Source organism: Cyprinodon tularosa, unplaced genomic scaffold (assembly GCF_016077235.1).
Source record: "Cyprinodon tularosa strain WSP-4 unplaced genomic scaffold, ASM1607723v1 ctg992, whole genome shotgun sequence".
Lineage (NCBI taxonomy): Eukaryota > Metazoa > Chordata > Actinopteri > Cyprinodontiformes > Cyprinodontidae > Cyprinodon > Cyprinodon tularosa.
Genome location: NW_024039776.1, coordinates 192,919 through 257,408, shown reverse-complemented (window position 1 = coordinate 257,408; position 64,490 = coordinate 192,919). Strand labels below are relative to the sequence as shown.

General features: G+C 47.7%; 4 protein-coding genes across 5 annotated transcripts in view; all 4 read left to right on the top strand.

Moving 5' to 3' along the window:
* Window positions 1-6,363: 6,363 nt before the first annotated feature.
* Window positions 6,364-34,360, top strand: trappc11 (trafficking protein particle complex 11). Its single transcript, XM_038276064.1, has 30 exons — window positions 6,364-6,651; window positions 8,680-8,905; window positions 11,339-11,508; window positions 14,129-14,199; window positions 14,386-14,500; window positions 14,579-14,678; window positions 15,316-15,389; window positions 17,408-17,504; window positions 17,694-17,827; window positions 18,126-18,267; window positions 18,365-18,458; window positions 19,150-19,229; window positions 27,368-27,446; window positions 27,572-27,626; window positions 27,713-27,858; window positions 27,955-28,016; window positions 28,165-28,297; window positions 28,733-28,863; window positions 29,039-29,164; window positions 29,229-29,422; window positions 29,491-29,639; window positions 29,732-29,853; window positions 29,925-30,044; window positions 30,540-30,605; window positions 30,689-30,845; window positions 30,941-31,052; window positions 31,120-31,211; window positions 31,296-31,429; window positions 33,888-34,055; window positions 34,129-34,360. The coding sequence occupies exons 2-30, from the start codon at window positions 8,699-8,701 to the stop codon at window positions 34,171-34,173; spliced, it is 3,375 nt and encodes a 1,124-aa protein (XP_038131992.1). The 5' UTR covers window positions 6,364-6,651; window positions 8,680-8,698; the 3' UTR covers window positions 34,174-34,360.
* Window positions 34,361-34,907: 547 nt separating this feature from the next.
* Window positions 34,908-45,308, top strand: spdl1 (spindle apparatus coiled-coil protein 1). The gene is made up of 14 exons (XM_038276065.1): window positions 34,908-34,991; window positions 37,844-38,005; window positions 38,100-38,276; window positions 38,351-38,545; window positions 38,614-38,763; window positions 40,441-40,539; window positions 40,615-40,725; window positions 40,795-40,935; window positions 41,046-41,152; window positions 42,849-42,969; window positions 43,064-43,130; window positions 43,202-43,375; window positions 44,790-44,859; window positions 45,081-45,308. The coding sequence occupies exons 2-14, from the start codon at window positions 37,844-37,846 to the stop codon at window positions 45,220-45,222; spliced, it is 1,716 nt and encodes a 571-aa protein (XP_038131993.1). The 5' UTR covers window positions 34,908-34,991; the 3' UTR covers window positions 45,223-45,308.
* A 2,540-nt stretch (window positions 45,309-47,848) lies between these two features.
* Window positions 47,849-58,233, top strand: sil1 (SIL1 nucleotide exchange factor). The gene is made up of 11 exons (XM_038276068.1): window positions 47,849-48,045; window positions 49,461-49,605; window positions 53,820-53,925; window positions 54,000-54,069; window positions 54,149-54,238; window positions 56,786-56,881; window positions 56,957-57,078; window positions 57,153-57,249; window positions 57,318-57,482; window positions 57,559-57,723; window positions 57,815-58,233. Exons 1-11 carry the CDS (start codon window positions 47,935-47,937, stop codon window positions 58,010-58,012), a joined length of 1,365 nt encoding a protein of 454 aa, XP_038131996.1. The 5' UTR covers window positions 47,849-47,934; the 3' UTR covers window positions 58,013-58,233.
* A 1,640-nt stretch (window positions 58,234-59,873) lies between these two features.
* The window catches only part of uvssa (UV-stimulated scaffold protein A), a 31,931-nt gene continuing 27,314 nt past the window's right edge, over window positions 59,874-64,490 (top strand). The window contains exons 1-7 of one of the 2 annotated variants that reach the window (XM_038276067.1): window positions 59,874-60,180; window positions 60,280-60,433; window positions 60,557-60,733; window positions 62,697-62,817; window positions 62,898-63,365; window positions 63,440-63,549; window positions 63,926-64,054. In XM_038276067.1, the coding sequence (XP_038131995.1) occupies window positions 60,071-60,180; window positions 60,280-60,433; window positions 60,557-60,733; window positions 62,697-62,817; window positions 62,898-63,365; window positions 63,440-63,549; window positions 63,926-64,054 (1,269 nt within the window). In that variant the 5' untranslated portion in view covers window positions 59,874-60,070. The remainder of the gene's footprint in view (window positions 60,181-60,279; window positions 60,434-60,556; window positions 60,734-62,696; window positions 62,818-62,897; window positions 63,366-63,439; window positions 63,550-63,925; window positions 64,055-64,490) is intronic. The other variant, XM_038276066.1, reaches the window with a different exon arrangement.

Here is a 64,490-nt window from a genome sequence, read left to right as displayed (position 1 = left end):
GATAACATCTCATTTGCTCTTTATAATCAGAGAATTGTGTTCAGTAAATTAAAATATGAATTTTAATAATAAAAAACACCTTTAAAAATGAAATGTAAAGTAATAGAACCATTGTAAATACATGTCAGCAGAAGATGAACCTGCAGCTGCAGGACTGAACAGCTCCACCTGATGAGGACAGTGACTCCCAGGCGCAAGGTCGCCCTACCTAGTCTTTTGTTTGAGCAAATATATTGTATACATTTGGGGGCGGCTGTTCAAAAGACCCTTAAGTAATTTAAGTTTTGATGTTGGGTACTGCCGTTTCTGCTCAGCATTATTTTGGCCCTTAATTTATGCCGTAATTAGGGCAGCGATGACGTATACAACCACTAGATGGCACCAAGCCATGGTTGTTAGTTAACTTTTGTCGTTTTCTGATTAATAGTATTTTAGAGGTTGAACTGTTTTAGAGTTGAATTGTTTCCTCTTTATCAGTACTCTACTTCCTTCTTCTTTGGTGAAATTTATTGGCGGTTGGCAGACAATTTGAGAGCCCATTACCGCCACCTGCTGGTATGAATAGTGAAAGAAAATGACAGTATACTAACCAATAAATGCATCTACTTTACTTTATATTTATAATAAACGAATATCCTGTATCTTTCTCCAATATAATAACTATTCATTATTAACAATAGCTTAATCTTTTAAATGCATACAAATGCTCCTGTTTTTCTCAGCTAACTTCTCTCAATGTTCCTGATTTCTCTGTCTTCTGCTCGGCTTGGTCTGTGCAGTTAATGACATCGATTACAATTAAAATGAATTTCTCTGCTGTTGGAGTGAAATTATCTTCTCTTTCTTCTTTATTTTGCTTTTGTAACTGATTCTGAACTTGATTCTTACTCTTTCTGCTAGAACTGACTGAGACTCTATCAGCAGTGACCTGCTGCCACCCTTTCCCTTCTAGGTTTTTATTAACTCTCTGGATCTTATTAAACATAACAATAATGTAGTTTTCTAATTGATCTAAATTCTTGTGAATTGATATTCCTGTTATTATTTCTTTCACTGTTTTATTATCCTCAGTGTTCAACATCCAAAGCTTTGATTTATTTGTATCTCATTTTTGCAAATTTTCAGAAAGTTTACAATCTATCAATTCCTTCACTAATTCAACTTTCCCAATTTTCTTAATTATTTCCTGGAAATCAAAATGGGGCTAAAATTACAGTTTATTTCAGCAATGGATCTAAATGTTATTTATATTTATTTTTTTACTTTTCTATTTTCATTGTCAATATGTCTTTTTAAAATCAGTTTAAAAATAAAACAAAAGCTGTGTGGACACAATTTATCAGTTTTATTATTCTGAAAACTAAACGGTATGACAAAGTATTGAAATTTTTAAAACGGTTGGGTAAACATAAAACATCAAACTCAAATAAACATACAAGCACCCGAAAAAAACAGTATGGAAAAGTTTTGAAAAGTCATCACTGAGTTGCCATCATTCTTTAAGTGTTCCTAGTGCACCACGGGTCACCACCTCGTTCTGCCATGGCACAGATCCACACTCTGTCAGGAAGAAAGACATCAGGTCTCTCCTGACTGCCATAGATGCTCTTGTGGCGCGAGCTCTGGACATCGTTGATGGGTCAATGGGCTCCATGTTGGAATCCCCCGTGACTTGGGTTCGCCACTCACCAAGCCGCACTGAACCCGCTCTTTCCAGGTCTGGATAGCCTGGGGGTATGTAGCGTGCCTCAGGGCTTGCCGTCTGGTCTGTGTGGGTGAGGTAGTTGGCAACCATGATGCCAAAGGTGTTTTCAATAACCCGTCTAGATCTGTTTGTCTTTGGGCAGATTAGTTCCTGCATGAGAAGAAACAGGAGGGAGACAATGAAGCACTCGTTATTGTATCACATTTATATTGTAACCATCATGTAGAAGTGCAGTAGAACACACGCTTTGTTTATACAGCATCACAGCTATGCCTAATAAATGTATATATTTATGTATCTATATATGTATGTGTGTGTATACATATATATATATATATATATATATATATATATATATATATATATATATATATATATATATATATGTAAATAAATATATATATATATATATATATATATATATATATATACATATATATATATATATATATATATATATATATATGTATATATATATATATATATATAAAATAGATATCAGTACATGCAGGATATGCTTTTATCTGAAGCAACTACAAGACTGGTAAATCACATACATACTGGTCGCATGAGGTTGCAGTGGAGGGGGAAAGCGGCACTACCAACAACGACATGGGGTGTCTTCACCAAAATCCCGGGAAGGTCAGCTGGTGGGGGCAGGCTTAGCTTGTGGTCGAGGAGCAAGGACCCAAAAATACTCTCCTTGAACATCCCACCTTCGCTCTCATGTCCATAGGCTCCAACATCCACCATTGTGAAGTGATATCTTGCGTCGCACATCGCCAACAACACAATGGAGTGGGCACCCTTGTAGTTGAAGTAGTCGCTCCCTGATCGTGGGGGGGCCTTCATGGTGACGTGTTTTCTATTGATACTTCCAACACAATTTGGGAAGTTCCACATTCTCCAGTAGTCCGCCGCAATGTTTTTCCACATGGCTGGTGTGGGTAATGGCAGAAACTCTGGCTGTAGTGCCGTCCACAGTGCCTGGCACACCTTGGACACTATCCCAGACACCGTGCAGGATGCTAGTTTGTAGCTCTGTGCGACAGTCTGTTGGTTTGCACCCCAAGCTAAAACATGCAGTGCCCTGGCCAGTCTTTCAGGAACACTCACGGGTGAACTGTGTGTCGTTTGGTGGTGGATGAGGGGTTGTAGACGGCGAACAAGCTCGTCAAACTGACACACGGACATCCTGAAGTACTTGAAATATTCCTCGTCGTCTCTCATCGGTAGTCACAAGTGTGGTAAATTCCCCAGTTTCTCTCGGGACATTCAAAAGGTGTACAGTCCATCTTCTGCAACGCTTCTTTCGCCTCTCTGCCTGCGCCAGGGAAAGCTTACATGGAGCGCCATAACCAAGTGGCTGGAATAGTCTACAGGAACTTCTGTGTAGAGTATGGGCTGGAAACCCCAAGCTCAAAGCGGGAAACAACTCCAAAGATGGTAGAGAACGATCAAGCCAAGATCCTGTAGGACTTCCAGATACAGATGGATCGAATGGTAATGGCAAACCAACCACACATTGTGTTGGTGGTTTGAAAAAAACAGAGGAAAGCTGTTGTGGTTGCAATAGCGATACCAAGTGACTGCAGCATCAGGAAAAAGGAACATGAGAAACTAGAGAAATGCCAGGGGCTCAGAGAAGAGCTGGAGAAAACCTGGACGGTCAAGGCATCACTGGTACCCGTAGTCATTGGGCCCTCCAGGCAGTGACCCCCAAACTGGAGAAGTGGTTACAGCATATCCCTGGAAATACATCAGACATCTGGGTCCAGAACAGTGCAGTTCCAGGAATAGCAAAGATACTGGCCATATGGTCGTTTTACCTTTTATTTATTCATCTTTTAGCCAGTTGCTAAGGCAAACTAACTGGTTAACATTTTCTGAACGTAAAGCAGACCGTTTCTTCTGAACAATATGGCCAGCGACTGAAAAGAGTCGTTCACATGGAACCGTGGAGTTGCTAGATATTTGCGGGCAAACAGGGCCAGCTTGTCATGTGCTCCTGAATGAGCAGCCCACCACTGCATAGGGCAGACCTCCATACTTATGCTTGGCTCTGCTCTGTATGTGTGTATGTCTCTGCCAGGTTGCACCTCTTCATCTGACTCTGAATCTGAGCCCATCTATAGAAGGGGAATTTTCTTCCTGGGTGGTCCATCTTGAGAAGTCAGCAAAGACCTTCTGGGTGAATGTTCATGAAGCATGCCTCCAAGTGAGGTCCACACTTCTTCCCTTTCACTCTTGGGCAGACTCTTTAAGTCTTTAAAACGTGGATCCAGAGCGGTTGCAAGCTTGAGTCATGCATTGTCAGTATTTTCTTGGCGGGAGGCAATGTATTCCATGAAGATTGTCTTAAAGCTCGCCACATATGCAGGGTCTGCTTCAGAGACCTTCATCACTGACGCAGGTGGCGGAGGGCAGGCAGTACTACTGAGCAGGAGATAAAGGCCTCTCCACCCAGAATCTCAGTTACATACCTGCAGTAAAATAACATACACAAACACACAAGATATTTGAACATCAGTTGGTATGCTTGTAAATCAGTTATTTTTAATTTGTGCATGATCAATTCAATTTAATTTTCAATTAGCACATTATATGTGCATTCCTTACCTGCACGGCTCTAGAAGCGTGCTCAGTCTCTGCAGTTTGTCCCATTCTGATGCCGCCAGGATAAACAGTTTGTGGCGTTGTTGGTCCAGGGTTGCTTTAATTGCTGCTTTATTGCGGTTCAGGCGCTTGATCATTTCCAGCGTGGAATTCCATAGCGCTGACACATGTTGGATCAGTGGCTCCTGCTGCTGCCCCAAAGCCGCTTAGTGTGTTTTAAGCTCCATGGTGTCTGTGGCGCTGTGTCTGATGAGATCCACAATTTTGCGACACTTGGCCAATACATTCGTAAATCCTCTATTGGAGAGGCTCACGTTGATGCTCCTCTGCAGCATGTGAGCGATGCAGGGCATGTGCTCATATGGCAGCAGTTTAGACGCAGCTGTCATACTGTCCGTCCCTATAGTTATTTTTCATTAAATTTTCCACTTGTGTGCCAGGGTTTGAAACTGTTGAGCACATACCTCTGCGAAGTGACGCTCTTCTGATTTAATTACGGTAAAAGCAAATGGCTTGAGTTCACAGGTTTCAGTGATGTGATGCGCCGTCACACCCAGATAATCATTGTTACCCGCGAAGGTCCAGTGGTCTCCTATCAAAGCAACATATTGAGCTGAAGCCAAATTCTCTTCCTACCTTTCCTTTTTAGCCTCATAAAGTTTGTTGTTTTATTCATCTCTGTGCCTCTTGATGGTGGCTTGTAAAATGCGTCTAAAGTTGCGACTTTCAAAACTTCTGCGACGCCCGTGTCCTCGACAATATTAATCAGTCTACAGTCCTTGGCTATCCATCTGGCAGTTTTGTCTGTCAGATGCCCTGCGCTCTGTGAGGGTGGTCTGACGTATGACAGGTGTAACACCTGAAGTTGAAGCCCCTACAAATGAATGCTTAGTGTGAAGATGGTATTTAAGTGAAACGAAACGTCCTTCTTGCAATGTGAGCAAACCACAAAATGATTGTTTATTGTTCCATCTTTGTTTATATATATATATATATATATATATATATATATATATATATATATATATATATATATATATATATATATATTTATATTTTTTTTTTTTTTTTTTTTTTTTTTTTTTATTTATATATATACACACACACATTAACTGATGAAAGACCATATGCAGCAATAATGATAAAAAATATAGTTTGAAAAAGAGTTTCGGAAGAAGTTTAGACAAACTTGTAAGGACAAAAAGCCTTTAGTTAGACACAAGATAGATTTACAATTCACTATGATTTGACAAAATAGTATTGACAATCACAAATATAAATATATAAATATATTTTACTCTATAGATCCTAATACTCATTATCAAAGACCAATCCTCTAAAATACTAAATAATAATAAAGTTCTGTTTGAATATAACATTAAAATATAATTTTAAATATATTCATATAAAACTTTGTGTTTATCATATTAATATTTATTTGCTAAATAGCCTATATATATAACTATATATTTCCTTATATCTCATCTAGTTTGAGTTCAGTTTAAATAGGTTTTAATCTGAATAATCTGTGTAATCTAACTAAAAAGGGTAATTTTAGAATTAGTTTTGGTCTTTTAAGGGGTTGTGACATGTTATGGTAATATCTCTGACTCGTCTTTAGTGTTATTAAAATGCGATCCAAGGCGCCTCCTGTTCATTCTGACAGCAGCTATCTGAACTGTGGTCTGATCCAAGATGGCCGCCTTCTAGGCACGTCATCCAGCGTCCAATGAGGCGTCTACGTTTATAATGTTTCAGGCTGCTGTCCAGCCTTCCTCATCGTCCTCGTCCTCATCTACCTGACTTGTTTTTCCATCCACCAACCCGTTTTTTATAAACGACTCATCCCCCTCCAGCCATCTGCTGGTTCTAACCCACTTCCGGTCCTTTAAACATTACTGACAGAATTTGGACTTTTTAATACAATAAATTCTTAATTAAGCTATCTATATATGTTTCATTTACTCCTCACTTTGTCTTTTACGTTTATCAAAATTTTCCTTTTCTTGTTACATTTTTCTGAACTTGCTTTTTTTATTTTGAGTTGAACCGGAAGTGAAAGTTTCCCGGAGGTCGCTGACTAGCTGTGGAGTTTGTTGTTGTTTCAGCTGCCTCCGCAGGCTAACTTGGCTGTTATCTTTCTGTGTGGTGGAGGTGAAGGTGGAGGTGATGAGCTTCGTGGTGTTCAGCAGAGCAGGTTTGAAGCCGCAGCAGAGACGGACAGCCTCCGGTTGAAGCTCGGTGCCTCGCCCAGCAGCTCAGCTAGCTTCCCCGCTTCAGTGCATTAAGCTCAGCCTGAACCTGCTGTCACCTAAAGGGATGCCTTTGAGGTATTTGCCCCCCAGAGGACCTTTCTGCTCATTTGTAGAGTATATCTGTGTGTTAATTTATTTTCTTTATTCGGAATGACCGCAGGCTGCAGTGTTAGCCTAGCCTGGTTAGCTTCCTGGTTCCGCTTTCGTATTAAGATTTAAGCTTCTTCCTTTTTTATATGATGTGAAGCTAATGCCACCGGCGTCTCCCAGCGGTTCTGCGATGTTTTATGCGGCTGTCGTTGCCTGTAGAGGCGGTGGTTGCTGTTAGCCGGGCTTGGCTTCAGACCTGTCACTGTTAGCAGCTAGGCTAACCTCCAGGTCTCGTGACCTGGTCTGTTTATGCCAATATTTCCTCTTGAAGTCCTGTATTCCATCAAATTAAGTGTCACATCAAGTGTAGAAATACAGTAGCATTTTTAGCTGCTATTTATTTATTGTAATTTATATTAAGTCCTAGAGATTAAGATTTTAGATTAGATTGTAAATAATTTAAACCTAAAAGACAGGAGTAGCCAGCAGACAGAGATCTGTTTAAATGTTTAAACTTAAAACCATAAAACTGTTGATGGGCTAATAACTTATTTGGAATGATTGGATTTGAAATAATTGGCTTCTCTAAATCCTGCTTAGGTGTGTGTATGAATGGTTGTTTGTCTCTGTGTTGCCCTGCGATGGACTGGAGACCTGTCCAGGGTGGACCCCGCCTCTCTCTGTCCATCCTGCCTCTCTCTGTCTCCCCATCCTCTCTCTGTCTCCCCATCCTCTCTGTCTCCCCCTCCTCTCTCTGTCCATCCTGCCTCTCTGTCCACCCCACCTCTCTGTCCAGGGTGGACCCCACCTCTCTCTGTCCACCCCGCCTCTCTCTGTCCATCCTCCCTCTCTCTGTCTCCCCATCCTCTCTCTGTCTCCCCATGCTCTCTCTGTCTCCTCATCCTCTTTCTGTCTCTCCATCCTCTCTCTGTCTCCCCCTCCTCTCTCTGTCCATCCTGCCTCTCTGTCCACCCCACCTCTCTGTCCAGGGTGGACCCCACCTCTTTCTGTCCATCCCTCTTCTCTCTGTCTCCCCATCCTCTTTCTGTCTCCCCATCCTCTATCTGTCTCCCCCTCCTCTCTCTGTCCATCCTGCCTCTCTGTCCAGGGTGGACCCCGCCTCTCTGTCCATCCTGCCTCTTTGTCCATCCTGCCTCTCTGTCCAGGGTGGACCCCGCTTCTCTGTCCATCCTGCCTCTCTCTGTCCACCCCACCTCTCTGTCCAGGGTGGACCCCACCTCTTTCTGTCCATCCCTGTTCTCTCTGTCTCCCCATCCTCTTTCTGTCTCCCCATCCTCTATCTGTCTCCCCCTCCTCTCTCTGTCCATCCTGCCTCTCTGTCCAGGGTGGACCCCGCCTCTCTGTCCATCCTGCCTCTTTGTCCATCCTGCCTCTCTGTCCAGGGTGGACCCCGCTTCTCTGTCCATCCTGCCTCTCTCTGTCCACCCCACCTCTCTGTCCAGGGTGGACCCCACCTCTCACCCACGGGCAGCTGGAGATAGGCACCAGCACCCCTCACCACCCCAGCAGGGATGAAGCGTGTCAGAAAATGGATGGATGGATTTCAAAAGGATTCTTGTTGACTTTTCCTCATTTTTACTATTGAATGTCAAATAACAAACTGGTAACAGCCCATTAATTAGGTAGTTTTCCTGTTTAAATAACAATTTGGTTTATTCTGCCTGGAAACAAAAGGCAGATAACTTCCTTTTTTTGTCCTCTGAAATGATGATAAGCTCGTTCTACGTATTATTTGCAGGTGAGAGCAGTCCTCCAGGTGCTGGTTGATGTAACAATGGTTTTTTAGGGGAGGGGCTTAGTTTTGATGATCCATCAATGCTGGTCCATGATTTTCTAGCTAAGTTTGTTACTATCTCAGATCCTCTGTGGTGGTAAATAAAGGACTGAGCAGCTGCAGAATGACCTGCTGAAGCTCAGCTATTTACTGCATCCATTGAAGATGGTTCTGTATGAGCAGCTGTTTGCCTGTAATGGTGTGTTGCTCCTCTGTAGGTCTGTCTGTTGAAGCTTCATGATGGCAGGATCTCAGTGGGAACTCCCCCCAGAGCTGTGCTGTCGGCCCATGGCCTTCGTGGCTTTGACCGGACTGGATGTGATCTACAACGCCGTGCATCGGGCCATCTGGGACGCGTTCTGTGCCAATCGCCGCGCGGACAGAGTGCCCATCTCCTTTAAGGTTCTTCCAGGAGACCACGAGTATCCCAAATGTCGCACTAAGGTGAGCAGTGACCTGAGGGAAGCGTTTAGTGGCTAACAGCAGTCTGCATGCTGACTTCTGATCAGAGCTAAAACATGGCGGCCTATAACAGCTCGGATAAATAATGTTGGATTAAAGCGGAACACCTGCTGCCCTGTCAGGGTTTTGTTTATTCCAACAGAACCTCCCACTGTCTGGAACCCAGACTGGTCTGGATCTGACTACCATACTTAACCACAACTATTGACTGTTTTTCAATGAAAGTAATATAATGAAATTTCCCAATTAATCTAAATACCTTTCAACAACCTCTTTAACAATGGAACTCCCAAGACTGGTTCTGAGATTTTAAAGTGAAATAATTTTATTTCCATTAATCTTATGTTGCTCATCATGTTCACTGACATTTCCTGTTTCTATATTTCCTTTTTATTTTTTAATAAAATAAAAACCTAAAAAATAAATATGGTTGATTTTACCTCAATCTCCCACAGCCGTCATTTGACGGGTCTATTAGTTGCCTAGCAACCAACATTCTACCTAGAAAAATCTGAAACTGTTGACTTCTAACAGAGAAACAGGCTTTAGAAATGCTTCAGAATATGGATGATAGTGATTCAGGCTTAGAGGGGAAACTTTTCTTCCAGGTTAGCATAGCGCTGCCCACACCTCAGCCGGTCCACTCAGCGGCCCAAAGCCAAACCAGAGCCCCTGGGCTGCTATGATCACACACAGGTCTGCCTGGATGCGTTAGATCAGATGATTAGAAAGGATTCTGTAAAAGCTTCAACGCTAAGGTGGCCTGTGGCTGGATTTTATGATCGTTCAGGAGCTGTTTGAACGCCACCGTCTCACACACAGATTTTATCCTTGAACTGGTAAAACGTTTGAGTGCCGACCTCATGCTCTCCACAGGTTACCAGCCCCTCCCCCGCAGTAGAACAGCTTTGGCGAGGCAAAGAGAACAGAACCAGGAGCTCCAGCACTCACAAAAAACGCTCGTATGATGTCTGTTATAAATGTGAAAAAGTGGAAATGTTTGCGGGAATCAATCAATTTCTCTAAATAGACTTAGACAGATTTATTTAGTCATTTTGTAAAAGAAATTTCGTTTAGACAATTTAATTTTTAAAGTGCAGCCTTGATAAGGTAAGCAGCATTGATAAAAACACATTGTGATATCAGGTCACTATATCTAGGTATGGAATGCGCATCATTCATGTTTGCTTGGCAGCAGTGATGTCAGACGGATCTGGATATGATCTTAGCATCCAAATGGGATTTTATCCTGGAGGAAGAGGATCTGATGCTGGAGCATTAGGGGCCTGTTTCCTGGGCTTCACCCATCGGTTGTTGTTGAGCTGCTACTACTGCCTCCAGCTCCTGAAGCACTCGCTTCTCCTGGCTCAGGGGAGGAAGAGGACGATGGTGACGATGCTGTGAGGGTGGTAGCCCCTGGGTTAAAGAGGCTGACGTGGTTGAAGCAGCCTTGGTTCCATCGGCAGGTTTAGCAGCAACAGACGATGCTGGAGAAGGTGTGGAAGCCAGAGGGGGATGGGAGGAGCTGGCTGGGGATGTTTCAACATTTGGCAGGGAAGCATCTAGAGTGCGCTTCTCATTTTTACCTGCAGAGGGCAGTGCTTCCCCTCTAGATCCTGAGAGCAGTCTCAGAGGAGCCTCCGGTCACGCAGAGCTCTTTGATTCTATCGATCGGTATAGCGTTAGCACCTCCAGGCTAACAGCCTTGTCAGGTACTGCTGGATGCAGCAAAGACCTCGTCAGAATGATGGCGCAGCAGCTACATATCGAGTCGGAGATCATCCATTTCGTTTTCCAACGAGCGGATGTTGGAGAGCAGGACAGATGGAAGCGGTGGTTGGTCGGGTTTTCTCTTAAGCACCCCGCAGCTTTTTAAACGGTCAAAAAGTATTTAAAACCTTTTGTGATCGTAGCTCCAGCAGGTGTTTGCGATCATAGATGCGGGTTTGATGTCTAGTTTGTATCGTTTTAAGCGGCATAATTGGGAAATTGTCGAGGGGAGCCGTTCTTGGCCGCTACCTTGGTAACCAAATCAAGAATAATAAAAAATGATAAATAGATGAAATTATAATTTAAAACTTTGAACCTGTGTAGTAAAACATTCTTATTTATTTCACTGATTTATTTTAATACAAATTTTAAAAAATATTATTGTATAATGCAGCCTTTAAAATCTATATTAGACCTGTTTTAAAGTTTACACGTGCTAGAACTATTTGATGTCAATGACATCATCACTACTCTTGCATTTCATTGGGTAAGGTGGCAGTGGGAGTTGTAGGATCAGAAGTCTGGGAGTTCTAGTGTTCGACCGAAGAAACCTCTTTAACATCTGCTGATTGAGACACCAACATCTGGAAGAAAAGAAGATGCTAATTTTCTGAGCTACTGTAAATATTTCTCCTCTGTGTTCAGAGAACGTCATACGAGTGGTACATCCCTAAAGGCATCCTGAAGACCGGCTGGATGAATAAACACCTAAACCTGGTCCCGGCTCTGGTGGTTCTGTTCTACGAGCTGGACTGGGACGACCCACAGTGGAAAGAGAAACAGTCAGAATGTGCAACTAGAGTAGAGATCGTCAGGTGAGAACTGTAGTTAGCTCTGCTGTGTTAGCATACAGTAGTTAGCTCTGCTGTGTTAGCATACAGTAGTTAGCTCTGCTGTGTTAGCATACATTAGATGTGCTGTGTTAGCATATAGTTTGCTCTGCTTTGTTAGCAGGCAGTAGTTAGCTCTGCTGTATTACTTTACCATAGTTAGCTCTGCTGTGTTAGCATACAGTAGTTAGCTCTGCTTTGTTAGCAGGCAGTAGTTAGCTCTGCTGTATTACTTTACCATAGTTAGCTCTGCTGTGTTAGCATACAGTAGTTAGCTCTGCTGTGTTAGCATACATTAGATGTGCTGTGTTAGCATATAGTTTGCTCTGCTTTGTTAGCAGGCAGTAGTTAGCTCTGCTGTGTTAGCATACAGCAGTTAGCTCTGCTGTGTTAGCATACAGCAGTTAGCTCTGCTTTGTTATCATACAGTAGTTAGCTCTGCTGTATTACTTTACCATAGTTAGCTCTGCTGTGTTAGCATACAGTAGTTAGCTCTGCTTTGCTTGCATGCAGTAGTTAGCTCTGCTGTGTTAGCATACAGTAGTTAGCTCTGCTTTGCTTGCATGCAGTAGTTAGCTCTGCTGTGTTAGCATACAGTAGTTAGCTCTGCTTTGCTTGCATGCAGTAGTTAGTTCTGCTATGTTAGTTTACCATAGTTAGCTCTCTGTGTTAGCATACAGTAGTTAGCTCTGTTGTGTTAGCATACAATAGCTGTGCTGTGTTAGCATACAGTAGTTAGCTCTGCTTTGCTTGCATGCAGTAGTTAGTTCTGCTATGTTAGTTTACCATAGTTAGCTCTGCTGTGTTAGCATACAGTAGTTAGCTCTGCTTTGCTTGCATGCAGTAGTTAGCTCTGCTTTGTTATCATGCAGTAGTTAGCTCTGCTGTATTACTTTACCATAGTTAGCTCTGCTGTGTTAGCATACAGTAGTTAGCTCTGCTTTGCTTGCATGCAGTAGTTAGCTCTGCTGTGTTAGCATACAGTAGTTAGCTCTGCTTTGCTTGCATGCAGTAGTTAGCTCTGCTGTGTTAGCATACAGTAGTTAGCTCTGCTTTGCTTGCATGCAGTAGTTAGCTCTGCTGTGTTAGCATACAGTAGTTAGCTCTGCTTTGCTTGCATGCAGTAGTTAGCTCTGCTGTGTTAGCATACAGTAGTTAGCTCTGCTTTGCTTGCATGCAGTAGTTAGCTCTGCTGTGTTAGCATACAGTAGTTAGCTCTGCTTTTCTTGCATGCAGTAGTTAGCTCTGCTGTGTTAGCATACAGTAGTTAGCTCTGCTTTGCTTGCATGCAGTAGTTACTTCTGCTATGTTAGTTTACCATAGTTAGCTCTCTGTGTTAGCATACAGTAGTTAGCTCTGTTGTGTTAGCATACAATAGCTGTGCTGTGTTAGCATACAGTAGTTAGCTCTGCTTTGCTTGCATGCAGTAGTTAGTTCTGCTATGTTAGTTTACCATAGTTAGCTCTGCTGTATTAGCATACAGTAGTTAGCTCTGCTTTGCTTGCATGCAGTAGTTAGCTCTGCTTTGTTATCATGCAGTAGTTAGCTCTGCTGTATTACTTTACCATAGTTAGCTCTGCTGTGTTAGCATACAGTAGTTAGCTCTGCTTTGCTTGCATGCAGTAGTTAGCTCTGCTGTGTTAGCATACAGTAGTTAGCTCTGCTTTGCTTGCATGCAGTAGTTAGCTCTGCTGTGTTAGCATACAGTAGTTAGCTCTGCTTTGCTTGCATGCAGTAGTTAGCTCTGCTGTGTTAGCATACAGTAGTTAGCTCTGCTTTGCTTGCATGCAGTAGTTAGTTCTGCTATGTTAGTTTACCATAGTTAGCTCTCTGTGTTAGCATACAGTAGTTAGCTCTGTTGTGTTAGCATACAATAGCTGTGCTGTGTTAGCATACAGTGGTTAGCTCTGCTTTGCTTGCATGCAGTAGTTAGTTCTGCTATGTTAGTTTACCATAGTTAGCTCTGCTGTGTTAGCATACAGTAGTTAGCTCTGCTTTGCTTGCATGCAGTAGTTAGCTCTGCTGTGTTAGCATACAGTAGTTAGCTCTGCTTTTCTTGCATGCAGTAGTTAGCTCGGCTGTGTTAGCATACAGTAGTTAGCTCTGCTTTGCTTGCATGCAGTAGTTAGTTCTGCTATGTTAGTTTACCATAGTTAGCTCTCTGTGTTAGCATACAGTAGTTACCTCTGTTGTGTTAGCATACAATAGCTGTGCTGTGTTAGCATACAGTAGTTAGCTCTGCTGTGTTATCATACAATAGCTGTGCTGTGTTAGCATACAGTAGTTAGCCCTAATGTGTTAGCTTATAGTAGTTAGCCTTGCTATGTTAGCTTACAGTGGTTAGCTTTGCTATGTTAGCTTATAGTAGTTAGCTTTGCTATGTTAGCTTACAGTGGTTAGCTCTGCACTGTTAGCTTACAGTGGTTAGCTCTGCACTGTTAGCTTACAGTGGTTAGCTCTGCTCTGTTAGCTTACAGTGGTTAGCTTTGCTATGTTAGCTTATAGTAGTTAGCTTTGCTATGTTAGCTTACAGTGGTTAGCTCTGCACTGTTAGCTTACAGTGGTTAGCTTTGCTTAGCTTAGTAGTTCTATGCTTTGTCTTTAGGACCAGTCTTCAGGGCAGGAACACCAAAGTGGCGGTGGTTTTAATTCAAAAGAAGACTCCTCTCCCTCCAGGTAATTATTCTCTTCAGTGAAAAACTGAGTAATTTAAATTATTCACACCCCTAGAACTCTTTCTCATTTGGTCCCAGTCCAATTTGAACCTTCAGTGCTTTACTTAGGACCACACCCGTGGAAGGATTTAGAGCTTTGAACTGTTAACTGTGTTCAGTTGTTGATCTTCCCTTCATGTGTCCTCAGGGGAGGATCTGGTGGCATCAGAGCGAGCTTCAGCTCTTTGTAACTCCTGTGATCTGTCCGGCAAGAGCCTGTTTGTTCTGCCTCACACTGACCACCTGGTCGGCTACATCATCAGGTATGCATATTAGAACGCGGAGGGGTCTGTCCAGGGGGAATGCGAGCTATCATGGTGTGTTTCTGATGTCCCTTAAAGGCTGGAGAACGCATTCTATGAACACGCTCAGACGTACTACTACACAGAGATCCGACGGGTCAAATCCCATAAAGAGTTCCTCAACAAGACAACTCACCAGGTAGGAAGGCCCACCCACCATCTTTCTAAAATATTCAACCTCCCTCAGCTTAGCTCCACTCTGTAACGTTTCTAAAACATCACAGCTCCTATGGGATGAACGGGGCCTCAAAGGATTCTGGGAAAATATGGCATTTTATTTCTAATCAGTGTCGATAAGGATGGAGAAAGAAAACAGGCAGGGAAGAAAGTTTGTTTACAAACTTTCTTCCTGTCTTGGTTGCCGGGATGCTTTATCCTTCCTTCCTTCCTTCCTTCCTTCCTTCCTTCCTTCCTTCCTTCCTTCCTTCCTTCCTTCCTTCCTTCCTTCCTTCCTTCCTTCCTTCCTTCCTTCCTTCCTTCCTTCCTTCCTTCCTCCCTCCCTCCCTATAGTGCTCCCTCCCTTCAATCCTTCCTTCCTTCCCTATAGTGCTCCCTCCCTTCAATCCTTCCTTCCTTCCCTATAGTCCTCCCTCCCTGAGAAGGTGATTCCTTCCATGGTCCGGCCGGGGTAAACCGTCCCAGATTTGTTCCTGGTGCCTGAAGTGGTTCTGGGGGTGTCTCAGGCCCCTGGATCTGTAAAGTCTGGCGTGTTTAATGGTTCTCACCCCCAGTATTGTTCTCCTTTCTGTGTTTCCTACTGCTGTTGCTGAGGGCAGCTGCTGTTTGTCCGACACCAGTTTAAAATGGCGTTCCTCAGTGAGCTGAAGCAGGACACCCAGAACGCTCTCAAGTAAGTTTTATTCCTGATGCTGTTAAAAATGCTAAACTTTCTTGCTGTAGGGCTAAACCAAGCCCCGCCCAATTACAGTTGGCCCTGGTTGTGTAGGGCCCTGGCCCAAACCGGCCACTAAACACCAACCCAAGGTCCATGGAGGTTCTGCCACATTAAGGGCCAAACCAGTAGACCCTTCAGCCCTTAAATACTGGCTGTGTCCAAATGTTCGCCCTGATCCCTATATTGGGTCCTATATAGTGGTTATGCCAGTTTAACTGACTGTCCAAACGTCTAGTGGATGAAAAAGTAGCGGTCTCCAAATTTCCCACAATGCACCTTGAAAGATAGTGATCACTGTCACTACCCTATCCGTCCCATCAGCTCATCATCAACCAGAAATCAATCTGGATCACACTTCATTTTATTTTGTAAAAAAGACCTAAATTACTTTTTTCTCCCCTTAATACTAGTGAGCGTACTAAACTATAATGTGTTAAACGTTAATGATGTATTTCCTGAGAAAATAAATACATTAAAATCCTTTCTGTTTTATCCCTCTGTTCCCGATCTGTACGTGAAATAGGATGCTATGCTACTTCCTGGAGCTAACTTTATCAGCTTTGGATCTAAACATTAATCTAGTCTTTGTTTTCCTTTCGTTTTAACATTATGGTATATAGTTTATAGTTTTCATCATATTTAGCAGGAGTTCTGAGCATGTCCCATGATGACGTCAGACAAGCAGTTAAACAGAAAATATAAAAAAACATCAAATTGTCTCATAAAAGTCAGTAAATATTTTTTATGGCTTTGTATTGGCATTCTTTTGTGAGTTAAGGATAAAAATAAGTATTTCTAGTACCATGATTACATGATTTATTAAAACCTGGTTGTATATCTGGTTGAGTTGATGTTATGGATCGTTCTTCCAGGATGGATCAGGTAAAGACAATTATGCTTTGCACGGAGTGCTCTCCTCGCAAAGCATTATTTGCATATGTGCAAGCAGATATCCATCCAGTTCATCATAAATAATGAAATTATTGTACGAAAGTATTAAAATCTGGACTCGGGGTGAACGGGAGCACGCAGAATAAATCTGGATCAACTGGAACAGAAGCGTACTGATGACATAACCATATTCAAAGCTAGTCTGGAGCTGCATTTCACCTGTTATTAATAGTCTCTAGATAATGATAAAGTATGACTTTTTTCATTTAGTGGGGGAATAATAATGAACACAGTCAGATAAACACAAATCAAACGAACATTTTGCCAAATAAAACAATCAAACCTCCATCATAACCAGAGGTCCTTCACACACGGCTATGCAGAGAGAGGACTGCTGCAGAAGGGCTAACGTTAGCCCTGCCTGCAACAGATGGGCTAACATTAGCCCTGCCTGTTGCGGACGGGCTAACGTTAGGGCTGACTGCTGCGGACAGGCTAACATTAGCCCTGCCTTCCACAGATGGGCTAACATTAGCACTGACTGTTGCGGACGGGCTAACGTTAGCCCTGGCTGCTGCAGACGGGTTAAAGGTTAGCCCTGGAAACACTGGCATTTCAATGTTGGTTTGGGAAAAATAAAAAGACGCCATTGATCCCTGAGGGGAAGATGCTCTTTGAAATGTTTGATTTGAATGCAGAAATGTATTTTTAAGAGAAGGGCAAAGCTTTGATTTCATGTCCAGCTGCAACACAGAGCTACAGCCACACACAAAGAGGCTGGTTGCCATACCAACGACTGCTTTTTATTTCCGTAGGAGGGCAGAGGGTGTCCCATTCCAGTTTAGACCCCCACCTTCTATCCAGGTGGCGTCCACACTGAGGGGGGCCTCAGTGGTAGTTAGGGGGTGGTGGACGGGGGATGGAGTGGGTTTGGTTCCATGTGTGATGTGAAATGATCCTTCCTGCTTCCTGTGGGGCTGCTGATCGGATCTGAGCCCCTGATGTTTCCTAGAACAGACCATAAAGTGACGGTTAAGGCTAAGGACTGTAGCTAGCTCTGATCTTCTCCTCTGTGGCTGCAGGTACTACAGAGCTGCGTACAGTCTGGTGCATGAGCTCAGAGCCCATGAGACCAACATGCTGGAGATCAAAACCATGGCAGGATTCATCAACTATAAGGTTAGTCTCTGCTCCTCTGGGTCTTGGGGAGCTGGAAGAGGCTTACTAAACCATTGCTCCCAGGTCACCTGCTCAGAGGTCAGCATGAAGCTGCAGACCTTTACTCCTGCCTGCTCTGACCCAGTGGTCCGCCTCGCGGTCAGCGTCTGCCCAGCCCCTGGTCTCACCTCTCTCTCTGTGTCTCTGCAGATCTGCCGTCTGTGTTTCCAGCACAACACGCCTCTGGACGCTATAGCTCAGTTCAGGAAGCACATCGACCTGTGTAAGAAGAAGATCGGCAGTGCTGAGCTGGCCTTTGAGCACTCGGCGTGGATGTCTAAACAGTGAGAAACACGCTGCACTTGAACACACCATGAGGCCTCAGTAATCTGAATACTTACCTGTTCACCTTTTTAGTATCAGTCCCCTTTGATGAGTAATGACAGAGCAGAGCGTCTGCCTCAGAACATCTGATGCTCTGTTGACCTCCTGTCAGAGCGTGTGACTCTTTGTGATGTCAGTAATGAGGTTAGAAGGCGGTGTGTGAGGGCGAACTGTTATCACAGTCTAAGGTATCATCAGAGCTGGAGGCGAGCGCGGCTGGGTGTCTGGTTCTCAGGTCGGGTTTCTGCTTCCTAACAGGTTCCAGTCTTTCGGCGAGCTGTTCGATGAGGCGATAAAGTTGGGTCTGACCGCCATCCAGACCCAGAACCCAGGTTTCTATTACCAGCAGGCCGCCTGCTACAGCCAGGACCGGAAGCAGATGGCCCAGCAGCTCTGCCAGGTAAGACCCTGTGCGAAAAATCCACTCTGCACGTTATTAATTGCTGTTTGATCGTTCTAAGCTCATCTGAGGAACTGTTTGGATCCTTTGTGTCCAGGCTGGAACCACCTACCCTTCCCCTGACCCTCTGGACACCCAGAGTGGAGGACTGGACTTCTACGGCCAGAGGCCCTGGAGACAAGGACACCAGAGTATGTTCTTCCCCTGAGGAACTGGAGCTGGATCAGCGACAGATTCTGTGATCTTGCCCACCTAGAACTTTCATCCTCTGATCCACTGTGTTCTGGATTGACTTTGACAGCAATGCATGGAATACGTTTAGATTTATCTTTTATTTCTCTGTATCTAGCTTTAAAGTTGTAGAAATTTGAATTGGTTTCTTAATGGAGTTTTAAACTGTTGTTGGTCTAGTCTATCATCTGTCTTCACTAGGGGTGTCCCAATACAACCTTTTCATTTCCGATAACACTACTGCAGCTTTAAGATTTGATCGATAGCAATAGGATATCAGCACAGATCATACATACTTTTCTTACTTATTTTGTACTGTTGAATGTTAGAAAAGCCTTTATCAAGTGATTTTAATAAAAGAGAACAATCGTCAACAACAATTTTTTGGGCTAAAATCAGACCGATATCCAATATTAATATTGGATTGGGACATTCTTGATCTCCAAAAGGCCACAGATAAGATCATTCTCAGTTTCTAAAAGAGTGACAATTTATTAGTCTGCCACAAAGAGCCTATACTACTGTAGAAAGCCAGCGAAGCAACCACCTGTTTGTGGTCCTCACTCGGTAACAGCGGTATTCCAAAGAAGTTATATAACAGACTAAGATGCTAGCAGCGCTCAGATTAAAGATGGTTGTTGTTGTTTACAGGTATTGATCCAACTGATCCAGAGAAGGAGAAGATGGGGATTCTGGCTCTGCAGATTAAAGAGAGAGACGTCCCCCACTCGGTAAGAAAATACCGGCTGAATGTTTTTATTTTCCAGGTGGGTTTAGGAAGTTTCTGCTTTCTTTCCACTGTAGAGGTCACTATCATGGTTAAAGAACTTAACCAAGTCATCATACAGGTGCTGGTCATAAAATTAGAATATCATGAAAAAGTAGATTGATTTCAGTAATTCCATTTAAAAAGTGAAACTTGTATATTATATTCATACATTACATACAAACTCATATATTTCAGATGTTTATTTTGTTTAATTTTGATGATTACAAATGACAACAAATGAAAATCTCAAATTCATCATATCAGAAAATTAGAATATTGTGAAAAGGTTCAAAATTGATGGCCCCTGGTGCCACACTCTAATCAGCTAATTAACTCAAACCACCTGCAAAAGCCTTTAAATGGTCTTTCAGTCTAGTTCTATAGGCTACACAATCATGGGGAAGACTGCTGACTTGACAGTTGTCCAAAAGACGACCATCGACACCTTGCACAAGGAGGGCAAGACACAAAAGGTCATCGCTAAAGAGGCTGGCTGTTCACAGAGCTCAGTGTCCAAGCACATTAATAGAGAGGCGAAGGGAAGGAAAAGATGTGGTCGAAAAAAGTGTACAAGCAAGAGAGATAACCGCACCCTGGAGAGGATTGTGAAACAAAACCCCTTCAAAAATGTGGGGGAGATTCACAAAGAGTGGACTGCAGCTGGAGTGAGTGCTTCAAGAACCACCACACACAGACGTATGAAAGACATGGGTTTCTGCTGTCGCATTCCTTGTGTCAAGCCACTCTTGAACCACAGACAGCGTCAGAAGCGTCTTGCCTGGGCTAAAGAGAAACAGGACTGGACTGCTGGTGAGTGGTCCAAAGTCATGTTCTCTGATGAAAGTAAATTTTGCATTTCCTTTGGAAATCAAGGTCCCAGAGTCTGGAGGAAAAGAAGAGAGGCACTTCATCCACGTTGCTTGAAGTCCAGTGTAAAGTTTCCACAGTCAGTGATGGTTTGGGGTGCCATGTCATCTGCTGGTGTTGGTCCATTGTGTTTTCTGAGGTCCAGGGTCAACGCAGCCACATACCAGGAAGTTTTAGAGCACTTCATGCTTCCTGCAGCTGACCAACTTTTTGGAGATGCAGATTTCATTTTCCAACAGGACTTGGCACCTGCACACAGTGCCAAAGCTACCAGTACCTGGTTGAAGGACCATGGTATCCCTGTTCTTAATTGGCCAGCAAACTCTCCTGACCTTAACCCCATAGAAAATCTATGGGGTATTGTGAAGAAGAAGATGCAATACACCAGACCCAACAATTCAGAAGAGCTAAAAGCCACTATTAGAGCAACCTGGGCTATCATAACACCTGAGCAGTGCCACAGACTGATCGACCCCATGCCACGCCGCATTGCTGCAGTAATACAGGCCAAAGGAGGCCCAACTAAATACTGAGTGCTGTACATGCTCATACTTTTCATGTTCATACTTTTCAGTTGGCCAACATTTCTATAAATCCTTTGTTTTTATTGGTCTTCAGTAATATTCTAATTTTCTGATATGATGAATTTGAGATTTTCATTTGTTGTCATTTGTAATCATCAAAATTAAACAAAATAAACATCTGAAATATATGAGTTTGTATGTAATGTATGAATATAATATACAAGTTTCACTTTTTAAATGGAATTACTGAAATCAATCAACTTTTTCATGATATTCTAATTTTATGACCAGCACCTGTATAAGTTTTTAGGGACACCTACAGTACATTTTAGCTAATAAGTTGTGGGGCAAAAAAACTCCAGAGAGGTTCAACTTTCCCTTAAAGAGTGTGAAACTGCTGCAGTAGCTTCCCTTTGGTAAATAGCGCCACCTAGCTTTGTGACACGTTAAGCTACTTTAGCTCCCGTCTGGTGAATAACGCCACCTAGCCTCTGACTCGTTAAGCTACTTTAGCTCCCGTCTGGTGAATAACGCCACCTAGCCTCTGACTCGTTAGGCTACTTTAGCTCTTGTCTGGTGAATAGCGCCACCTAGCCTCTGACTCGTTAAGCTACTTTAGCTCCTGTCTGGTGAATAACGCCACCTAGCCTCTGACTCATTAGGCTACTTTAGCTCTTGTCTGGTGAATAACGCCACCTAGCCTCTGACTCATTAGGCTACTTTAGCTCCTGTCTGGTGAATAACGCCACCTAGCCTCTGACTCATTAGGCTACTTTAGCTCCTGTCTGGTGAATAGCGCCACCTAGCCTCTGACTCATTAGGCTACTTTAGCTCCTGTCTGGTGAATAGCGCCACCTAGCCTCTGACTCATTAGGCTACTTTAGCTCCTGTCTGGTGAATAGCGCCACCTAGCCTCTGACTCATTAGGCTACTTTAGCTCCCGTCTGGTGAATAACCCCACCTAGCCTCTGACTCGTTAGGCTACTTTAGCTCCTGTCTGGTGAATAACGCCACCTAGCCTCTGACTCATTAGGCTACTTTAGCTCCTGTCTGGTGAATAACGCCACCTAGCCTCTGACTCGTTAGGCTACTTTAGCTCCCGTCTGGTGAGTAACGCCACCTAGCCTCTGACTCATTAGGCTACTTTAGCTCCCGTCTGGTGAATAACGCCACCTAGCCTCTGACTCATTAGGCTACTTTAGCTCCCGTCTGGTGAATAACGCCACCTAGCCTCTGACTCATTAGGCTACTTTAGCTCCTGTCTGGTGAATAACGCCACCTAGCCTCTGACTCATTAGGCTACTTTAGCTCCTGTCTGGTGAATAACGCCACCTAGCCTCTGACTCGTTAGGCTACTTTAGCTCCTGTCTGGTGAATAACGCCACCTAGCCTCTGACTCGTTAGGCTACTTTAGCTCCCGTCTGGTGAATAACGCCACCTAGCCTCTGACTCGTTAGGCTACTTTAGCTCCCGTCTGGTGAATAACGCCACCTAGCCTCTGACTCATTAGGCTACTTTAGCTCCCGTCTGGTGAATAACGCCACCTAGCCTCTGACTCGTTAGGCTACTTTAGCTCCTGTCTGGTGAATAACGCCACCTAGCCTCTGACTCGTTAGGCTACTTTAGCTCCTGTCTGGTGAATAACGCCACCTAGCCTCTGACTCATTAGGCTACTTTAGCTCCTGTCTGGTGAATAACGCCACCTAGCCTCTGACTCGTTAGGCTACTTTAGCTCCCGTCTGGTGAATAACGCCACCTAGCCTCTGACTCATTAGGCTACTTTAGCTCCTGTCTGGTGAATAGCGCCACCTAGCCTCTGACTCATTAGGCTACTTTAGCTCCTGTCTGGTGAATAACGCCACCTAGCCTCTGAATCGTTAGGCTACTTTAGCTCCCGTCTGGTGAATAACGCCACCTAGCCTCTGACTCATTAGGCTACTTTAGCTCCTGTCTGGTGAATAACGCCACCTAGCCTCTGACTCGTTAGGCTACTTTAGCTCCCGTCTGGTGAATAGCGCCACCTAGCCTCTGACTCATTAGGCTACTTTAGCTCCTGTCTGGTGAATAACGCCACCTAGCCTCTGACTCATTAGGCTACTTTAGCTCCTGTCTGGTGAATAGCGCCACCTAGCCTCTGACTCGTTAAGCTACTTTAGCTCCCGTCTGGTGAATAACGCCACCTAGCCTCTGACTCATTAGGCTACTTTAGCTCCCGTCTGGTGAATAACGCCACCTAGCCTCTGACTCGTTAGGCTACTTTAGTTCCTGTCTGGTGAATAGCGCCACCTAGCCTCTGACTCATTAGGCTACTTTAGCTCCTGTCTGGTGAATAGCGCCACCTAGCCTCTGACTCGTTAGGCTACTTTAGCTCCTGTCTGGTGAATAGCGCCACCTAGCCTCTGACTCATTAGGCTACTTTAGCTCCTGTCTGGTGAATAGCGCCACCTAGCCTCTGACTCATTAGGCTACTTTAGCTCCCGTCTGGTGAATAACCCCACCTAGCCTCTGACTCGTTAGGCTACTTTAGCTCCTGTCTGGTGAATAACGCCACCTAGCCTCTGACTCGTTAGGCTACTTTAGCTCCTGTCTGGTGAATAACGCCACCTAGCCTCTGACTCGTTAGGCTACTTTAGCTCCCGTCTGGTGAGTAACGCCACCTAGCCTCTGACTCATTAGGCTACTTTAGCTCCCGTCTGGTGAATAACGCCACCTAGCCTCTGACTCATTAGGCTACTTTAGCTCCCGTCTGGTGAATAACGCCACCTAGCCTCTGACCCATTAGGCTACTTTAGCTCCTGTCTGGTGAATAACGCCACCTAGCCTCTGACTCATTAGGCTACTTTAGCTCCTGTCTGGTGAATAACGCCACCTAGCCTCTGACTCATTAGGCTACTTTAGCTCCTGTCTGGTGAATAACGCCACCTAGCCTCTGACTCGTTAGGCTACTTTAGCTCCCGTCTGGTGAATAACGCCACCTAGCCTCTGACTCGTTAGGCTACTTTAGCTCCCGTCTGGTGAATAACGCCACCTAGCCTCTGACTCATTAGGCTACTTTAGCTCCCGTCTGGTGAATAACGCCACCTAGCCTCTGACTCATTAGGCTACTTTAGCTCCTGTCTGGTGAATAACGCCACCTAGCCTCTGACTCGTTAGGCTACTTTAGCTCCTGTCTGGTGAATAACGCCACCTAGCCTCTGACTCATTAGGCTACTTTAGCTCCTGTCTGGTGAATAACGCCACCTAGCCTCTGACTCGTTAGGCTACTTTAGCTCCCGTCTGGTGAATAACGCCACCTAGCCTCTGACTCATTAGGCTACTTTAGCTCCTGTCTGGTGAATAGCGCCACCTAGCCTCTGACTCGTTAGGCTACTTTAGCTCCCGTCTGGTGAATAACGCCACCTAGCCTCTGACTCATTAGGCTACTTTAGCTCCTGTCTGGTGAATAGCGCCACCTAGCCTCTGACTCATTAGGCTACTTTAGCTCCTGTCTGGTGAATAACGCCACCTAGCCTCTGAATCGTTAGGCTACTTTAGCTCCCGTCTGGTGAATAACGCCACCTAGCCTCTGACTCATTAGGCTACTTTAGCTCCTGTCTGGTGAATAACGCCACCTAGCCTCTGACTCGTTAGGCTACTTTAGCTCCCGTCTGGTGAATAGCGCCACCTAGCCTCTGACTCATTAGGCTACTTTAGCTCCTGTCTGGTGAATAACGCCACCTAGCCTCTGACTCATTAGGCTACTTTAGCTCCTGTCTGGTGAATAGCGCCACCTAGCCTCTGACTCGTTAAGCTACTTTAGCTCCCGTCTGGTGAATAACGCCACCTAGCCTCTGACTCATTAGGCTACTTTAGCTCCCGTCTGGTGAATAACGCCACCTAGCCTCTGACTCGTTAGGCTACTTTAGTTCCTGTCTGGTGAATAGCGCCACCTAGCCTCTGACTCATTAGGCTACTTTAGCTCCTGTCTGGTGAATAGCGCCACCTAGCCTCTGACTCGTTAGGCTACTTTAGCTCCTGTCTGGTGAATAACGCCACCTAGCCTCTGACTCATTAGGCTACTTTAGCTCCTGTCTGGTGAATAGCGCCACCTAGCCTCTGACTCATTAGGCTACTTTAGCTCCCGTCTGGTGAATAACGCCACCTAGCCTCTGACTCGTTAAGCTACTTTAGCTCCCGTCTGGTGAATAACGCCACCTAGCCTCTGACTCGTTAGGCTACTTTAGCTCTTGTCTGGTGAATAGCGCCACCTAGCCTCTGACTCGTTAAGCTACTTTAGCTCCTGTCTGGTGAATAACGCCACCTAGCCTCTGACTCATTAGGCTACTTTAGCTCTTGTCTGGTGAATAACGCCACCTAGCCTCTGACTCATTAGGCTACTTTAGCTCCTGTCTGGTGAATAACGCCACCTAGCCTCTGACTCATTAGGCTACTTTAGCTCCTGTCTGGTGAATAGCGCCACCTAGCCTCTGACTCATTAGGCTACTTTAGCTCCTGTCTGGTGAATAGCGCCACCTAGCCTCTGACTCATTAGGCTACTTTAGCTCCTGTCTGGTGAATAGCGCCACCTAGCCTCTGACTCATTAGGCTACTTTAGCTCCCGTCTGGTGAATAACCCCACCTAGCCTCTGACTCGTTAGGCTACTTTAGCTCCTGTCTGGTGAATAACGCCACCTAGCCTCTGACTCATTAGGCTACTTTAGCTCCTGTCTGGTGAATAACGCCACCTAGCCTCTGACTCGTTAGGCTACTTTAGCTCCCGTCTGGTGAGTAACGCCACCTAGCCTCTGACTCATTAGGCTACTTTAGCTCCCGTCTGGTGAATAACGCCACCTAGCCTCTGACTCATTAGGCTACTTTAGCTCCCGTCTGGTGAATAACGCCACCTAGCCTCTGACTCATTAGGCTACTTTAGCTCCTGTCTGGTGAATAACGCCACCTAGCCTCTGACTCATTAGGCTACTTTAGCTCCTGTCTGGTGAATAACGCCACCTAGCCTCTGACTCATTAGGCTACTTTAGCTCCTGTCTGGTGAATAACGCCACCTAGCCTCTGACTCGTTAGGCTACTTTAGCTCCCGTCTGGTGAATAACGCCACCTAGCCTCTGACTCGTTAGGCTACTTTAGCTCCCGTCTGGTGAATAACGCCACCTAGCCTCTGACTCATTAGGCTACTTTAGCTCCCGTCTGGTGAATAACGCCACCTAGCCTCTGACTCATTAGGCTACTTTAGCTCCTGTCTGGTGAATAACGCCACCTAGCCTGACTCGTTAGGCTACTTTAGCTCCTGTCTGGTGAATAACGCCACCTAGCCTCTGACTCATTAGGCTACTTTAGCTCCTGTCTGGTGAATAACGCCACCTAGCCTCTGACTCGTTAGGCTACTTTAGCTCCCGTCTGGTGAATAACGCCACCTAGCCTCTGACTCATTAGGCTACTTTAGCTCCTGTCTGGTGAATAGCGCCACCTAGCCTCTGACTCGTTAGGCTACTTTAGCTCCCGTCTGGTGAATAACGCCACCTAGCCTCTGACTCATTAGGCTACTTTAGCTCCCGTCTGGTGAATAACGCCACCTAGCCTCTGACTCATTAGGCTACTTTAGCTCCTGTCTGGTGAATAACGCCACCTAGCCTGACTCGTTAGGCTACTTTAGCTCCTGTCTGGTGAATAACGCCACCTAGCCTCTGACTCATTAGGCTACTTTAGCTCCTGTCTGGTGAATAACGCCACCTAGCCTCTGACTCGTTAGGCTACTTTAGCTCCCGTCTGGTGAATAACGCCACCTAGCCTCTGACTCATTAGGCTACTTTAGCTCCTGTCTGGTGAATAGCGCCACCTAGCCTCTGACTCGTTAGGCTACTTTAGCTCCCGTCTGGTGAATAACGCCACCTAGCCTCTGACTCATTAGGCTACTTTAGCTCCTGTCTGGTGAATAGCGCCACCTAGCCTCTGACTCATTAGGCTACTTTAGCTCCTGTCTGGTGAATATCGCCACCTAGCCTCTGACTCGTTAGGCTACTTTAGCTCCCGTCTGGTGAATAACGCCACCTAGCCTCTGACTCATTAGGCCACTTTAGCTCCTGTCTGGTGAATAACGCCACCTAGCCTCTGACTCGTTAGGCTACTTTAGCTCCCGTCTGGTGAATAGCGCCACCTAGCCTCTGACTCATTAGGCTACTTTAGCTCCTGTCTGGTGAATAACGCCACCTAGCCTCTGACTCATTAGGCTACTTTAGCTCCTGTCTGGTGAATAGCGCCACCTAGCCTCTGACTCGTTAAGCTACTTTAGCTCCCGTCTGGTGAATAACGCCACCTAGCCTCTGACTCATTAGGCTACTTTAGCTCCCGTCTGGTGAATAACGCCACCTAGCCTCTGACTCGTTAGGCTACTTTAGTTCCTGTCTGGTGAATAGCGCCACCTAGCCTCTGACTCATTAGGCTACTTTAGCTCCTGTCTGGTGAATAACGCCACCTAGCCTCTGACTCATTAGGCTACTTTAGCTCCCGTCTGGTGAATAACGCCACCTAGCCTCTGACTCGTTAGGCTACTTTAGTTCCTGTCTGGTGAATAGCGCCACCTAGCCTCTGACTCATTAGGCTACTTTAGCTCCCGTCTGGTGAATAACGCCACCTAGCCTCTGACTCGTTAGGCTACTTTAGTTCCTGTCTGGTGAATAGCGCCACCTAGCCATCTCTCTCTTAATCTCCACAGGAGTTGATCATTGCTCTTCTCAGCAATGCTGTTGCCCAGTTTAAGAAGTACAAGTGTCCTCGGATGAAGAGTCACCTGAGTGAGTGCCACTCTCCCTTCAGACCACCTTGTTTCCTTCCTAACAGAAGTCTGTGTGATTTGGCAGCTGATGTAGGATCTTCCTGCTTAGCTCTAAGCCTTTCTTTGCTATGTTGTCCTTTGCAGTGGTGCAGATGGGAGAGGAATACTACCATGCTAAAGACTACACCAAGGCCCTGAAGTAAGCCTCCAGCTTTATTTATTCCTCTGTGTTTGGTTGGTCTGTCTGCAGGAGGTTCTTCATCATCTGTGTTTGGGTCTCCTCAGGTTGCTGGACTATGTGATGTGTGACTATCGCACAGAGCGATGGTGGCCTCTGCTGACGGCCATACTGACCACGGCGCTGCGCTGTGCTTATCTGATGGCCAGTGTGAAGGACTACATCATCTACTGTATGGAGCTGCTGGGCAGAGGTACCAGAGGCAGATTGCTGTTAGGACTGACACTGGACAGCCTGATCAAAAACCATCAGTGGACCTAAGTTTGCCTGCTTACGTTTTGTCCTTCAGCTTCTACCCTGAAGGAGGAGCAGAAGTCAAGGATAGAGAAGAACCTTTTTAAGGTGCTAATGGTAAGTAGCAGGAGTGTTTAACCCCAAACTTAGCCGTACATTTAACCCCACTGTGTTGTCTTAGTTGTTGCCCTTGCTGCCCTGGCAGCAGTCTGAAGCCATGGGGCTCTAACCAAACATGTCCAACCACATCTCCTCCTGTTTTCAGAACAAGGTTCCAGAGGCTGAGGCAGAGTGTGATCCGTCTTCTGTCAGCACCGCCAGGTCGCTTTGGAGCGACCGCATGGCTTTGTCAGGATCCAATGAACTGACCGTGGAAATGCAGGACTACATCCCATTCAGTGAGTGAACACTCCTGGATTAGTTCGAGCCACTGCTGGACTGCAGCCGTCTGCAGAAGGCAGAGATTCAGAGGCAGCTTTAAATTTCCTCACTTGATGACAGTAGCAATGGTGGCCCTCTGTCCGGCTGCCCTTCCTCTCATCCTTCCTGCCTTACTCTCTACATACACCACTCTCTACATTTAAAGCCAGACCACAGCCGATTGATCTCACCTCAGTTCCTCAGAAACTAGTATTTATCATTCTAAAAGCTTCACTAAAGGTAAAACAGCCCAAATATATCAGCCGGTCGGTTATTCTTCATATTCAGGAGCCAGAGTGTTTCAGTGTTTATCTGATGTTTCCAGAGGTTTGATGAAGGATTTCAGGTTTACCAAAGATGTCGGGGCTCCTTGATCAGAGTTTCCTGTTTAAATGTTTCTTCTGTGTCTGTAGTTCAGTGCAAAGCGCGGTTCCAGTCTCCTAGCTTCCACGTGGACCAGCCCATCCAGCTGCAGGTGTTCCTCAGGGCTGACTGTCCGCACCCTGTGTCCTTCACTAAGCTCAGCGTCAGCCTCAGCAACCAGGTACCAGGACCGCTGCTGCTTGTGGGTGGTGGGGGTTTAGAAGCGCCTTCGTCCCTCTGACGGGGGGGTCATGCTAGCAGTGTCCTTCAGGCTGGCAGTCAGACCGGTGTGGTGGGGGTTCTTCCTGGTCCTGGACCAGCTTCTGACTGGGGGCCACCTGTGGGTCTCTCTTCAGGAATACAACCAGTGGTGTGTGGTGGAACCATCGGGTCCAGAGACCAGGACGCTGTCACCATGGAAACCTGAAGGCTACAGCTTCAGCTTTGTGGCCAGAACTGAAGACGTGGGGCGGAAGGTGGAGGTAAGAGGAGGGGGGGTCACTGCGTCAGATGGGGGGGTCTGTCACTGAGCCTGTCTCTGTGCAGATTACCGGTGTGGAGGTGATGCTGGGCAGTGACGGCGGCCGCTGCGTGTTCCTGAGCTGGAGAGGTGCTGGTGGAGATGCCGCCTCCACTCAGGAAGCCCTGCAGGCCAGCAGGTCGTCACGGCGATGGGGGCGGGGCGCCGAGACCCGTCAGGAGCCGGACTGGGACAGCGTGACGCTGCAGCACAGCACCATGTAAGGCCGCCCCTCCCCAGTGGTCTCCAGCCCGCGGGCCGACTGCAGTAACCCTTGTTGTTCCTCAGGATCATCTCCAGGGTCCCGAAGATCAGCGTCCAGCTGAGCCACCAGCCTCCTGCTCTGTCCAACGAGATGTACCGCATCGGCCTGACCGTCCAATCACAGGAGGACGCTGTAGCCAGGGATGTTAGGCTCACCGCCGGTCTGAAGCCAGGTATGCCATGAACCACCAGGTGGTTGCGAACAGAACCAGACCTGCTGGTTCTCTGGTTCTCCACGTATGAACATCTCTGCATGTGTTTCCAGGTCAGGAGGCCGGTCTGGGTCAGAACACCCATGTGACGCTGGACGGGTCGGCCGTGTGTGACGACAGCGCCCCGGCTCTGCTCACCGAGGTTCCTCTGGGCGATCTGAAACCAGGAGAACAGGTACGCTCCGCCTGCTTCTGCAGCCCCTCCCCCGAGGAGTTCTGGTGACGCTGAGTTCTGTTGGGTTCCAGCTGCAGACGTGCGTGTTTGTGAGGTGCGTGTCGACCGGGCCGCGGGTCTTCCTGTTCCACGTGGCCTACAGCATCGACACGGCTGTGGAAGGACGGCGCATCGTGTGCAGATGTCACAAGGTAGGGAGCTCTCTGGGTTCATCTCTAGAGCTCAGAACCAGGAAGTTTGGGTCGATCACTCTGTGAGGCTGTTAGGGGTAACGGCTCTGCTGCATTTCCTCTGTTAGTAGTCTGCAGATTCTTTATGGTGTTCTGGTCTGATCCGTTTCATTGGACCAGCTTCAGTGCGGGCTGTTACCAAGTCCTGCTGCTGGACAATCTTCTGTTTTCTGCCTCACTTTTTCCTTCTATCCAACTTTCCCTTAATGTGGCTCTGCCTCACGTAGGACCACCCCTCCTGGTGGACGGTGTCAGTCACTGCCACCTTACAATCCTACAGTTGGACATGCATCTGGGTTTGGACCAGAACCTGGACAGGACCAAACATTTCTTGTTTTTTATGTGGGGCTTTCACATCTGCGAGCCTGAATCATCCTAGACGGCTTCATTTGTCCTCACTGAGACCTATGTGAGTAGATCTGCTGTCACCATCCTAGCTCTCCCTGTCCTCCCCAGGATGAGACAGTTGCTGTAGAGACCGTGGTCCCGTTTGACGTCTCAGTGAAGTTCGTTTCCACCAAGGTGATCCGCAGTTCCTGCATCATGTTATAGCTAGGCGGCAGCAACTGCAGACGGAGCGTTTCTCATGGTCTGTGTGTCCCCAGTTCGAACTGCTGGAGCAGGTGGCGGTGGATGTCCCCTTCCTGCTGATGACCGACGTCCTCTCGTCTTCTCCATGGCCTCTGCTGCTAGGCTCCTCCCAGCTGCAGCTGCTGACGGTGACCAGCAACACTCCTCAGCTGCAGTCGCAGCTTCAGCAAGGTAGCAGAGCGCTCCTCTGGCTGAGCCCAATTGGACCGGTGCCAGATTTAATCATATGTCTCCCTGTCCATCTGTCTGTCTCTCCTTCTCTTCAGTGGTTCTGCAGACGGGTGAAGGAGCCAGTGAGTGTTTCTGTCTCCGAGTTCCACCGGGCGCCAGCAGCAACAGCACCATGGCAACAGGACAGTACATCCTCTCATGGAGGAGGTAGGTGAACAGCAGCAGACACACCCCTAAGTCTGAGCAGTCTGACCAGTAGAACTGTGTCAAACAGGAAGTGTTGTGGTTCCGACGGCCCCCTGATCCAGACCACCGTCCCTCTGCCTCATGTCGTCCTGGAGTCTGTCCCGCTCTACATCTACGCCGGTCAGTAGGTGTTGAGATCTTCTGTTTTCCTCCTCACTGAGGGCTCTAGCTCTGATCCGATGTGTTTGTGTGACCCGTGTGCAGATCTTCCTTCCTTTGGACGGGTCAGAGAGTCTCTTCCGGTCTGGTACCACATAGAGAACAGGACGGCCCAGCTGCAGGAGGTGGAGATCGCTGTGGATCCATCAGACGCATTCATGTTCTCTGGACTCAAACAGGTGATCAGAGGAAACAACTGAATGGACCAGAACCAGACCAGGACACCTGCAGACTGACTGGGGACTAGAAGTAGTATCATGACTGTCTTGCTGTGACCCAACCGTGTCTCTGTAGAACCGTCTAAGCGGGTCTTTGTAGAACCTTCTAACTCGGACTCTGTAAAATTTTCAAACAAGGTCTCTGTAGAACCTTCATCCGGTTCTCTTTGGAACCTTCTAACCAGGTTTCCTTAGAACCTGCTAACCAGGTCTCTGTATAACCTTCTAACCAGGTTTCCTTAGAACCAGTTAACTGGATCTCTGTTGAATCTTCTAACCGAGTCTCTGTTGAACCGTCTAACCCGGGACTCTGTTGAACCCTCTAACCCGGGACTCTGTTGAACCCTCTAACCCGGGACTCTGTTGAACCCTCTAACCCGGGACTCTGTTGAACCGTCTAACCGGGTCTCTGCTGAACCGTCTAACCGGGTCTCTGTTGAACCGTCTAACCGGGTCTCTGTTGAACCGTCTAACCGGGTCTCTGTTGAACCGTCTAACCGGGTCTCTGTTGAACCGTCTAACCGGGTCTCTGTTGAACCCTCTAACCCGAGACTCTGTTGAACCCTCTAACCCGGGACTCTGTTGAACCCTCTAACCCGGGACTCTGTTGAACCCTCTAACCCGGGACTCTGTTGAACCCTCTAACCCGGGACTCTGTTGAACCGTCTAACCGGGTCTCTGTTGAACCGTCTAACCGGGTCTCTGTTGAACCGTCTAACCCGGGTCTCTGCTGAACCGTCTAACCCGGGTCTCTGCTGAGCCGTCTAACCCGGGTCTCTGCTGAGCCGTCTAACCCGGGTCTCTGCTTAGCCGTCTAACCCGGGTCTCTGCTGAACCGTCTAACCCGGGTCTCTGCTGAACCGTCTAACCCGGGTCTCTGCTGAGCCGTCTAACCCGGGTCTCTGCTGAACCGTCTAACCCGGGTCTCTGCTGAGCCGTCTAACCCGGGTCTCTGCTGAACCGTCTAACCCGGGTCTCTGCTTAGCCGTCTAACCCGAGTCTCTGCTGAACCGTCTAACCCGGGTCTCTGCTGAACCGTCTAACCCGGGTCTCTGCTGAACCGTCTAACCCGGGTCTCTGCTGAGCCGTCTAACCCGAGTCTCTGCTGAACCGTCTAACCCGGGTCTCTGCTGCACCGTCTAACCCGGGTCTCTGCTGAACCGTCTAACCCGGGTCTCTGCTGCACCATCTAACCCGGGTCTCTGCTGAACCGTCTAACCCGGGTCTCTGCTGAACCGTCTAACCCGGGTCTCTGCTGAACCGTCTAACCCGGGTCTCTGTTGAACCGTCTAACCCGGGTCTCTGCTGAACCGTCTAACCCGGGTCTCTGCTAACCGGGTCTCTGCTGAACCGTCTAACCCGGGTCTCTGCTGAGCCGTCTAACCCGAGTCTCTGCTGAACCGTCTAACCCGGGTCTCTGCTGCACCGTCTAACCCGGGTCTCTGCTGAACCGTCTAACCCGGGTCTCTGCTGAACCCTCTAACCCGGGACTCTGTTGAACCCTCTAACCCGGGACTCTGTTGAACCCTCTAACCCGGGACTCTGTTGAACCCTCTAACCCGGGACTCTGTTGAACCGTCTAACCGGGTCTCTGCTGAACCGTCTAACCGGGTCTCTGTTGAACCGTCTAACCGGGTCTCTGTTGAACCGTCTAACCGGGTCTCTGTTGAACCCTCTAACCCGAGACTCTGTTGAACCCTCTAACCCGGGACTCTGTTGAACCCTCTAACCCGGGACTCTGTTGAACCCTCTAACCCGGGACTCTGTTGAACCCTCTAACCCGGGACTCTGTTGAACCGTCTAACCGGGTCTCTGCTGAACCGTCTAACCGGGTCTCTGTTGAACCGTCTAACCGGGTCTCTGCTGAACCGTCTAACCGGGTCTCTGTTGAACCGTCTAACCGGGTCTCTGTTGAACCCTCTAACCCGAGACTCTGTTGAACCCTCTAACCCGGGACTCTGTTGAACCCTCTAACCCGGGACTCTGTTGAACCCTCTAACCCGGGACTCTGTTGAACCGTCTAACCGGGTCTCTGTTGAACCGTCTAACCGGGTCTCTGTTGAACCGTCTAACCGGGTCTCTGTTGAACCGTCTAACCGGGACTCTGTTGAACCCTCTAACCCGGGACTCTGTTGAACCGTCTAACCGGGTCTCTGTTGAACCGTCTAACCTGGGTGCTGACCCTGAACCGCGGCGCTGACAGGACCGCTGAACTGACCCTAAACCACTGGGCTCAGTTGAACCCGAGTGTTTGAGGAAAAGGCCGGTGCTCCTACTCCCAGTTGTCTGGACCCCATTATAGTTTAGGGTGTGAATACTTTTCCCATTTAGGGAAGGGGGCCATCTAATGGAGTCTCACCCAGCAGTGCTGATAGAACTGGTTCTCCTCTGACCCGGCATGTGGTTCTGTGTCCTGTAGGTGCGGCTCCGTGTGCTGCCCGGTACCGAGCAGACCCTACTGTATAACTTCTACCCGCTGATGGCGGGCTACCAGACGCTGCCACAGCTCAGCCTCAGCCTGCCGCACTGCCCCACCGCCAGCGGCACCGCGCTCAGACGCTTCCTGCCACAGCGCATCTTCGTTAAGGTGAGTCTGGGTGCTGCCGGTTCTAACCACAGAGCGCCGCCTCTCTGACCAGAACCTTCCACTTTGTGTTCAGCCTCAGGGTCGGCAGGCGGACGACGCCTCCATCGCTGCAGCCTGAGGAACATCCCCGACACGGAGGACTCGGTCAGTAACACTATCCATCACCATGTTGGACCCAGCAGCAGCGCCGTGGTTCTGGAAGGACCGGAACCGGATGAGGGATGCCGGTCCTGAAGTCAGCTGCCTGTTTGATGTTTGCATGTCAGCTGTGAACATGTCATGGAGGAGAGAATAAATATTTAACAACTAACAACCATGTTTGATAAGCACGTCTGTTTCTGATTGGCTCCTCTGGTTCTGCTCAGCTTCTGCTCAAGCTGCTGAATCCTCTTTGGACCTGAGCTCTGATGTTCTGCCCTGGATGTCCTGATCAGATGTCCTGCTCCCGATGTTCTGATCTGATTGTTCTGATCCGATGTTCTGATGCGGATGTTCTGATCTGATTGTTCTGGTCCAATGTTCCGCTCCAGGGTTTGATCCATGCAAAGATCTTCTGCTTTGAACGTTTAGAGATTCCAGGGTTCTGTGGTTTGACACTGAGTCGCCTTTGGATTCAGTGGTTATTTGAATAAATGAACACTTATGCAGTGTTTATTTTTGGTTTTTATTTTTATAAAGCACTTGGTATGCTATAAATGTTAAAACAATGAGAATGCAGTGTAGTATAGTATAAACATAAATAAAGAAAAATATAAACTTATAAAGAAACCCTCCATCAGAGCTCTTGGTGGAAGTAGTAAAAATGAAGCGTTTGATCCTCTTGGCCGCTAGAGGTCGCTCTTACTGTACAGTTCTCCTGATTCAAACTATCGCGATACATCACGGGAACAGGATTCAAACCAGGGCGGGTTAACGGAGGACAGCTTCCTCAGAAAGGTGGAGTATTGTTGGAATTATTTTATTCATATAAGTAATATGTTATCATAAATGTTTAGTAGACTTCGATGCGGAAGTGAAATATTAGAGCCACTTTCTGTCAAACAAAAGGAAGTTTAGCGAATATCAACGTAAACGGGTTCGGTGTTTGACGTTGATCGGTTGGTTTGTCCGCCATGGCGCAGCCTCTGCCGCCGCAGCGGCTCCCCAGCCATCCGTTTCCACAGCTCTGCTCACAGGGACACCGACTGTGCTGCTCCCGGTGTCAGAGACTAACTGGTGGCCAGTTTAACTGGTTAGAATCTATCCGGACTGCAGATGATCCTGAAGCTTAGGTGGCTGTGGCGATGCCTGATGAAAACAATATTCCTAACGTAACAAACTGTTGGCAAATAACCAACCAGACATTTCTAACGGATGAATGTGGATGTTTTTGTTTTTAGAAAGATACAGTAATTAACTTGTATCAACAGAAAAGCAGTTGCAAATTAGTGCAAATAATCCCACACAATGAACAGAGTCTTTCACAAGTGCAGAAATAAAAACAGTCTGTGTGACATGGAGGGTCATTCCTATCGCTATAAATCAAACCTGCAGACCTCCTGCTGCATAAATCCCTGAATGTAAATATAAATCCATTAAAGAGGCTCATCATTCAGAAGATCTGGCTCCAAAGAAGAACATTAAAAACAAACTTTTTCAATTCAAAATTCCAACTATTCCCACCTTTATTTTTCAAATGGTGACAGAAAGTTATTTTCTTGTTTTTAAATTCCAGGATCTCACTTTTCCTTCACGTTCCTGTTTGGACACGGATCCCAGTCTCTAGGAAGGTGTTGGTTTCAGGGGTCTGTCCTGTATGATGAGCTGCTTCAGGTCTCAATAACGTGTTCAGTCTGGATGTTATTTCCAGGTCTGAGGCCATAACAGGCTGCTGCTGAACTGCGTTTACTGCCCTCTATGCACTAATGGGTAACATGTAGTTTTTCAACTGCCTGCTTATAAGGAAAGGTTATTTCACTGTAGAATTTAAATCCTAGAGTTTAGCAGCCATGGTGTGTTTATCATACAACATGGCTGCTTGATATTTATCATGTAGAAAAAGGCAGATAAGAAATCAATCAACTAGATTAATTAGTGAGAAACAGCGTCATCAGCACAGCTGTTTTTGGGGATTAGGTGGCTGGGTGGTTGCCTGATCAAAATGCTGCAAAAGTAAAGGAAGTGGTCAGGATAAATGTTAAAAGTTATCCTGGTCTAAGGTCTATCAACCTGCGTCTGTCTGTGGAAAGTGTTTAATATTAGGAGAAAGTGAAGTTTGGGGATGAAATAAAGGCGTCAGCAGCATCTGAAGGCCTCCCAGTCTGCAGAGGGACTGGAAAACCCTCCATCACCTGGGATGCTGCCATGATGTTGATCATTAAATTAGGGTTGTAGTTCTTTAAATGTGGAATTATTATTGTTGATGTTTTCTCCATGTGGCAGTTATGACCCTGCCATGATGTGTAGCCATGTTTTATTACGTCAGCTGTCATTTCTTAGTCCCTTCTGTTTGTCGTTTTATTGTTTGCATGCAGAACAACTTTAAGTCATTCACATTTTTAAAGTCACTGGTAACTGAGAATTATTTGATTTACTTTTTACTGAGTCTTTACTGTTTGTTTTACTGGCACAATTAGAGAGACCAATTAGAAACTCATCACAAAACACTAATGGTGAAGAAATGTTTGCCTTTTCAGACTCAGGAGATAACATTATCTCACCGACTCTGAAAAATCTGATTGAGCTGCTGATTCAAACCTCAGTCATTGTATGATTTCACCTGTGAACTGTTTCTGTTACCTGGATCAACTGCTGGCAGTTAATGTTTCAGGATCCGCTGATCGTTTAAATCATCTTTTACGCTTCACAATATTAGACATTATTACAAATTTTTTCCTTATTTACCCTTCCAACTTAGCTTTCCTCTGCGTGATAGTAAAACAACTTTAATGCGATCATCGAGTGCAAATTTTCAAGGCAGGATTTAAGGTGTTTTATTTAATTTATTGAGAGTTTAGTTTCTCCCACGTGCTTTGAATGCATCAGTCACTCTTCCTCCAGAAAGCGTTCTGGCACACACAACAATGAGTATGTGTGTTTACTTACAGCGTAACTATGGCGACAGCTGAAAAGCCAAATAAGTCTAAGGTGGAGCCAGAAAAGCTGCTTCCCACCTGAAAACAATATGGCGGCGATCTGGATTTGACAAAAATGATGTCCAACGAAATGCGGCCATTTGCAAAACATGCAGGCAAACCAGACGTTAGCAATAATCCCAGATTCCTCCACCTAAAGAAGTCATCGGCTGCAAAATGAAGACTTGTTAAAGATTCTTTTTGTTTCAGAGCTTTTCTTTTGGCCGCTGGGATGTGCTGTTTTTAATAACCACCAAACTGCTCTCATGTTGCAACATTCTCACTCCTGAATAACCTCCATGTGCAGCTGATGGTTAAAAATCAAATCAGAGATTTTAAATTCATTGTATTTAATGACATTAATTTAACATAAAGCTGAGCGACTGAGAGATAAAGGAAAGTTGAAATAAAAAAGGGAGGGATGGATGCGTCTGAGCAGGCAGTAGAAGATGGATCTCCTCCTCTTTCTCCCATCATGGCGTCCAGTCCTCGCCGCTGCGGTGGCCCTGATGCAGCCAATCAGCAAGCAGAGCTTCGGTCCTCTGTTTGACCATTCACTGATGGTTTATGAATGGGGCGGAGCTAAACTGGAAGGTTTTAAACTAAAGCATCAGAAATGACAGGAGAGAGAGGAGGTGATGATCTGTCTGTGGCATCACTTCCTGTTCCTGTCAGATGGCAGCGGAGGACGAGCTGCAGCTGCTGAGGAGCCAGCTGAAGAAGAGCGAGGAGCAGGCCCGGCAGGCCGCTCAGGCCGGCCTGGACCTCCTCAGGCAGGTGGACGAGCTGCAGGAGCGCCTGGACGAGCAGAGGGTGGAGATGACCAACGCCCTGGAGGTGAGCAGCCCACAGACGCCTCCTGCAGGTTCTGCTCCACGCCTGAACCAACGTAGACCTGCAGCTAGTAGATCTGAGTCTCTGTGTGCCGTAGGCTCTGGAGCAGGACAAGTACTCCCTTCAGAAGGAGGTGGAGCTCAAGAACCGGATGCTGGAGTCTCTGCAGTCAGAGTATGAGAGCGTGAAGAAGCAGCAGAAGCAGCAGCTTGAAGAACATCAGGAACATCTGGAGAGGAGCCACAGCGTGGCCCTCAGTGAGCTCCAGAACAAGGTAGGACATCAGAGGCCCGGCGCTCAGCGGCTGGCGCTCAGGTCCAAACACGGTTCTGTTCTCCTGCGGTTCAGGTTCTGAGGCTGCAGTCCTCCCTGGAGGAGTTCCAGCTGAACGAGAAGCAGCTGACGCACAAGCTGGAGCTGCAGGCGGAGGCGCTGAGCAACAAGATGGAGGAGCTGAGAGCCCTGGAACAAAACACCCAGAGCTCCATGACCTCAGAGATGATGGAGGTCCAGCTGAAGGCCACGGAGCTGGAGAACGCCAAGGTGAGGCCCGGTGGGCAGAGCCTCCCGCCGGGAGCAGCAGTGGCCTGATGTGTGCTCCTCTGGTCCAGGTGGAGATGGAGCAACTTCTGCAGGAGAGCCTCTACAGGGAGCAGCAGCTGGAGCTGAGCAGGAGCAGCCTGCTGAGACAGCTGGAGAGGAGCAGGGAGGAGAAGGAGGAGCGGGAGAGGGAGGCTGTGAGCTGGTTCAACGCTTTGGAGGTGAGGAGGAGAGGGTGGGAGGGAGGAGGAGGAGCGGGAGGGAGGGAGGAGAAGAGGGAGGGAGGGAGGAGAAGAGGGAGGGAGGGAGGGGGAGGAGAGGAAGGGAGGCTGTGAGCTGGTTCAACGCTTTGGAGGTAGGGGTGTAAATCACATCCATCATGGCGATTCGATTCAGTATCGATTTCCTGATCCAACGATTCGATTATTTTCGATACTTAAGAATACACCACGATTCGAATCGATTAATCGGTTAATTTTTTTTTTTATTATTATTTATTTTTATTTTTTTTTACACCTTACAGGCTAAACAAAGTTTCAAGTTTGAAATAAATCAATGAAAGCTGTAATATCATTATGCATTTTCTTTAGAAACAACAGCAAATAACAGAAGTAGAAAAGTTGCATCAAAAAATACTGCAAAAATACTGCACAATATCAGTGTAATGAGTTCAATGCAATACCTCGGCTCCAGAGAAACTGTCCAACATATTTTTTTTAGAATGTAATAAATATATTCAGGAAAGAGAGATGTTGTGTAGAGAGTTAGACAGGAATAAAAATAAACTACATATAAGGGAATTGTTTCAAAGGTCATCTGGGGATGTAGTTTTTGAGGGTATTTTTAATTTTCTAAGAAGAACGGGTATTTTAGGGAGAATATAATAGTTTGTCTGGTCCATACTCCATTCTGGAAGGTGGCGGTAATGCACCTATAAGTTGTTTGCCAACCGCCATTAAAAAAAAGAAGAAGAAGAAGGCTCCAGAGTGTTGACGTCACCGCCCCTTGAGAGACGCTCCGCTGCACCTCTCCCAGATTGTAGCTGACCGCAAACAGTGCACCAGACAGGAGGCCGGCTTGTTTTGTTTTTATGACCGAAATTGCGGAAAACAACTCGTGAAGTTTGACCCGCTAGAAGAGCGAGGTGCGCGAGAACGCTGGGACCCTTTTTCCAGCTGAATCTCTGCTCTCTTTGCCCCATTGTCCCTCCGTCGTCGGACTAAACTCGTCCCCACTTCCTCATCGCCTCGGCCGTATCTAGACCCACAGCGTGTAGCCCAGACCACGCTTCAATACTGAGCATAATTTAAAAATGTCTGTGTGAAGCTTGCTGCAACAAACTGCTGTAAGAGTATAACCAGGAAGCGCGGTAGGAGGGGAAAATAGGTTTAGCGCCACCGCAGCACGGGAGGAAGAATTACGCCCAGGAGCAAATGGATAAAAATAGACCGGAGGAAAAAAAAAAACATGAATCGATTATCTTGCGGACGTGTCGATGCATCGGATCGTCGGCTTTTGGATCGATGCATCGATACAAAACGATTATTATTTACACCCCTATTTGGAGGTGAGGAGGAGAAGGAGGTAGTGATTGGTTCCAGAATAGATCTTCTTGATTTCAGCATCTTTCTCACCAAGATCTACGTCATAGAGGAGCTTCTTTTAACAAGATTGTAGAACCAGCCTGGAAGCAGAACCAGCCTAGAACCAGAACTAGCTTTGCACCAGAACCAGCCTAGAACCAGAACCAGCTTAGAACCAAAACCAGTTTAGAACTTGAACCAGAACCAGCCTAGAACCAGTATCAGCCTAGAACTTGAACCAGAACCAGCCTGGTACGATCAGAACCAGAACATAGTGGACCTCTATCTGCTCATGAGTGTTTTGTATAAATCCAGAAATCTCGAGAGCAGAACCGGGACCTGCAGACCCAGTTGGATCAGGTTCTTCAGCAGGCCCAGGATCCAAGCAGCAAAGGGAACTCCCTGTTTGCCGAGGTAAGGAGACGGACCGTCTGAAGCCTTGTTTCAGAACCGAGCCTCCTCAGTAGAACCGGTTCTGGTGTTTTCCAGCTGGAGGATAAGAGGGCAGCGATGGAGCGGCAGCTCATCAGCATGAAGGTCCAGTACCAGTCCCTGCAGAAGATGCACGCCTTCAGCAAGCAGCAGATGCAGCGCCTGAAGGTAGCGTGGACACCCTGCTGTGGATCTGCTCCCTGTGGGGCGCTGGGATAAACCTCTTCTTCTCTGCAGGCCCAGATCGCCACTCTGATGCAGCTGCAGGGTTCTAGAGCCGACCCGGCTCAGCTGGAGAGGCTGATGTCCATGCTGGCTGAGAAGAACGCAGAGATCCAGAGCCTGGAGACCAAACTCCAGAGGCTGGAGAAGATGGAGGTGGGCACGCTCCTCCTGAGGAGTTCTGCTCCTCTGGTCCTGGTATGGTCCTGTGGTTGGATTCTGGTCATTCTGGATCTATGTGCTGAATATAGATGTGGTGTTTTTAGAGTCTGCTGAAGGCTGAGCCGGCCGATCCGGTCCAAGCAGAGGGAGGCGCCGGCCAGGATGAGACGTTCTACACAGACCTTCTCCGACTGAAGCTCAGCAACTCTGTGTGAGTTCATCCGCTCATCATGTTCGTCATCTTCAGCCTGGAAAGGTTTGATTTTTGGATTGAAGGATTTTCCAGGTCAGTAAAGGAGGGAAGAGAAAGACGAGCACAGAGAGAGTCGGTCCTTTCCCATCGCTGGTTGTTCTGAGGACGGATCTGATCCATCCAAGGACAAAAACAGGACATTCATGGAAATACAGCATTCATCCATTCATCATCCACCCACTATTCATCATCCATTCATCCATCATTTATCCATCCATCATTCATCCAGCCATCATTCATCCATCCATTCATCATTCATCCATCATTCATCCAGCCATCATTCATCCATCCATTCATCATTCATCCATCATTCATCCAGCCATCATTCATCCATCCATTCATCATTCATCCATCATTCATCCAGCCATCATTCATCCATCCATTCATCATTCATCCATCATTCATCCAGCCATCATTCATCCATCCATTCATCATTCATCCATCATTCATTCATCCATCATTCATTCATCCATTCATCATCCACCCACTATTCATCATCCATTCATCCATCATTTATCCATCCACTATTCATCGATTAATCATCCATCCACTATTCATCATCCTTCCATCATTCATCCAGCCATCATTCATTCATTCATCCATCATTCATTCATCCATTCATCATCCATCCACTATTCATCATTCATCTAGTTATTCATTCATCATTCGTCCATCCATAATTCATTCATCATTTATCCATCCACTATTCATCGATTAATCATCCATCCACTATTCATCATCCTTCCATCATTCATCCAGCCATCATTCATTCATTCATCCATCATTCATTCATCCATTCATCATCCATCCACTATTCATCATTCATCTAGTTATTCATTCATCATTCATCCATCCATCATTCATCCAGCCATCATTCATCCATTCATCATTCATCCAGCCATCATTCATCCATTCATCATCCATCCACTATTCATCATTCATTCATCCACTATTCATCATTCATCCATCATCCATCCATCCATTATTCATCCATTCATCATCCATCAATCATTCATTCATCCATTCATCATCCACCCACTATTCATCATTCATCTAGTTATTCATCCATCATTCATTCATTCATCCATCCATCATTCATCCATCCATCATTCATCCACCCATCATTCATCCATTCATCATTCATCCATCCATCATTCATCCACCCATCATTCATCCATTCATCATTCATCCAGCCATCATTCATCCATTCATCATTCATCCAGCCATCATTCATCCATTCATCATCCACCCACTATTCATCATTCATCTAGTTATTCATCCATCATTCATTCATCCATCCATCATTCATCCATCCATCATTCATCCATCCATCATTCATCCACCCATCATTCATCCATTCATCATTCATCCAGCCATCATTCATCCATTCATCATTCATCCAGCCATCATTCATCCATTCATCATCCACCCACTATTCATCATTCATCTAGTTATTCATCCATCATTCATTCATTCATCCATCCGTCATTCATCCATCCATCCGTCATTCATCTACCATTCATTCGTTCATCAGACATTAAACTGGTTCTGGGCTGGCATTATCTGCCATCCATCCATCTTGACCTCTAATGATCTGAGTGTAGTAAAGGCCATAGATCTGTGTGAACCAGAGTGACCTTCTCTGTGTTCTCAGGAAGGACGCTGAGCGTCTAGGGAAGGAGCTGTCCCTCCAGAGGAGGAAGTCTCTGTCAGAGAGCCAGAGAGCTCTGGAGCTGGAGAGGAAGCTCTACACATCAGAGCGCCTCCTCAAACTGGTACTGTGATCAAACCACAGCAGCTGCTGGAACCTGTTCTGATCCGTTTTTCTGCAGCTGGAACCGGTTCTGATCCAGTTTTGTGTTTCTAAAGGCCCAAAGTGAGAAGATCAAGCTGCAGCTGCGTGTAGAGGAGCTCCAACAGAAATATGAACCCAGAGGTAAGAAAGAACCCGTTCAACATCTGCTGGAATGTCCTCTGCTCTGAACCGCAGCTCCTCTGGGTCTGCAGAGGTGAAGAAGAACCTTACCCGCACCAGGAGGAAGGAGAAGCTTCCTGTTGATGTGAAGCCAGAGCCAGACAGAACTGACCAGGAGGGGCAGGCGGTTACCATGGTGACGGAGGACACTGACAGGAAGACAGAGGAAGAACAGGTCGCTACAGACGCAGCCAGCACTGCAGCAGGTAGGTGGAGAACCGACCAAGAGGAGCAGTCCGCCTCCTCCACAGCCAGAGAGGAAGATCTGACCTGTTCCCTCATGGTTCCCTGATGGTTCCCCAGTGGTTCCATGGGTGGTTCCCTGATGGTTCCCCCGGTGGTTCCATGGGGGTTCCCCAATTATTCTATGGGGGTTTCTCAGTGGTTCCCTGATGATTCCATGGGGGGGTAGCCTGATGATTCCATGGGGGGGTTTCCCGATCATCCTTTGGCGGTTCCACAGTGGTTCCATGGGTGGTTCCCTGATGGTTCCCCCGGTGGTTCCATGGGGGTTCCCCAATTATTCTATGGGGGTTTCTCAGTGGTTCCCTGATGATTCCATGGGGGGGTACCCTGATGATTCCATGGGGGGGGTTCCCGATCATCCTTTGGCGGTTCCACAGTGGTTCCATGGGTGGTTCCCTGATGGTTCCCCAGTGGTTCCATGGGTCGTTCCCCGGTGGTTCCATGGGGGTTCCCCAATTATTCCATGGGGGTTTCTCAGTGGTTCCCTGGTGGTTCCCTCATGATTCCATGGGGGGTTCCCTGATGATTCCATGGGGGGGTTTCCCGATCATCCTTTGGTGGTTCCACAGTGGTTCCATGGGTTGTTCCCCGGTGGTTCCATGGGTGGTTCCCCAATGATTCCATGGGTGGTTCCCTGATGGTTCCCCAGTGGTTCCATGGGTCGTTCCCCGGTGGTTCCATGGGTGGTTCCCCAATGATTCCATGGGTGGTTCCCTGATGGTTCCCCAGTGGTTCCATGGGTCGTTCCCCGGTGGTTCCATGGGTGGTTCCCCAATGATTCCATGGGTGGTTCCCTGATGGTTCCCCAGTGGTTCCATGGGTCGTTCCCCGGTGGTCCATGGGTGGTTCCCCAATGATTCCATGGGTGGTTCCCTGATGGTTCCCCAGTGGTTCCATGGGTCGTTCCCCGGTGGTCCATGGGTGGTTCCCCAATGATTCCATGGGTGGTTCCGTGATGGTTCCCCAGTGGTTCCATGGGTCGTTCCCCGGTGGTTCCATGGGTGGTTCCCCAATGATTCCATGGGTGGTTCCCTGATGGTTCCCCAGTGGTTCCATGGGTCGTTCCCCGGTGGTTCCATGGGTGGTTCCCCAATGATTCCATGGGTGGTTCCCTGATGGTTCCCCAGTGGTTCCATGGGTCGTTCCCCGGTGGTTCCATGGGTGGTTCCCCAATGATTCCATGGGTGGTTCCCTGATGGTTCCCCAGTGGTTGCATGGGTCGTTCCCCGGTGGTTCCATGGGAGTTTCCCAGTGGTTCCCCGATGGTTCTTCGATGAATCCATGGGGGGGTCCCCAGTGGTTCCATGGGTTCCAGTGGTTTCACGATGGTTCCCTGCAGTGGACGATCTGCTCATCATTTCTTATCTCTTCCAGAACCAGAGGTCCAACCTGCCAAGTGTGTGAAGATCAGCTCTGATGACCCAGAAGTGATCTTCAACTCCAGGTGGGTTCTGCTGCTGGTCCTGGTCTAGTTAGGACCAGCAGCCGGTCTCTGATTGGATCCTAAGTACCAGGGTCATGTCAACGAGGCACATTGGTCAGGATCAGTCAGAATGTTCTCTATAGAACCAGCTTGGTTCAGTTTGTCTTCATTCTCTCAGAAGCCCACCCCGTCCCCCAGACTGAAGCCTAATGATGACCTCTGTTCTTTTGCTTGTTCCTCAGTTGGACCGGTACCAAGGAGAAAGACGAGCTTGAGGAGAACCGCCAGCAGAACCTCCAAGAAGGGAGGAGAAGGAAACCAAAGGTTGAGGTGATCTACGTGAGGTCTGATACAACCCAGGAGAACCAGTGTTCCCAGCAGTAGAGTCTTCATGGATCGTTTCAAGCTAGAACTCTGTTGTTGTTTATTTAAGGAACTTTGTTTTTATCATTAAAGAACTTTGACCAGAACCAGCGTCTTCTCTGGGTCCATCAAAGAACCCATCCTGGGTCAGAACATCCAGGTCCCTACCTGGCCGTTAATGTTAGCTAACCATGGGGCTGGCAGCAGAACCGGTGGAACCTAGGACCATGCTGCATGCCGTTCTTTCATGGCGTTCAAGGTTCAGGGGAACCTGGGGCCACCATCAGGTCCACCTAACCCAGGGGCCACCATCAGGTCCACCTAACCCAGGGGCCACCATCAGGTCCACCTAACCTAAGGGCCACCTTTAGGTTCTTCTAACCCAGGGGCCACCTTCAGGTCCATCTAAGTCAGGGGCCAACCTCCAGGGACCTCGGTCCATCCATCAGAGCAGGAATGTTTCCTTACAGTTTCCAACATGTTGCTTAAACTTCTGATGAGATTCGATTTAAATTCAAAGTCGTTTTTGACGCTGGTATAAGTTTTAATCATGTGATCCAGAAAAAAACGTCTTGATCTCACCTCCCTGGTTCTGTTAGGTTCTGTCATGCTAGTTGTCCAAAGCTGCTGTCCTGCAGGTTCTAGAGGTGTTTAGCTCAAATAATGACCTTATATAATGACCTGGGTCAGATGAGGTCATTATGTTATTATTATATGTCATTAAATGTTAATCCCTTCATTGATCACAGTGGAGAAATTCCCTCTGTATTTAACCCCTCCCCTTGGGGAGCAGTGGGCTGCCATTGTGCGATGCATGTGGAGCAGTGTGGGGTTAAGGGTCCTACTCAGGGACCCTGAGTGCAGTCTGTGGCAAGATCAAACCGGGTACTAGGAACCTTCTCAGAGCAGCAGAGCACTGCTCTAACCACTAGGCCATCCCTCTGCAAGAGAGAAGAAATGAGGTTTCAGGGTTAGATGGAGACCTGGTCCTCACTACGTTAGCAAAACCACAATAAGCCAGTTTGGCTTTGAAGTGTTTAGAAGGAGAAACATTTACTGAGTACCAATCCAGCTGCTGAGTCCTCCGAAGGCCTGATTCATAGACCAATTACGTCATAGCGCGACGCCGAGGTCTGTCCTCGTTGCTGTCCTCTGAAGTGAGTAGTACACACCGTTGTAGGAAATCTTTAATTTCTTAGCAGTTTCTCGCATGGACTAGCCTTCATTTCTAAGAGCAAGAATATACTGTGGAGTTTCAGATGAAAGTTCTCTTTTTCTTGTCATTTTGAGCATTTAATTGACCCCACAAATGTGATGCTCCAGAAACTCAATCTGCTCAAAGGAAGCTCAGTTTTGTAGCTTCTGTAACGAGCTAAACTGTTTTCAGATGTGTGAACATGATTGCACAAGGGTTTTCTAATCATCAATTGGCCTTCTGAGCCAATGAGCAAACACATTGTACCATTAGAACACTGGAGTGATAGTTGCTGGAAATGGGCCTCTATACACCTATGTAGATATTGCACCAAAAACCAGACATTTGCAGCTAGAATAGTCATTTACCACATTAGCAATGTATAGAGTGTATTTCTTTAAAGTTAAGACTAGTTTACAGTTATCTTCATTGAAAAGTACAGTGCTGTTCCTTCAAAAATAAGGACATTTCAATGTGACCCCAAACTTTTGAACGGTAGTGTATATTGTTTAGATATACTATTATCTTGCTACCACTTTATATCATATTTGCTTTTATCTGTTCATGTTCCCGGTGGTTGGCACCTTTATTCCACTCTGGATTCTCATGAGTGAAGCCTTTGTTCACTTTACAATAAAAAAAAAAAAGACAAAAATTAAAAAGAAACGCTTTGGTCAATTATGTCCCAGTCTTGGTTCTGTTCTGTTTTCTTTTGAGTATTCAGTTTAACTTTGCTCCATGTTTTCTAGTTTTATTGGTTTAATTGTTATTTTGTTGTGTTTTCTGGTTATATTTCAGTTCTCAGGTTTTTATCTGTTGCCCTCTGCTGCCCTCTTGTGTTGGTCTCATTTTTCCCTAGCTCCTTAGACTGCTCTGTTCACACCTGCTCCCAATCTGCTTGTTAGTCGTCTTTTTGTTCAGTTAGCCATCAATGCTCTCCTTGTGCAGATCCTCAGTGCTGGTTCTTCGTCTAACTTCCTCCAACTCCGTCTCGCTGAGTCTTCTTCGTCGTGATAGTTTTCTCCCTGAAGTCTCTATGGTTTCTGGTTTGTTTTCCTTTATTCATTTTTTTGGATTGCTGCCTCAGTTGCCTGTTGATCTTTCATTAAATCTACAAGAAAACAATGATGACCTCTACAAAATTTTCTTCATATCTTAAAATGATAGCGGCACAAACGAACATTTTTGCTGCACAAAGGTTTGAGACAAATTTCGTCTGATTTGAAAAAGGTGGGGGGGGGGGGCAGACTTCTCTCTGGTAGACGGCCTTCATCAGAGGATTGTCTTCATCAGAGGATGGTCTTCATCAGAGGAAAGTCTTGATCATCATTTGTTAATCTTCATCTGGGGGGAAATGTTTCTTCCTCCGCTGTAGTTTCGCCTCCTGCCAGCAGATGGCGCCATGAAGGGCTCACTATCTACGTGGACCAATGAGAGGAGAGCTGATGATGACGTGGATCAGCTGGAGGAAGCTGCTCCGCTCCCTGTGGGTTCAGGTCCACTCGTGTTCGAGGCAGTGAGTTCTGTGATCCATCCAGATGTTCCAGATGTGGTGCTGCAGCCGCCATGGAGCGGCTGTTCTGCCGGGTTGGAGGAGCTGCTGCCTCCTGCTGCTGGTTCTGCTGCGATGCTGGGCTCTGGACCACAGGGTGAGCAGAACCGGACCTGATCAGAACCCCAGCAGCGCCACTGGATCAAAGAGCTATTGATATAGATAGGTTCGCTCGCTGCTTTAGACAATCTCTCATTGTACCAGTTCTATTCCATGTTTATCTATTTAGCTAGTATCTAGCTTATATAATGGTTTTGCAATTGTTTTATCTCAGATGCCTTCTTGTCACTATGTCACTGTTCAATATGAATTCCTCATAAAAAGTATTACATCGGTTTTTATTGCAGGCTTACAACCCAGAGAAAGGTTTCAGAAAACACAGACCTGGTTTTAGTTTAGTAGTTTAGAATAATCTAGTCCAGGTTTGATGTATCTAGATGTTCTAGTTTTTTAATTAATGTAGATTAAAGATGCTGAAGGCAGGGAAAAGGGAAGTGGTATCACCCTTTATTCATAACTAGTGTTGCGCCGATGCCATTTTTTGGCCCCCGATACCGATACCTGGCTGTGCAGTATCGGCAGATACCGATACCATAATAATGTAAAATAATTGCCATCATGGCTTTGTCAAGCTGCTGCCTACCTTTGTGAAGCAGGAAAAAATCTAATACGAAGTGAATCCAGTAGAACTTTTTATTGCCTACCAGGAGTGGGTGACAATAGTTGAATAAACTTATGGCTCTCAAAATGGTATCGGCGCCCTATTTGTTGGTACTCACCGATACCGATACCACCATTTTAGGGCAGTATCGGTGCAACACTATTCATAACCAAATCGCAAACCAACTTCAGCTTTGCAAACTTAAGCTTTAGTGTTTATTTTAGTTCTTCTGTCAGTCAGGAGCAAACTGACCGACATGAAAGAGGCGTTGGACCAATGGGAAGGAAAGAGATGCTGTTACCATGGAAACATGACAGGATCAGATTCTGGTAGAACAATGAAAATAAAACCAAACTTTTGGAGGCGACAAAGAAAGTCAACAGTCTTTAAACTGTTAAATCAAAACAGGGAACTTTAATATTGTGGCATTTTAATAAAAACTAGGATATCAACCTGTAAACAGCCGTGGGGATTTTTCCTCCCTCCTCCTCCATCTTCAGAGTCAGCTGACCAATAGAAAGGTCTGAACTTTAGGCAAAATGGGCTAGGTTCTGCCGGACCGACGTTTCTGATGGACCGACGGTTCTGTTGGACCGACGGTTCTGCCGGACCCATGTTTCAGTGATGCAGCAGACAGAAACCCAGAAATTCTAAGATTTTTTATGTTAGTTGATCTAAACAGCTGAACCCAGATCTGCTCTGAGCGCTGATGGAGTCTCTCCTCCACCATCAGAGAGGAGCTCAGATCAGACTTCCTGTTTTAGGTTACCAGGGCAACTACAGTCAAAGATTGCATGATGATAGTTGATTCAGAAATTTTGGCCAATTATATTTGTTTTCTGAATCTACAGCCTGGAGGAGCCCTAACTGTGGTGGAGAGCACCATGGGGGGAGGAGGAGGGACTGGTGATGAAGACCCGGAGGGCACAGTGGATGATGAAGATGATAATCTGGAGGTGCTCCAGCCTAACGAACACTGGCAAACACTCAAACCAGGTAAACGAACCAGATTCCTACAGCTGTTGGGTGAGGATGATGACTTGGAGGGTGATAAAGCAGAGGGTGAGGATGATGAAGCATAGGATGATGAAGCAGAGGGTGAGGATTATGAAGCAGAGGGTGAGGATGATGATGAAGATGATGAAACAGAGGGTGAGGATGATGAAGCAGAGGGTAAGGAAGCGGAGGGTGAGGATGATGAAGCAGAGGGTGAGGAAGATTAAGATGATGAAGCAGAGGGTGAGGATGATGAAGCAGAGGGTGAGGAAGATGGAGCATAGGATGATTAAGCAGAGGGTGAGGATGATGAAGCTGAGGATGATGAAGAAGAGGGTGAGGATGATGAAGCAGAGGATGATGAAGCAGAGGGTGAGGATGAGGAAGCATAGGATGATGAAGCAGATGGTGAGGATGATGAAGCAGAGGGTGAGGATGAGGAAGCAGAGGGTTAGGATGATGAAGCATAGGATAATGAAGCAGATGGTGATGAAGATGAAGCATAGGATGATGAAGCAGAGGGTGAGGATGAGGAAGCAGAGGGTGAGGATGATGAAGCATAGGATAATGAAGCAGATGGTGAGGATGATGAAGCAGAGGGTGAGGATGATGAAGCAGAGGGTGAGGATGATGAAGCAGAGGGTGAGGAGGCAGAGGGTGTCGATGATGAAACAGAGGGTGAGGATGATGAAGCAGAGGGTGAGGAGGCAGAGGGTGTCGGTGATGAAGCAGAGGGTGAGGATGATGAAGCAGAGGATGATGAAGCAGAGGGTGAGGATGAGGAAGCAGAGGATGATGAAGCAGAGGGTGAGGATGAGGAAGCAAAGGATGATGAAGCAGAGTGTGAGGATGATGAAGCATAGGATGATGAAGCAGAGTGTGAGGATGATGAAGCAGAGGATGATGAAGCAGAGGGTGAGGATGAGGAAGCAGAGGGTGAGGATGATGAAGCATAGGGTGAGGATGAGGAAGCAGAGGGTGAGGATGATGAAGCATAGGATAATGAAGCAGATGGTGAGGATGATGAAGCAGAGGGTGAGGATGATGAAGCAGAGGGTGAGGATGATGAAGCAGAGGGTGAGGAGGCAGAGGGTGTCGATGATGAAACAGAGGGTGAGGATGATGAAGCAGAGGGTGAAGAGGCAGAGGGTGTCGGTGATGAAGCAGAGGGTGAGGATGATGAAGCAGAGGATGATGAAGCAGAGGGTGAGGATGAGGAAGCAGAGGGTGAGGATGATGAAGCAGAGGGTGAGGAAGCGGAGGGTGAGGATGAGGAAGCAGAGGATGATGAAGCAGAGGGTGAAGATGATGAAGCAGAGGGTGAGGAAGCAGGGGGTGAGGATGATGAAGTAGAGGATGATGAAGCAGAGTGTGAGGATGATGAAGCATAGGATGATGAAGCAGAGTGTGAGGATGATGAAGCATAGGATGATGAAGCAGAGGATGATGAAGAATAGGATGATGAAGCAGAGGGTGAGGAAGCAGAGGATGATGAAGCAGAGGGTGAGGATGAGGAAGCAGGATGATGAAGCAGAGTGTGAGGATGATGAAGCAGAGGATGATGAAGCAGAGGGTGAGGATGAGGAAGCAGAGGGTGAGGATGATGAAGCATAGGATAATGAAGCAGATGGTGAGGATGATGAAGCAGATGGTGAGGATGATGAAGCAGATGGTGAGGATGATGAAGCAGAGGGTGAGGATGAGGAAGCAGAGGGTGAGGATGATGAAGCATAGGATAATGAAGCAGATGGTGATGAAGATGAAGCATAGGATGATGAAGCAGATGGTGAGGATGATGAAGCAGAGGGTGAGGATGAGGAAGCAGAGGGTGACGATGATGAAGCAGAGGGTGAGGAGGCAGAGGGTGTCGATGATGAAGCAGAGGGCGAGGATGATGAAGCATAGGATGATGAAGCAGAGGGTGAGGAGGAAGCAGAGGGTGAGGATGATGAAGCAGAGGGTGAGGAGGCAGTGGGTGTCGATGATGAAACAGAGGGTGAGGATGATGAAGCAGAGGGTGAGGAGGCAGAGGGTGTCGGTGATGAAGCAGAGGGTGAGGATGATGAAGCAGAGGATGATGAAGCAGAGGGTGAGGATGAGGAAGCAGAGGGTGAGGATGATGAAGCAGAGGGTGAGGAATCGGAGGGTGAGGATGAGGAAGCAGAGGGTGAGGATGATGAAGCAGAGGGTGAGGAAGCAGGGGGTGAGGATGATGAAGCAGAGGATGATGAAGCAGAGTGTGAGGATGATGAAGCATAGGATGATGAAGCAGAGTGTGAGGATGATGAAGCATAGGATGATGAAGCAGAGTGTGAGGATGATGAAGCATAGGATGATGAAGCAGAGGGTGAGGATGATGAAGCATAGGATGATGAAGCAGAGGGTGAGGATGATGAAGCAGAGGGTGAGGATGATGAAGCAGAGAGTGAGGAAGCGGAGGGTGAGGATGAGAGGCAGAGGGTGAGGATGATGAAGCAGAGGATGAGGAAGCAGAGGGTGAGGATGATGAAGCAGAGGGTGAGGAAGCAGGGGGTGAGGATGATGAAGTAGAGGATGATGAAGCAGAGTGTGAGGATGATGAAGCATAGGATGATGAAGCAGAGTGTGAGGATGATGAACCAGAGGGTGAGGATGATGAAGCAGAGGGTGAGGAAGCGGAGGGTGAGGATGAGGAAGCAGAGGGTGAGGATGATGAAGCAGAGGATGATGAAGCAAAGGGTGAGGATGATGAAGCAGAGGGTGAGGAAGCAGGGGGTGAGGATGATGAAGTAGAGGATGATGAAGCAGAGTGTGAGGATGATGAAGCATAGGATGAGGAAGCAGGGGGTGAGGATGATGAAGTAGAGGATGATGAAGCAGAGTGTGAGGATGAGGAAGCATAGGATGATGAAGCATAGGATGATGAAGCAGAGTGTGAGGTTGATGAAGCATAGGATGATGAAGCAGAGGGTGAGGATGATGAAGCATAGGATGATGAAGCAGAGGGTGAGGATGATGAAGCATAGGATGATGAAGCAGAGGGGGATGAAGCAGAGGGTGAGGATGATGAAGCAGAGGGGGATGAAGCAGAGGGTGAGGATGATGAAGCAGAGGGTGAGGATGATGAAGCAGAGGGTGAGGAAGCAGGGGGTGAGGATGATGAAGCAGAGGGTGAGGATGATGAAGTAGAGGATGATGAAGCAGAGGGTGAGGATGATGAAGCAGAGGGTGAGGATGATGAAGCAGAGGGTGAGGAAGCAGGGGGGGAGGATGATGAAGCAGAGGGTGAGGATGATGAAGTAGAGGATGATGAAGCAGAGGGTGAGGATGATGAAGCAGAGGGTGAGGAAGCAGGGGGTGAGGATGATGAAGCAGAGGGTGAGGATGATGAAGTAGAGGATGATGAAGCAGAGGGTGAGGATGATGAAGCAGAGGGTGAGGATGATGAAGCATAGGGTGAGGATGATGAAGTAGAGGATGATGAAGCAGAGGGTGAGGATGATGAAGCAGAGGGTGAGGAAGCAGGGGGTGAGGATGATGAAGCAGAGGGTGAGGATGATGAAGTAGAGGATGATGAAGCAGAGGGTGAGGATGATGAAGCAGAGGGTGAGGATGATGAAGCATAGGGAAGCAGAGGGTGAGGATGATGAAGCATAGGGAAGCAGAGGGTGAGGATGATGAAGCATAGGATGATGAAGCAGAGGGTGAGGATGATGAAGCAGAGGGTGATGAAGCAGAGTGTGAGGATGATGAAGCATAGGATAATGAAGCAGAGTGTGAGGATGATGAAGCAGAGGGTGAGGATGATGAAGTAGAAGATGATGAAGCAGAGGGTGAGGATGATGAAGCAGAGGGTGAGGATGATGAAGCATAGGGAAGCAGAGGGTGAGGATGATGAAGCATAGGGAAGCAGAGGGTGAGGATGATGAAGCATAGGATGATGAAGCAGAGGGTGAGGATGATGAAGCAGAGGGTGATGAAGCAGAGGGTGAGGATGATGAAGCAGAGGGTGAGGAAGCAGGGGGTGAGGATGATGAAGCAGAGGGTGAGGATGATGAAGCAGAGTGTGAGGATGATGAAGCAGAGGGTGAGGAAGCAAAGGGTGGGGAAGGAGGGGATGAGGAATTGGAAGTGGAGATGACGATTGTTGGTCAGGTGACCATGATCAGTCAGGTGTAGATGGTCCGATTGAAGGTTCTCCACTAACTCCTCTGTCTCCTGTCTGTGCAAACCAGGCCAGGCGGTACCAGCAGGCTCCCATGTGAGGCTGAACCTGCAGACTGGTCAGAGGGAGGTCCGACTGGGAGAGGAGCAGCTGAAGTACTGGACTCAGGAGCACAGGTGGGCCCACTAACAGCTGATTGGTGAGCAGGGGTCAAAGGGCAGCCATAGAAACCTGAACCGTCTGTTGGCAGGGAGCCGTCCATTGATCCAGACGAGCTAAAACGAGCGATGAAGAAGATGAAGGAGGAGATGAAGAGTCAGGTAGGCAGAGAACTGGTGGTCCTGGTGGCTGCTGCTGCTGCTGTGCTTCTTGTCAACCTAGTCTGATCTCCCTCTGCAGGACTCAGCAGTGGCATCCCAGTTCCGACCGCTGGAGGAGTTGAAGAAGGAGATGGCTGAGCTGGACCTGCTGGTGGAGACGGATGTTCAGGTGCGCAATCTTTGGTCCACCAAGGGAGAAACACTCTTCTTAGGGTCTCTCCTTCCAGCTGCTGAAGATGTTGGTGCTGGAGGCAGGAAGGTAAAAAAACCACCAGAGGTTCTAGAGGAGTTCCTGGAACAGAAGGTCTTTCAGTTGTTTGCTCTGATTCAGCTCCCATGTCAGAGGATGAAGAGAGCACATCCAGTTAGTCACAGTCAGAGAAACAGGACTACACTGGAAAACAGGCCAAGCTCCAACATCTAGAAACAAAGGTGTTGATGGCAGCAGCACAGCTGATATTTCTCTCCAGGATGGAGTCACAGCCAAACAGGAACAGACCAGATGAAGCTACTATGAGAAAAAGCAGAGAGAGCAGAACGTTAGAGATTGAACTAATAGATTCTGCAGAGTGGGAGAATAGAGATAGAATGAAGCAGAATGATGAAAAAGGGGTCCCTATGTCCTCCAGCAGTCTAAGCCTATAGCAGCATAACTATAGAGATAGCTCAGGATAACCTGAGCCACTCTAACTATAAGCTTTATCAAAAAGGAAAGTTTTAAGCCTAGCCTTAAAAGTAGACAGGGTGTCTGCCTCACGGACTAAAACTGGTAGTTGGTTCCACAGGAGAGGAGCCTGATAACTAAAAGATCTGCCTCCCATTCTACTCCTTCACCTGGTCCTGTCCCAGCTCAGTCTGTTAGTCCAACAGCAGATCTTAAACAGATTTGGATCAATCCGATGCAACAATAAGAGGTAACTTTGCAGGGGGTTTAATTTTATAACTCACTGTTACGTCCGCTGGCTGGGTATAAGGGACCAACATAAATCTATACAGGGAAAGGAGAAGTCAAAAGGCATTTAAATGGGTTTATTCTGCCATTTCTTTTAAATAAATAATGTTAAAGGCTTCAGGGAGAGCTCAGCCCAAAATAACAAACAAAACAACCCTAAAAGAAAAAGAAATGTGGACTTACCAAACTCGATCTAAAATCAAAATATACCAACCCACCAAATATAACCTACCTAACCAACACATAAAGAGGTGAAACTGGGGTTTAACAAAGAGGCAGCTCTCCCCTACAAAAACCATCTAAACAGGTTTACCTGGCAGCAAATGAACAGACCATTAGATGCTACAACAACCACAGAGGTGTACAGGAGACAAAAGGCCCCGAGGCTCTGAAGTACTGCTTCACAGGCCTTAGATAGTGAACAGGTGATCTTGATTGGGCTGAGACTCAGGAAGCAGCGTGCACTCTTAAGGGCGGAGCCTAAAACCGAACATGGGGTTACTTGGGTGCAAAAACAAAAAGATCCATCTTTGGAATGTAACACTCAGAGTAGCCTGATACGTTCCCCTTTAGCAACGGCGATTAGCTTGCAGCCGCGGCTAACGCCTCCGGCAAATGGGCGCCGCTGTTCGGCAGTTAGATTTAGGACAGCCACTACGTTCAGCTCCTGAATCGTAAGAAAAAGGGTAGTCTGACTCGGTCCAGCGAGCACAGAACTCTCCAGAGGGATTTGGTTGCTACTTTAGCGTAGCCTTCCCCTGGAAAGCGCTCAGGGTCAGCTGCAGCTGCTGGCTATAGGGGGTGAACAGGAAGTTGTCCTTTTTAAAACCTCCACTAGAGGGGTGTGTCTCCAGAGGGGAGTAGTTCTGGTTACTTCGGCGACACTTGATCCCAACATTCCCCCCTTTAGTTTTAAAGATTGTGTAGCTGGACACAGTCTTTAAAGCTAGAATCATTGTCATCCATCAAGTGTCTTTACTAATGTTCCAGTCTGTCCTTCAGTGGCGCCTTGATGGCTCAGTTAAAGCCGAGGGATCTGCTCGGCCCGTCTAATATCTGATTAATCAACTGACTGACTGCTCGTCTTATTTAACCAAAGTTAAACCAAAAACATTCCCAATTGGTCACCTTGGTCATTTCCTCATATAAGACACAAAGATGAGAAAAAAAAGGGAAAGCATGCAAGAAATAATAAAAAAAACAAAAAGACGTTTCCTAGCTTATTGGACTTGTGGCGTCCAAACGGCGGCGCTATGAGGATGACAATGGTGAAGGTGTAGATTCTAATTGCAGTCCTTTGAGCTTTGGTCGGCCTTATATTCTATGAGAACAACACTAATGGTCATAATGCAGGTTTATGTCCAATCAGTCGTTCAGGGAAAACGGACATCATTCAATTCTAATGGAGTGAAACTGAATTAAACCAGCTGAGTATCTGCGATTAAAGTTTTATTAATGCTGAAATTAGATTCTTTCAAAGCCGTCCAACATTCCCAGCAGATGCCTCAATGTTTCTGCTGAATGAGTTTCCTGGAGAACTCTGAATGTTTTCAGGTCTGGTTCATAAATGATCTGGTTGATCTAACTTGTTCTCACGTTGCTCATGATGGGTGGAGGAGAGAGCTTATGGTTAGACTCCTCCTCCTGTCAGCTCCTGTAGACTGAAGCCTGTCCTCAGTCAGAACCAGAGCAGCTGAAGATCGGAGGATCAGTCAGGTGTTTCCTGTTGGGGGTGCATCCCACATGTAGCCTGTGTTCCTGCAGATAATGAAGCGCCTGCTGGAGCAGTTCAACAGCAGCAGCAGCAGCACAGAGCAGAGGCTGAGCATCCTGCTGGAGCTGGAGTACCTGGTGCATCAGGTAGATCATCACGTCCTGGTGGAGCTCAGACTGAGGTGCTCCAGGTGTTCTAACCGTCCTGTCGGTGTGTGTCAGGTGGATAACGCTCAGACTCTGTGCTCCATGGGGGGCCTGAGCCTCATCCTGGACGGTCTGAACAGCTCCGACATCCGCCTGCAGGAGAACTCCGCCTTGGTGCTGGGATCCGCCGCCGCCAGGTACACGCCGATCCTTAGGATCACAGACAGCCCTAGACCGGATGACCTCATCCCTGGATGTCTGTGTCCTGCAGTAACCCGGTGGTGCAGGTCCACGCCGTGGAGGGCGGAGCCCTGCAGACGCTCCTCACATCGCTGGCCACCGCTCAGCAGCTTAGCGTCAGGAAGAAGGTACCTACGGCTGCAGAACCCGGCCTTCAGAGGGAATCCTGGCTGACTCCTCCCCCTTCCGCTTTCAGGTGCTGTTCGCACTGGCCAGCCTGCTGCGTCACTTCCCCTACGCACAGCGCCACTTCCTGTCCCACGGCGGCCTGACGATCCTGTCGGAGCTCTTCAGGGCGGATGTAGGAGGGATCCTGAGAACGCGTATCGTCACCATGTTGTACGACATGATCACGGAGAAGGTAGAACCCGGGGCAGACTTGGTTCCGTCCTTCTGGCTGATTCTGGGATTCTGACACGGACCATGTTCTCCTTCAGGTGCTGATCTTCCAGGCCGGACCGGACCCGGTCCAGGACCCGTCCCATGAAGAACGGCAGCGTCAGTACGCCCAGGTGTCCCTGCAGGAGGAGCTGATGGAGAAGGGCTGGTGCCGCCTGGTTCCCCAGCTGCTCCAGTCCTCTGAGCACGACTACCGGGAGAAGGTCCGTCTGCCGGTACCGGTTCTCCTCACAGCTTCTCATGGGTATGCTTCCAGTAGAACGGTGCAGTCACTCGCTGCCATCTTGTTTGCAGGCTCTCCGGGCTTTGTTGGCTATGGCGCCCGTGTGTTTGGACCAGTACCGCTCGGACTCGTCTCTGCTCGGTTCTCTGCACTCCCTCCAACTGCAGTACTTGGAACTGGTCCGGTCCGAGACCATTCTGGGAGACGATAGCAGCTACTTTACAGAGATGGTGGAGCTTATCGACACCCTGCAGGTCAAAGTCAGGTGACCGGGATGTTCTACTGGATCGGGCCAAATAGCCGGACCCCCTGTGGGGGTCTGGGATGACTGGTCCCACTAGGTCGACTGGTTCCACTGGGTCTGAGATGAAGATGATTTCTTTTGTTGAAGATCCATGATGGATTTCTTTGTGGTCAGACTGGACCAGAACCGGCTGTTCGTCCATCTCCCTGCATCAGGCGTCCCCCGGAAGGTTCAGTCTGACGCTGCAGGCTGGCTGACAGACTTTACGTAGAACAATAAATAAATGGTTTGAAAGTGAATGTTTGGTCTATTTTTAACCAATCAGAAACCAGACCTGGAACTCTGATGCTGAGTTCCAATCCAGCGACTGCATCCTGCATAGGCCAGATTTGAAGACTGATGATGTCATAGCGAGGCGCAGAGGTCTGGTCCGATTCCAAGACTCCTCGTTCGACAAATGCGTCCTTCTTTTTACCCTATTTCTTTTTTAAAGGGGAGCGATGGCCTGGTGGTTAGAGCAGTACTCTGTGCTCTGAGGAGGTTGCAGTACCCGGTTCAAATCCCCACAGCCTTTACTCTGGGTTCCTGAGCAAGACCCTTAACCCCACACTGCTCCCTGGGTGCTGCACAATGGCAGCCCACTGCTGTTGGGTTAAATGCAGAGAGGGAACATCATTGCTTTTAACTTGTGACAGTAGAATAAAGTTGAGTTCTATTCTTCTATTCTAAATGGTAATTGAGTCAGATATGTGGCAGTAATGTTTGGTTTATCTAAACGTTTTATCTGTCCCTGTGGAAATGGGTTTGGCTGACATTTAAGCTCAGATTCCAACATCTCAGCAGGGCGGGGACTAGAAATCTGATATATGAGACGACGGTACTGCTGCCGAAGCTCCTCAGAAATGTTATGAACACTCAGAACAGCAGGGAGAAGTACTGCATCCATTCTTTTCCTGCTTTGTGTGTCAACATTCATGGTTGCTAGCCAACAGAACATATGGTGGTAAAAGCCACTGAAGGCTGGACCTGTTTGAATCCACAGCAAAACTCTTCTGGCCTCCTTATTTTCATAGACCTCCAAGGATCCTGTCTAGGTAGACTGGATCCCTGGAGGATCCGGTCCAGGTAGACCGGGTCCTCGGAGGATCCAGTCCAGATAGAACGGGTCCTCGGAAGACGCAGCTTCTGGAATCAAACACGCCCATGCAGACTGCTGGAAGACTCTGTGGAGCCACCATGACTGCTTTTCTTTCCCATCATTAGGGTCTGACCTTCTAACTGGGCCTGTAGAGGAGGAAGCTGCTGCAGCTCCAAAGGTTTCCATGGCAACCATCAGTCCATGAATACTTTTGACCTCATGGTTTGTTTCTATAATAATAATTGAACTTTATTGATCTCACATTAGGGTAATTCACCCTCTGCATTTAACCCCTCCCCTTGGGGAGCAGTGGGCTGCCATGGTGGGGCGCCTGGGGAGCAGTGAGGGGTTAAGGGTCTTGCTCAGGGACCCAGAGTGGAGGCTGTGGGAGTGGGGAGTAAGAACGTCTGGATTCCAAGCTCTATGCCCTAACCACTAGGCCACCACTCCCCTCACTCTATCGGTGTAAGATCTAGTTTCCCTGTTTTGATTATTATATTTTTTTTGCATCTGGTTTTTCATTGTTCTTATGCTGGATGTGAAAGTCTATGTTCTGTAATGTCTTGATCCAGAATAAATCGCCTAAAAGAGTACTTCCTTCAAAATGTTTTTCTTTACCAGTGACTTCTGTTTAACTGCATTACCCCTCCTCACCAGCAGGAGGCAGTTAATCCTCCTAAAGCCGCTAAACCACTGAGAAGGAGCTGGGCACGTAAAGGAGGCTTTTATTCTGAAAGGCCCCACCGGAAGTTATTTTCTAGCGGAAGAAGATGGCGGCCTTGTTGTTCTTTATCTGCAGTTACGTCACAATGTGAAGGAGCAGGTTCGATGTTCTCTGTCTCTAGGCTTTAGTCCAAGATCAAAGAACATCAGAAGGTTCCAGGAGGCGCTGAGTGTTTCCGCTCTGCCCAAACTGGACCGGACCGAACCGAACCGGACTGAAGGATGGAGCTGCCTCAGAGGGAGCGGCTGTCTCAGCTGGTGGAGGAGCTGACCACATCTGGACAGCAGCAGCTCCACCAGGAGAAGATGAAGGAGCTGAAGAAGCTCTGCAGGTAGGAGTCTGCTTCAGCTTTAGGAGGAGGAGAGGGTGGAGCAGCTCCTCCACCTTCAGAGGGAATCATTGTCTCTGAGTGTCTCCTTCCTCCTGCCAGGCTGTCCACAGACTGCATAGACCATGTTTACCACTCAGTGATGACGCAGCTCAGCCAGGAGCACGCTGAGATCCGCCTGTCAGCCTTCCAGATCACCGGCGAGCTCTTCTCCAGATCCCATCACTTCCGCACGCTGCTGGTGGACAACTTCCAGGTACAACCCCCCCCCCCCACACACACTTCCAGGTAGACCCCCCCCCGACTAACAGGTAGAACCCCCTCCCCGCCCAGCTGAGTTCCTCCTTCCACTAAACTTCTCCTTCTCTGTGTGGATCAGGAGTTCCTGGAGCTGACGGTGGAGACGGACAGCGAGCAGCCCCTCCCTCCTCCTAAAGAGGTAGCCAGGAAGCTGAGGGCGCTGGCCATCCAGACCGTCCAATCCTGGCAGACCTCCTACGGCTCGGCCTATAAGAAGCTGGACCTGGGCTACCACTTCCTGAAGCGGGTGAAGAAGGTGAGCAGACTGATCTCAGATCTGCTGCGGTTCATCATCACCTGCTTCCTCCATGGAGGTTCTAGCTGTTGGATGGAGACCAGCTGGGTCTGAGGAGATAGATGGAGAACCTCAGCTGCAGCTCCACCTTCTCCACCCAAACTCTGGCTTAGTCTGCTTGGTGGAGCCATGATGCAGGTCTGGACTTTGACTAGGCCATAATGATGCCACCGCCGTGCTGCTACGTGGATACGTTGTATTGGGACTGAATCTGTTTAGAATAGAATAGAGTAGAAGAATAGAAAATCCCTTTATTGTCCCACAATGGGGAAATTCTGGTGTTTACAGCATGAAAAGTTAAAAGATAAACAATAAAATACTGTAAAGTGTTTTAACAATCTAAAACTGTAGAATAAATAACCAATATGCAGCTATGGACTTTTTTCCAGTAATGTGAAAATAGCAGCAACATCAGAGATGTTTAAAATGACAGCAGCAGGTTATTTAACTGACTGAGGTAGAAACTGCAGAATCAGCATGAATGGAAGAACTGATTGAGGTTACTGGGAACAGTGGTGGTTCTAGAGTCTTCCAGCTGCTGGGAGGAAGGATCAGTGATAACGCTCCCTGGTGCATTTAGGGTGCAGCAGTCTGTCACTGAAGGAGCTGTCCAGTTCAGCACCAGCTACGATCCGTCTGTTTCCCACTTCCTGCTCTGAGTCCAGAGGGCATCCAATCAGAGCTGTTCTTCCTGATCAGCTGATCCAGACGTTTCCTCTCAGCTACAGATGAGCCACTGCTCTAACAGACAGCTCCAGTTTACCTTCATCTTTGATGATGATGAATCGGTGTCGAAATTTCTGAAATTAATTGTGTTTACCCTTAATATAAGCAGGTAAATGAGATGTTTTACCTATTTTCACTTTCTAAATAGATAAAATTACTACATTTCTCAATAAAGTCAATCAATCAATAAAATGCACTTGAAATAAGAAAATTTAGTTATTTTTTCTTATTTTAAATGTAAATTGATTTCTTCCATTGGTAAAGTGTCTCACTAACGACCTCAATTCAAGAACAAATAAATTAGTTAGATTTCTATTTTTTGCAGTAGCCCTCATTGTAGCACTCGGTGGGCCCCTCATTGAGCCCCCAGACTCCCAGGAGCAGTGACTCCCAGGAGCAGTGACTCTCAGGAGCAGTGACTCTCAGGAGCAGTGACTCCCAGGAGCAGTGACTCTCAGGAGCAGTGACTCCCAGGAGCAGTGACTCTCAGGAGCAGTGACTCCCAGGAGCAGTGACTCTCAGGAGCAGTGACTCCCAGGAGCAGTGACTCCCAAGAGCAGTGACTCCCAGGAGCAGTGACTCCCAGGAGCAGTGACTCTCAGGAGCAGTGACTCTCAGGAGCAGTGACTCCCAGGAGCAGTGACTCTCAGGAGCAGTGACTCCCAGGAGCAGTGACTCTCAGGAGCAGTGACTCTCAGGAGCAGTGACTCTCAGGAGCAGTGACTCCCAGGAGCAGTGACTCCCAGGAGCAGTGACTCTCAGGAGCAGTGACTCCCAGGAGCAGTGACTCTCAGGAGCAGTGACTCTCAGGAGCAGTGACTCCCAGGAGCAGTGACTCTCAGGAGCAGTGACTCCCAGGAGCAGTGACTCTCAGGAGCAGTGACTCCCAGGAGCAGTGACTCTCAGGAGCAGTGACTCCCAGGAGCAGTGACTCTCAGGAGCAGTGACTCCCAGGAGCAGTGACTCTCAGGAGCAGTGACTCTCAGGAGCAGTGACTCCCAGGAGCAGTGACTCTCAGGAGCAGTGACTCTCAGGAGCAGTGACTCCCAGGAGCAGTGACTGTCTGGGTTTTGGTTGGATGATCTCCAGGTGCTGGGCTGTGATTGGTGGAGCTGCTGATGTTCTCAGATGTTTCAGGTTTAGCTTAGCTTCACCAGAACCTCCTGATCCTGATTCTGGGTCTAATGTTCTGGTTCAGGTGGACTTCCAGGACGCTGAGGCCCGGACGGTGGCAGAGAGGAGGAGGGAGGAGGAGAGACAGAGGAAGATGGAGCGGATCTACAGGGCCAGAGTGGAGGCAGCAGCCAAAGACATGGAAGGTACCGGATCAAAGGTTCTGAGGTCCAAATGGGTCAGCGGGGTCTGCAGTACCGTCTAACAGAGTTCTGCTTCTGTTCAGAATCCTACGGCGACATGGAGGCGGCGCTGACTGAGATGGAGTCCTGCATGAAGCTGCTGTTCCCTGAATTCAGCCTCTTCCTCCCAGACAGCAGCGGGCGGAGCGAGGAGGAGAAACCCTGCTGCAGCAGGAACCAGAACCCAGCAGGCCGAGGAGGCGCCATGATGGAGGAGAAGGAGAGAGACGCTGAGGAGAGAAGAGAGGAAGACGAGGGCAGGAAGAAGGAGGGAGGAGGAGGAGCAGAGGAAGACGAGGGCAGGAGGAAGGAGGGAGGAGGAGGAGCAGAGGAAGACGATGGCAGGATGAAGGAGGGAGGAGGAGGAGCAGAGGAAGACGAGGGCAGGAGGAAGGAGGGAGGAGGAGGAGCAGAGGAAAGCAGTGAGGAAGAGTCTGTTGATGAAGACTCGTTCATCAGGAGCTCCGGGCTCATCTCTCACACCTACAGCCTGGACGTCAGCCTCAGTCCTGGTGGGTTCTGATCCGATCAGAACATCTGGACCATCTGGACGCAGCTGATGTTTGTCTCTGTCTTCCTCCCTCAGTTGTTCGTCTGAAGGAGACGGAGGACAACGAGCCGCTGGTGTCCACCATGATGGAGCTCCACAGGCTGATCAGCAGCAGGCACCTCCCCGCCGTGCAGGGCTGGGTTCGGGTCAGTACACACGGGCCTCCCCTCAGGTCAGCCTTGCAAAGCTAACGTCAGAGTCCAGACCTTGATCCATCAGATCACCATGGCAACGCATGATGCTCACAGAAACTCCTTCTTCTGAAGGAGAGGGAGTTCTGCCAGAACCGACTCCTCTGACCCGGAAGTTTCAGCTGGAGAGCCGTTAAAGGTGGTTCTGCAAGAACTGATACAGTCAGAACCTGTAAACATGGCGCTGCCATGACAACGGCATCTATAAACAGTTGCCCTGGAAACCATTTTACCATCCACACCATGAAACAGAACCACTGCAGCCTCAGGACGGTTCTATAGTAACCGGGTGGGTGTTCTGCATCTTCATCATCTTCCTCATCCTCCGCAGGTCTTCACCAAGGCCCACGCCGAGCCACAGCTGCTGAGGAGAGCGCTGAGTCTGAAGAAGGCTCTAGAAGCTGCGCTGCAGAAACACCAGGACCTGCACATCGACTGCAAGAGCCGAGTCCGCAGAGTGGTGAGTTCCAACGCTGAGCCCGGAGAGTCCCACCCGAGTCACGCTCCACAGAACCCACAGCTTAGCATGTAGAAGCAGATTACATAGAAGCTGTTTCCCTCCAATTTTCTGCTCCTCGGCTTAATGGGTCGTGAAACCTCAGGTTCAGATCCAATGACCCGGTTAGACTCACCACTGAGAAGATGTGTTCTGGATGAAGGCTCTGGTCAAACCAGCTTCACTGCTTTAAAAAAATAAAAAATGGAAATCCCTTTATTGTCCCACGATTGGAGAAATTCCCTCTCTGCATTTAACCCCTCCCCTTGGGGAGCAGTGGGCTGCCACCATGCGGCGTTGGGGAGCAGTGTGGGGTTATAGGTCAGGCTCAGGGGCCCAGAGTGCAGGCTTCGGGGATGGAACCGATGGAACCACTAGGCCATCACTCCCCTCTCAGCTC

Coding starts and splice junctions, on each gene's coding strand:
- spdl1 (XM_038276065.1), top strand. CDS start 37,844: ATGGCAGCGGAGGACGAGCTGCAGCTGCTGAGGAGCCAGCTGAAGAAG. Junction 42,970..43,063: donor CAGAGCGCCTCCTCAAACTG/GTACTGTGATCA, acceptor GTGTTTCTAAAG/GCCCAAAGTGAGAAGATCAA. Junction 43,131..43,201: donor ACAGAAATATGAACCCAGAG/GTAAGAAAGAAC, acceptor CTGGGTCTGCAG/AGGTGAAGAAGAACCTTACC.
- sil1 (XM_038276068.1), top strand. CDS start 47,935: ATGTTCCAGATGTGGTGCTGCAGCCGCCATGGAGCGGCTGTTCTGCCG. Junction 57,250..57,317: donor AGCTTAGCGTCAGGAAGAAG/GTACCTACGGCT, acceptor TTCCGCTTTCAG/GTGCTGTTCGCACTGGCCAG. Junction 57,483..57,558: donor ACGACATGATCACGGAGAAG/GTAGAACCCGGG, acceptor GTTCTCCTTCAG/GTGCTGATCTTCCAGGCCGG.
- trappc11 (XM_038276064.1), top strand. CDS start 8,699: ATGATGGCAGGATCTCAGTGGGAACTCCCCCCAGAGCTGTGCTGTCGG. Junction 17,828..18,125: donor TCGGCGTGGATGTCTAAACA/GTGAGAAACACG, acceptor GCTTCCTAACAG/GTTCCAGTCTTTCGGCGAGC. Junction 18,459..19,149: donor CTGGAGACAAGGACACCAGA/GTATGTTCTTCC, acceptor TGTTGTTTACAG/GTATTGATCCAACTGATCCA.